The sequence below is a fragment of the Necator americanus genome, chromosome II, assembly GCF_031761385.1.
Source record: "Necator americanus strain Aroian chromosome II, whole genome shotgun sequence".
Lineage (NCBI taxonomy): Eukaryota > Metazoa > Nematoda > Chromadorea > Rhabditida > Ancylostomatidae > Necator > Necator americanus.
In genome coordinates, this window is record NC_087372.1 from 22,666,228 (window position 1) to 22,725,061 (window position 58,834).

The window sequence follows — 58,834 nt, forward strand, 5'->3', positions numbered from 1 at the left end:
TTTAGTTATTTTCGGTTTTCCGTTTGATATTCTAAAGTCTGTGTCTGAGGATTTCAAGCAAGAATTTCACGAAAATATGATTTATTGCAAAGAAGTACATTTAAAAAAACTCTTGTAAAAATGTTTTGCACAACTTAGACGTGTAACATCAGCTTACTTGTACCAACAAAACTTTGATATTAGCTCGAACTGCAAATGTCGAGGGATCCATAAGGGGATGATCCGTCCCTCCTTGACTCTTTTGGCATTTACCCAGTGGATGAAACAAAACTAAAAACGAGATGTGGACAAAAATATCTGCTGTTGTTATGCTCTTTTCTCACAATGTACTCTCTTAAAAGAACGGCACAACATAATAATGCGCAGGAAGGACCACTGGAGTCCTCGTTTTGAAACTCCGAGAAACACAACACTCGCTAGTTACTCCCTTTGAGGTTACTGTTATAAATAAGTCTCCGTCTATGTGTAACAATTATTTCGTTCATGAGCCACTATTGCTACGGAAAAAATGCAGCAATGTCATCTTTCTATTCTTCCTTGTTGTTCTTCACATCACGTGCGAGAAAAACTGACTAAAAGTCCTCTCTCTGCTCATATTGAACTTCAGCAATCAAATTGGACTTGCTTTTTTCTTTAGTCCGTAACTCCGTGCGGTTCCTACTGCCTCCAGAGATTTTAAAGTAGCTAGCGTGCGACGCAATTGTTTGACAACCATAATTAGGCTAATTTTCGGACGAAGAAGTGCTTTGTTTCAAGAATTTCTGATGTTCAATGCTCTTGTGGCCCTATTCCAGATGCGTTCGGGTGATCACCGGTCCTGTATTAGCCCTGGCACTGAGGGATTTTACACTTTCTCTCCCTTCCCTGATACTTTGAGGTCGTCAATCGATCGCACGTATTTCTTCATCCTGCTTCTGATCAACGTGCGTGGCTTGCTATTTCGTTTCTCCAATGAGTTTTCGTTATGCGTGAGCTCTCTGTGCAGCAGAGCTACGGCGGCTCATTTGCATTACCCATCCCTTCTTAAATAAGTGTCCTTGCCGTCCAAAGAACTAATCTCACTTCGTCACCAATCTCGTGTATTGTTCTGCCACTAACGAAATGTGGGAAATCATTTTGCTTTTTCGTCTCTGAAAAGAATTGCTTTGTCTCTAGTGAAAAAACTGTCGTAATTTTTGTTGCGAAATATTTCTTCATCATGGTCCTCACTTCATTAGGCTCATAAGGACAGCCCAAACGTAGTGATTTGTGGATCGTCTCTTCTTAAGGCAGTAGTTTGGTGGGTTCAGAGTGAAGTTGAAATTGTCATCCTGCTACAAATCCAAATGCGAGAATTCTTCCTGAATTCATTACTGCACCTCTCATGGTGATCGCACTTATATTTCCATGCTACTAAAGTTTTGGTTTTGAGATATTATCTTCCAACATTTAATTTCCTTCTCAACATCTGCATTAAATTCATTAAAATGTTGGACTATAACTAGTGAAGAAATACTTCTGGAGTTCTTTATATTTTTGCATGAATTTTTTTCCAGTGAGGAGTATCAAATGCTCTGCGTCGATGAGAAGTGGACAGAAAAAGTCATGGCAAATACTTTGACGTCCGAGGCTTCTAAAAGCGTACTGAGAGCTGAAATTTGTCTTCGTGCGTTTTTCGCAAAAGCAAGAGACCTAATGTTGATATGTAAGGTACTTCCATGATGTTGTGAGAACAAATTTCGCACATTTTAACATGACTCTTTGGAAAACAAGCTTGTAACTTAAACTCATGAGCACCCCTCAACCCAGGAAATCGATGGAGTCTAAATTTGCTGCGAACTCAGTGTTAAATTCGAAAGACAGGGAAAGTTTTTGATAGTCATACGTAAAATCAAAAGAATTTATCGGCAAGTATTGGTAATAAAGAATGAGATGTTCTTTTTTGGTATATAATCGAATATTTTCTACCACTCCACAGCTTAATTTGGGAGAAATCTTGAATTTTTCGTTGTTTTTACACTTCTTTAATTCACGATCTTCCTCCTTCCACCTTGCTTCAATGAAAAGTCCTTATTCCTTCCAGACTTTGAATGTATATGTGACGCTTTTCCGACGGGAACACTCAGATAGTTACGGCTAGATTTACACCTTGTCAATTTCAGTCCATGTCATCTGGTTTGTGAAGCAGGCTAGGCGAGCTGAAGAGGAACAAGGTGCCGCATTCGAAATTCACCATAGCAGAGGGGTCAGGGCTCGACAGCGGCGGCGACGTTGCTACCTCAGCGACTGCGGAGCTTTTGGACTGCGGAGCGCCTGTCGTCATCTCGGGGACCACGAAATCGCGCGGCGGGGACCGACCTCTCCTCAGTGCCCAAAAACGCATGGCTGCCCGTGAACGTGTGTTCGGCGGACTAGCATTACTCTTCTTTCTTCTGTCTCTGCTGCTATTCGTTGGACTATTGTACTTGTACTTGAGCAGTGAGAATGAAGACATATGCATGACACCGGGTTGCATACAAACAGGTTCGTTCCAACGCTTTACCTATATATGTTTTGATCCTGACGAGTGTAACATTTCGTTTGCTGGTTTTTTGTGTCCTGTAAAAATCGTTCTTCTCCCCTCGTGCTACACGACCCTGAATTTGAACATTTGTGCTCAGACAACTGAATCTCATGCAAGTCGCTCTGACAGTTTTGCTTCATCCAAAATAATTGTTTCTATTTAAAAGTCTGACATTTCAGTGTTCTCTCTTTGTTTAGTGGAAATATTCGACTTCGTAGATTTTCCTGCTCGCTAGTCCTCGCTCTTCTGATAACGTTGAATCAGCAACAAAACTAACAGAATGTTATTTTCATTGACGGTGTACCTGTCAATATTTTCGTACCAGCCTTCCGAACCTTATTGTATGATAACATGAAATATTCGATGCTACTGCTACTTTAATATTCATATTATTTTATCTTGTTTAATCGTATTAATCGATTTCTTTTGTCTTACTTTCATATAGTCTAGCATAAAATTTACAACTCAAAAAAAAAAAAAAACGATTTACGCTATGTAGCCGTCTGGAATAAGGCTCTTTTATGTGAATGCCGCTCCATTTCCGCTCCGTTTTCGTGGAGGACTAGACGAACATTTGTCAACATCCCACTGGCTCATTTTTCCAAGTCATTAGGAGCGTTCAAGCAATCATAATTTAAACTGAAATGAAACAGCACAGACTCGGCAACAAATGTGAAGAAGAGAGTTTTCAAAGAGAATGAGTGAAGGGGCGGAAACCATGACAACCATGACAGCAATTCTAAAGGGCATTTTTGGGGGTTTTCATTTTTTTTTTCGAAATTTTTGGATAATGTTGCTTGATGGCTGGACATAAACCACTGGCAGACTGATCTCTTCAGAGAAAAGAGTAATCGAGTTCGCTTCAATGAACAGATGAGCCTCAGCTGGTGCGTGGCGAGTGAGTCAGGTTAGCCGGATCGAAACGAAACATTGTTTTTCACGCCGTCTTAAGATGCGCAAAGAGTCGAAGAAAAGAAAAAGTGACTCTCTATAACCTACTGACTACTCATTAGTGACTAAGAATCTTTTGCCGTCAAATCGCAAGCGAGCGAGTCGGTTGACATTGTTGTTGAAAACTTTGTTCATGAAAGTTTTTAACAACATGAACACTTTCATGAACAAAGTTTTCAACAACATTGAGTTAGAAGTGGTACTTGAGGTATGCGATGAAGGCACAAATTTCACATCATACCACCCTGTATAGACGTTGAGGGTCAAACAAGATATTATGCACGAAAAGGAAAGAAAAATATAATCCTAGTAGGGAAATCAAAGAAAAAAAAGATACCATTGTTATCATCTACACTATCTCTCTATTGTTGCCAAAAAATCTTTAATAAAATCACTTTATATAAGTTTTTCGAAGGCGCAATGAAAGTCAAAGATCACTAGTGTACAGAAAAAAAAAGAAATTTATTAACTTTGTACATAGCGAAGAAGAAACTACTAACTCTACTCAAAACAGAAAAAGAAGCAAATTTAATACTTTTTCAACAGAAAAAATGAGAAAGCACTTTGTATCATGGTGAAAAAGTGCGAGAAAACAAAACAGAAACCTGAGGATTTCTTCATTCACGGTAAAAGTTAGCCTCTCTGTAGGCTTGTACTCATCGTAAGGGCTCTGCAAAATCATCGAACATCAGGTTTTGATGCAATTATTTCGCTTCGGCGTGGCATCGTTCATGAACCTCTGATACACCTCAAAATAGTCCAAAGTAGATGAATAAAAAATAAATAAAGAAAATATAAATATGTGGTATAAAAAGGTTGTAAATCAAAAGGAAATTCCGTTGATCAAACTCTTTACGGGTTCGACTTCAAAGGAGAACCGTAAAGGTTTATAAACTCACATGTAACCTACACAATGACATGCGGTGGAAAAGACCTGCATCAAATCAGTATCCTTCTCCCAGATGCCTGGAGCAAACCCATCGTCTTCGAAGAGAAGGAAGTTCTGGTTGTTCTCGGGTGGTGTTGAACCTACGCCCATGAGGACCAAGTGGGAACCTCTAAGCAGCGCTCCACTCTCGGCCCACTTTGTGAGAATAAGCTACCTCGGTTTTTCAGGTTAGCATTCTAAGGTGTCTCCAATATACTAAGTGTAGGTAGTAGGTCAAGATAAATCACTTGCACAGTTCAATCAAAAGCTCGCGATTCTATTCTGCTTACCACTGTGCTGTTGACGGTGGCGCAATTGACGTTTGGTTTGACCCTCTCCGACCCTCCCAGATCCTCTCATGGAAGTCCTTACTGCACTGGAAAGATGATGTGATAGTGGCTGCGAACGGTTGACAACAACGCAGCTTCGGACGCAACTGCATAGGCCATACTGCGACCACATAAATGTTTTGAGCGGCCTGTAATTCATATCCGACACAGGTGATCAAGCACTTTGGCAACCATGCTGTAATAATAAGCTTATGACGTGTTTGCATCAATAAATTATCGTTCTGACAGAGAATAAAACACTGCAGGAAGAAAGGAAAGCCGTTTGAAGGCATCACCCCACAAATCTGAGCTGGTACGGATTTCAGGTGGAGTATTCGTATACAGCATAGTAGATTATGGAGAGGGAGGCGATTCCGTCCATTTCTTCCTAATTGCCGTAAAAAACTGCCCGGAAGATGCGGCGCGTGCACAAGGCTGGCGCGCTCCAATCGAACTTCTTGTAGAAAATAGGGCGCCGGAACCCTAGCCCTAGCCCGAAGCCGTATCTTCCGGGCCGTTTTTGCCAACAATTAGGAAGAAATGACGGAATCACCCCTTCTCCGTAATCTACTACCCCGTATACGAATACTCCACCTGAAATCCGTACCACCTCAGATTGGTGGGGTGATTGCTTTAACGGCCCTCACAATGTGTTGGCGTGCGGTTCAAAGATATACCGCATTCCGTTTGCCGCCCTTGTAAATTGATTTGGAAAATCAGCTGCATTAGTTAGTAATAGATGTACCAATAATTGGGAACGAATTTGAATCATAGAGCGAATTGAGATCTTGATAGGTTTCAGTGGTTTGATTGATAAAAAAAGAATAAGAAATAAACGATAAAAAAGGAAAAGTCACTGGCGTATCAATCCATTTTGGCGCCAACGCGTTTTACTGCAATCCGTGATCGTTGACGTTTTGGAACGCGTGTTGGCCTTTACAATGTATTGCGGGGCCAGCTGATCATCAGGCCCGTGATTTTATCCTCCCAAACAAGTCTGGTACCAATTTATCGACCCTGGAGGGGTTAAGGGCTTGGTTTGCACTAGTGCGGTTTCGAACCATCGACCGTGTGGCTGCAACGGACCTCCAAACTCTCGAACGAATGCGTCACACCCGCCCCATAGAATGAGAAAAAGAAAACTAAATTGATTTGCAGACACGCGAAAGAAAACTCCGAAGATAGAATATGTAACATGAAAGTGCCAGCTTCACTGTTGGGTACAAAAACGATCAGTAATTATTATTGCCACTAGATTTTAGGCCTATCTATTCCACGCAGGTTTCCAGTCCTCAAAGTATTGAATCGAATACAAACATTACTGCGATGGAGAATGTAGCTATTCTTTTTTGTGACCATCCCGCATCCAAAACTGAGAAATCTAGGATGCATTTATGTTTTCTTGATTTAATGCAAAGGTTTTACTGCTCATGTTCTTTTAGCACCTCGTAACATACGCGTGGAAGCAGATTTGATTTGGCCCCAGGCCTATTACCGATTGGGATTTTGTGCGCTCGACAACAAACGAGTTTATATTTTGTTGGAGGAAATGCTCGCACATTATGAGAAGCCCAACGTCTGTGCATGCTTGCGGGAGAAGAAAATCGTATGTAGAAGGGATTGAAGTCAGAAGTGATTAAAGCCGTTACAGCAGTAACAAAAATTCATCGACTGTCACCTTGTTGTGATTGATTGGGAAGATTTTGCTGTTATTTCCAATGATTCTAGGTTTATAATGCCAGAATGGACGCCCCAGTGAACGTCTAAACCTGATTTTAAACATAGTTCTATAAACAATCTTCTGCAAATAAGCAATTATCACTTTGAACAACACTGCTCTACATTTTTCGGAGAAAGTGGAGTAAATGTTGTAACTGCTAAAACACTCGTTTGGTTAAAAATACAGTTAGGTGAGGAAGAGTACGTTGTCCTTTATCCTTCGAGGTAATCTGGGTTAAACGGGTACCCATCAGAACTGCTGCAGTAAAAGAAGCTCAGTAAGCTTGTTCTCTTTGTTCTATACTTCATCTGGTTATTTGCTACTCATCTCAAAACAAGCGCTCTTGAAAATAACTTTCGTGTTAATTATTGCTTCTATGACAACCATCACCAGTTGAGAAGCTGTTGCTGAATGACTCCTCCGAAATTATGGCGAAGGTTTCTCCTGAATAAGAGTATAAGTCTAAAAGCAGCTTTTTAAACTTTCTGTTTGAAGTAACGACCATTGAATCCCAAGACTTCGCCCAAGAATTCATATTCTCACCAGCCGTTGGAAAAATGGTTGATGCACATATTTGTCTGCCGAGCTCCAGATGCTGGAACGGATTAGAACGTTAATTACCTCAAAAAAATCTTGTAGTTCGTGTGTTGGTGGCGAAAAAAAAAACAGAATCGATTAACCGAACTTCTCGCTTGCATTCTTTTATTTTCTTTATTTTAATCTGGGTCCCATGTCACATCCATTTATCTATATGCAAATGAATAAAAAATATATGAATATACGGAAACAATTTTAGCGTCGGTGATTCTGTCATCGATGAACTCCTCAGTGGATCCGTGCTCGGACTTCTACGAGTACGCATGCGGACAGTGGATCCGTGGACATCCAATTCCAGACGACGCGCCTTCTGTTAGTAACTTCGAAAACCTTGGACAAGACTTGGAATTTGCGTTAAAGGGTATTCAGGAATTTAAGCTGTTTATTCTTCATTTGAAATACTTTGTGAAGGTTTTTATTTTTGAGAGTGGCAACGTTTGTTTTTCTCAACTGAATCCTGATTTAGAGCTGCTCGAAGAAAAAATTGGAAGAGAGGAGAGCATTGACAGGGAAAGTGCCATTGGCAAAGCAAAGTTCTTCTACAAACTGTGTTTAAACGAATGTGAGCTTTTTTAGAATCCATCAGTCAGAAACTGCTTTTTCGGCTAACTTTCTGCGCTGAGAATTCTGCGTGAGTCAAACGAGTAGTGGTTGGTGTTACACTGTGATAACACAGCCTGTAATATGATGGATTGCTTATCAAAAGTCATCTCAAATCGACAACTGTCACGAGCATGCCAAGCGTCACCTGAAGCATTTGGCGCAATCCGCAAGGTTCAAGATTCGTTTTAAGCAGAAATTTTCGACAACTGGCGAACAACGTTTGATGAAGTGGTTGCGACGTTTGGAGGCTGGCCAAGTTTAGGACATCGGTTACAAGAAAATGTATCTATCGAGAGGCTGTACGGTTCGTAGAGTTCTCTGACCTTATCTTCTCTCCGTCGGCGAATAAAAGCTCTGCTTTTAGGTGATATGGTGGCAAAGTTTCGGGCCGATTCCCTGTTCAAGGCTACAGTTCAACCTGACGATAAGAACTCGGAGAAGCACGTTTTATTAGTGAGAAATGATTTTCAACTGCACGGTTTCAAGCTTCATGTTAAAAGCAGCGCACCACTCAAAAATATTTGAAAAGGTTTCAAGAGAGTATTTGATGAGTTTGGGAGAAAGTCCTTTTTTCCTTTTTTCTACTACTAAAATGTTTTCGAATAAAAAAGAACAGTGGCAGCTACCTTTTTATTAACATATTCTCGTTCGTTTTCTATAGCTTTCTCTCTACGTCCGAGCGACTTATTTATACCTCACAATTTGTGAGTCTGAACTTAAGGAAGTTGTCATCTTACTCTATTGGCTCTATCTCGTTCGTATACCGATTAAATGCTGCAAGCAACTTCTGCACTTTCGGGGCTCTCAGTGAAAAGGGAGGGAGGCTGATCATGTCTTCTTCAATTTCCTACTCTTTTATCCCGGAATGAGAGTCATTTATAAGAGCAAAATATCGTTCGAATATCACGAATACTCTTATTTTGTATTCCTCAGCATGGGCGAGTGTAACGCACCTGGTAGGAGGTTCGGCTGTGACTATGGTCTGTCGATGGTTGCAAACCGTCCGATGCCGGCGAAGCTTTTCATGACTTCGGGTTCAACGAATCGTTACCAGAGCATTCTGGGGAAAAGTGATGAAAGCAATTCACTGTAAGGCTGCTCATATACTTTAAGCAGGTGTTGTACAAGTATCTGTTAGCTTCAAACAGCGGTAGCTGAAACATAGAAAGGATTAGGGGAAAACTGCCTCGTCAAATAACACTTTCACCTTGTTTTTCTGCATAAACTGCCAACCGTTGCCGTGCTCCCTACGATGGATCGCTTTTTTTCTACATTCCGACAATTGTGTGGTACTTTTCTCTAGTTTGGAACAAGAACTCGAGCAGAGTTGCATGACTTCAGTTGGGCTCCGAAAGAATGCTTTTTACAAATGATTGGTTGCACAAAACTACAAGAAAAGCGAGAAGAACCTGTCTGCGAAAAGTATGAAGTCACACCTGAGCGCGAGATGCAGAAGAAAATCCAAAAAACAAAATGGATTTCATTTCCTTGCGAACGTCAATTTAAAGAAGACGAATGTTTGAAAATGGATTTATGTTTTACGCTTTTGGCAACGAGATTTTAGTGAAACTTTGTTTGTGGCCTGACGTTTCTCGTTCAACTTTGTTTTTATCAAGAAAATGATTCGAGGTTCTTTGATACTATGCATATCCCATCAAGCTCTTCCCTCTCCTTGCCAAGCCTCGACATCGTTCTGAGTACGTCGCGGAAGGGCTCCGAAAAGGAGAATCAGCCGACCGTTCTCACCGACTAGAGATGCTGGTTAACCACCGCGTTCTTACAGATTTTCACCCAAGGTGAATGAGATCTACTCATTGTGCAGTATCTTCAACTATTGGTGTGCGGATAGTGTTTATATCATCGAAGAGCTACTTTCGGCCCTTCAAGGAAAACGAATTGGTCGAAACGTCAAGCCATAAATAAGGCTCCCCCAAAACCTAGTTTGCAGGAACAAGAAAGCACAAATCCACTTCACTATGCCGAGATTTCAAGAAGAGAGGATTTGGAGATTGTTTCAGAGTGATTCTGCCGGTCCTGTAATGATGATTTCTGGTTCCTCCGAAAGAAAGGAGGAAATCTTTAACATATTTAACATTTCTTTAACATATGTTGGAAATCGTAACGTTCACGAAAGAGTGCAGTCGAGCTCCTTCGCTCACTTGCATAATCACGTAATGGCATGAAATTCGACGTGTGCGGTGGAAGATTCCTCTGAATCACTCGTATCGGCGACGATTTGGTGTCTTCTTAGCTACTGTGGCTCTTCTGTGATCGCGTAGGTAGAATTTCATTGGGATACTTGCAGCACCACGTCATCGAGCTTTAACCTTGCGCCTCTTGCCAGGAAAGGCTGCGTTTCTGAGAACGGGTCCGTTCCTCTTGCATCATTAAGCAAATGTGTGATTGACACTTCATCTGACCCAAACTACTAAGGTTCTTGTTCGGTTGATACTGATCCTGGGGAAGAGGCGTTCTTACTTTGCGCAGTCTTAAAGAGTAGCATCTCGTTTCGGTTGGAAACGGGACCAAAAGTCCTGCTTTTCCATTCTCGCTCTTGGCACCACTGTTTTTCTTGCAGTGGTGAAGTCTCATTGCTTCAGGTTTCTCTCCTCTGATCTCCCTTCTTTCTCCCCACGACCCACCAAAACCTCACGCCCCCTTGTGCCCCAAGGGATGGTATCACATGTAAAGTCGTTTTTATAGCAGCTTGTATTTTATAAATTGTAAATGAACCGTGAGTCGCGAATGGAAAATAAACTGCGCGAAGCATACTGTGTTACATTTCTTTCCGCATGACCATGGTAACAGAGAGGAATCACTTTGCTTTTTCAATTTCCTACGCAACCTTGTTTTAGCCATGTTAGTTCGACAACTAATCCTCATTCAGATCGACCAGCCAGCACTGAATCTGTTTGCACGCGATTTCTACGTGCTTGCAGAGAACGAGGAGCGGTTAGCGTACCTTCAACTAATCAGGTGGAACTCTTCTTCGTTACTGAACGTTCTGTTAATCATTTATACTGATGATTGACTCAGAGATGTGTTGGTTTTGCTACATGCGCCTTCAGAATCAGCGACATTCGACGCAGAGGAGATCATTGAATTCGAAACGGCACTAGCCAACGTGAGTTTTTCAGCAGCGCTTTTGGACGAAACGAGGAGAGTTGGTTTCACTCCTAACAAGACTTGTACGCAATACTTTTCATACTTCTGCTACTTTATAACACTTTTGGGTTAGCTTTCCGTACTAGATTGAAATGCGAATCCATGTGTCAACATCAGAAGGTGAACAGAGGAGCTAAAAACGAACAGAGGCAGCAAAAAAGTAAAGGATAAAGTGGTCAGCGTTGATCAGCTCCTTACTAAATACTGCTTTCTGGTAGATTTCGAATAAATGGATCGTAATGGAAGAGAGTGACCGGCTAAAATCATGGAGTGAAAACAATAAGGTGGTGTTTAAACGTGAATGTGAAGCAAGACAGCATTGAGAAAATTCTCGAGACCATTTTAGAAGCGAAAATCCTAGAAAATAACGTTTAACCTTCCTACCTAGGGCCAAGAGAAAGTGATCCCATCAAAATTTTTCCTGACTGTGCTGTAGAATTGTCTAGTTTCCAACCTGAAAATCGATAGCGAGCAGTCCGTTAGCGCATCCCATGGGATGCGCTAACGGACTGCTGAAATGGTAGCCAACAATTTACATGACCTGACGTGGAGCCTCATCTTTATCAGTACGGTGATGACGTTCATGTCATTTCATGTTGTGCATGAAATGACGCTATTTGTTGTGGAGAAAGAGAAGAAAAGTGGTGCTTCCAACTATGTTTCCGAATCGTTATGGCATCGAAGGAATATGGTTGTGAAGTCAAGTTTAAATACCTTCCAAATATAGTAAGAAAGGAAGCACTGATGGAACGATGAACAAATGGAACTATGAAATCATCGTTTCATTTGTTCATGGTTCCATCAGTGCATCAATTTTTAGAAAAAGAATGAAGGGGAGAATGAAGGAGCGTGATGAAGAAATACACAAATTTAACAATTTTACGGTAGATGCCACAATATTTAATTTCTATTACCAGTGATGGCGGACAAAACAAGGTGTCTGAGGCTTTGACTTTCGCGGGACATTCAGACTGGTTGAATGAAAGATCGTTTATTCAATCATACGAAAAAAATGGTCTGCAAAAGAAAAGATTAAGAATTAATTGAAAACATCAGTGTAAATCTAACTTTCGTAGATTATCCATAGACGATTCTCAACACGGAGTTTCTCGCCTCATCAGCTTTCAGGTGATTGCCGCGAAGACTTTCTTTCAGTTATTCTCCTCTTGTTGCAACGCATTCTGCGGAACCTAACTGGTCTAGTGGCTGGAATGTTTTGTTTCCTGCTAGAATTTGCAGTCACAATCAAACTTTCGACAGACGAATGGAAACTTGCTATCTTCTAAAATTTTCGGCTATGCGTACATGTCTAGGATTTCGCAAATTGAGACAATGGAGCCGACTTCAACGGTGGAGAAACTCCTGCACACCATCGCTTTTCAATTCTTGACATCAGTGCTCTGGTACCTGACATGAAAACAGAGACCATCTGGACTGCTAACATATCATATCTGAATGCATCTCTGCCATGAAGACCAGACTTACTTTTGTCGTCCCAGATTATCGATCTGTATCTCAGATAGCGGGATCCTTTGCAAATTTCAGATGCAGTAAGCTCTTCGTTATCGATGCCAGGGATTTTTTTGACTGGTCGAGGAAAAAAATTGAGACGTAAAAAATCTAAATATGGATGTATCGGAGCATATATATATATATATATATATATATATATATATATATATATAATACCAGTCTGGACGTCCGGCAGAAGTTGGATTTCGGACTTTCTGTGGTGTTCGCTTTGCTGGCCTTCACTGATCAAAGAAAATAAATAGTAGTGGCAATTTCTGTAAAATTAGAGTTGTGTTTTTCTTACCACGCTTTAATTCCAGGGTTTTTAGAAAAGATAGCTTGCTTTCTCTCTGATACATGTAAGCTACAATCGAGCTGCTACATACTTTTGAAGAGATTCAACCTCGAACATCTCATGAACTGTGCCTCGTGAATCATCACCCTCAGCGTTTCTGAGGGCTTCCGATGGAATCATAGTGAACGACACATTAAAATCATCACCCCACGAATCTGGGGTGTTATGGATCTGTGGGTAATTATTATACGGGGTCGTAGATTGCAGAAATGGGTGGGACAACGCTCATAATTGCCGTTGAAAATGGCCCGGAAGATGTGGAGCGTGCAGAAAGGTGGCGCTCTCCAATGGAGCTTCCTGTGTTCGGGACGCTGTCTTCTACGACGAGTTCTATTGGAGCACGCCACCTTTGTGCACGCGCCGCTTCTTTTATTCCGGTTTTTACGGCAATTAGGAAGAAATAAGCGTTATCCCACCCGTTTTTGCAATCTACGACCCCGTACAGTTATTAGCCATCGGAGATCCATACCACCCCAGATTCGTGATTCCTTTAAGCTGTCAAATACAGATTTTGGGACCCACTTTAGGGCATTATCGCAATTACTTGAAGACTGAATTGTCTGGCGTTAATCAATCCGCTTGCGATGCGTCAACACATTTTAGTATGGTTCAGCATTGGTTCGAACCGCCCTTGCGTCAACCAAGCCTGTCATCCTTCGGGGATCGATAAAATGTTACACGACTTGTCTGGGAGGATCAAAAACACTTATTTGACACATCAGCTGGCCAGCGCAGATCATTGTAAGGTTTCACAAGCGTTCATAATTCTCAAACGATTATTAATAGAAATAGAACGAGCAAGGCCATCCTCATAGGTATTGATCAACGTCGGGCACCTTTTTCCTTTATAGTACTTGTGCTTTTCAGATAACAATGGCTGATGACCAACGTCACGACATCGCTGAATTGTATACGAAAATGACACTTGGACAAATGGAGGAACAACTTCCAAATTTCGAATGGCAACTTTTCTTTAACCAGGTGTTTAGGGACATTACCGACAAGGTAATGAATTCACAAATTTTGTTGGCTACGTGAAGTGCTAATTTGATAGTTGTAACAAGAAGTGGTTGTAGTATGATTGTCAAAAAACCTGGCGAAATTGATTCAGCACATTCTAGAATTTTTTGTTAAACGATGTCGCAGATGTGTTTGCCTTGCTACTTGTCACTCGAAATCATTTGCAGTAATGTTTTTGAAGATAATCGGACAGGTCAGAATGTAGCTGCCCTAATGGCTAGTTTGTGTCCTTAGCATATAACACTGTCGTAAAGCATACTATAATACATTCCAATACTTAGATAGTCAGAATAAGCTTTTTGTCTGTTGCGATACTTTAGATGCGAGCAGATACAAAGAGTCGCTACAAAACACATTAGAGGCTTTTAACGGAGACATGTTCAGTATGTTCACAATTGTTTAAAAATGTTAAAATGTGTTAAAAACGTCCGCAAAAATTTCAAATAATGGCAAGCACCAAATCCAGCTTAATGATTGGGGCAACCAAACGATTACCTAGTATTTAGAATGGCACACAGATCTCATTTGATGAACATGCGGAAGTGGTCATCTATGGTGTGGAGTTTCTTCGAAGGCTGGACAAGTTGCTGCCACAGTTTGAGAAAAGGTATGACTTGTTATTAGTTTGAGACAATAGAGATTGTTGATAGGACAAGAGAGAATTGTCTTCTTAACAAAGGAATTTTAGGAGAGTGGTCAACTACCTGGAATGGTGCTGGTTCTTCAAAACAATGCTGAGAGATTTACCAGATCCTTTTGCTCTGACCATTTTCAAGTTTTACAAAACTCTTAATCGTATGTCTTTCTGGAGTGAATTTGCCTGGATTTCTTCGCTTAGCTGCGAGAACTCCAATGTCATAGCATTCTTTGCTAATCTCGTAACAGACGCAGGGTTTGGAAACTTTGAATGAGGATTCCGGGGCTTATAGTGGAGCCAGAGTTTACTTATTAAGGCTTAGTGCAGTTACCGCAAGAACGTCTTGTTTTCTTGCTCAATCTAGTTTCTTTGCGGCTTTCCAGAGCGTAGGTCAAAGCAGAAAGAACGACAGTGTTGGAATATACGAGCACAGAGTCGGAACTTCTCAGTCTTTTTCTGCGCGTACTCGACGCTCTTGTGCGTTCCCCGAGCCGCTCGTTTCCTCGTGCCCTCCTTGGTGGACAAGCCGTTACTCATGCCCATTTCTCAAACAAGGCGGGCAAGGTGGTGCGCTCGGGTATGTCCATTCCGTTGGACGTTTATGGTGCATCAGAGATGCATTGGTCTTCATAAACCCCCATTTTTAAGTTCAGCCGAAGACTTAAATCAGGTCTCTTTGGAATCGGCCAGCATTCCCTCCTTTAATGGACTTTGCTGGTGCTCGATGTTATCAGAATGTTATTATCAGCGGAACGAATCAGTGTTGTAGCTGCCGTAAACAAACTTTCACACCCACGCAGGGTCAAGCGTGTGACGAGACTTCCCCATGGCGGTCGGAAAGGAAGGGAGCTGCAAGGAACAAGGAATGGGATTCGCAAGGGTCTCATCACACGCTTGACCCTGCGTGGGAGTGGAAGTTTGTGTACGGCAGTAGTGAATGAAGGACAACATGATAACCAGGAAAAATACGACGTAGTATTGTATAATTACACAAAGGATAAAAGATAAAGCCACTGGCGTATCAATCCACTTGGGATGCGCCAACGAGTTTTACTGGAATTCGTAATCGTTGAGGTTTTGGAACGCGTGTTGGCCTATACAATGACTTGCGGGGGCCAGCCGATGATCAAGTCAGTGTTTTATCCTTCCAGACAAGTCTGGTACCAATTTATCGACCCCGCAGGGATGAAAGGCTTGGTGAGCACTAGGGCGGATTCGAACCATCGACCGTGTGGCTACAACGGACCTCTAACCGACTGCGCCACACCCGCCCCATAATTACATACATTATAAAATATTACAATAAATAATGTTAAATGATTACATTAATTGCAAAGTATTATATTTTGTTTTATTCATTCATTTTTCATTTCAATTCAGAGGCGAATTTGCTTAAATGTTTTTGAAATATTACTACTGAAATATTTGAATTTTTATTGTACTCCATTTTTATTCACAAATCTATTAAATATTTTAGAAAACTGATTAAAGCACATAATAGGACAAGAAAGGAGAAGAGTGAGGTGCATAGGTCGGATCACATAAGAAAGACGTAAAACACCGAAAAAAATAAACATTTTGTTCCTACAATACGAAAATGTGGCAACGCAAGTTCGATACCCCGCTGAGTCAAATCTTTGCAAAACACATAAAAACTTGACACCACTTCTAAAAGATGAAGAATCTAACTCTAGATAGTTCTCAGCAGTGCAAAGGTGGATTTAATGGGATTTAATGACCAAAAAGCTCATACTGTGTGCACATTGTTACGTCTGGGAGATCGCTAATAACTTCGTCATAGATCACCAAAATAGAAAATTTGGATAGTTTTTCAGAGAAGAAAGGTTGCCCTACACAACAGTCATATTGCTGTTTTTCTCACATACCAATCTTTTTAGAATTAAGATGCGACGAAGATGGAAAAAAACGGCATTATCCCATTTTTGTCCCATCTCAAATTTGGAAAAACGACGAAGCCCTGGAAATTGTTTGGTATAACATCTCATAGAGGAAATTCTCGGCCGCAACATGCTGTTTCACGTTACTTCGAGTTATAGAATTTTACTCAAGATCACACTTCACTATCTCTTTTGCAAAAATTTGACCCAGCCGGGTTTTGGTACTATTTCATCACACTGTCATACCGTAGGAACAAAATGTGACTTTTTCCGTTTTCCGGCGCTCCTCAGTAATTCGACTTATGTACCTCATTCTTCTCTTACTTTTGTCATATTATGTGCTTTTATCCGTTTTTTTTAAAGGATATTTGATAGATTTCAGAATAAAAAAGAATGGACTAAAAATCAAAATATTTCAATAGCAATAATTCAAAAATACTTCGGCAAATTTGCTTCCTCTGCTTCTTGTTGTCTCTTCGCTTCTGTCAGCTACCGATTTTCATATTGCAGAGGGTCGTGTCCCATCACATGTGCCAGTCTGACTTGACTTAATCTGGGGACTGCTAACATCACCTGACGCCATTGCCCGCATCTTAGCCGTTGTGCGTCGTTCTTGAGCATATCTCTGGCCAACGTCTTCGATCATCAGCACAGGCTTGTGCAGGGCCAATCCCTTGATCGCTGTTCTATATATCGCATCAAGTTAAAGTGTTTATTTCAACCGAGCAAAGTCTGCACCAGTCCTGCATTCTTTCCCATTTACTGTCAGCGCTCACCGCTAAAATCATCTCTAAATCGTAGATCCTGCAAATTCATTGTCCGCTGTCTGTTACAAACATGAGGCAAGAATGCAAGGAAATAGATACGCGGATGCGTCATAGAGGTAAAAAGCGACGCCTGCAGTGGCCACGGCTATGAAACGGTTGCAACGATCCATTTAGCTTTTGCGACATGCAGACGAAGTTACTGCGCGACACCAAAACACTACGGCGCAGCAATTCTACGCCGCTGGGCGTGCGTTACCCCATTTTACCGCTTTGAAACTGCGGCGAACCAATTCGATGCCGTGGGACCCGTCGCACCCCCTTTTTGGAATTTCGTGACTCCCACAGACACACACACATGTGTCAGAATAAGCCCGTTATTATATAGCATGATTGAGGGAGGTTCAACCTGGTACGTTGTTGTAACGCTGCTTTCTCAAACGATGAAAAAAATCCCCATCGAGAACTTATGGAAGATCGAAAACATCTTTTACTCCTATTTCCGTGCGTATTTTTCATTATTTGTTTTTGCTTCCATGCATGCTTTTCATATCGGAGAGAAGCTCGCGCCTTATTCATCAACCTAAAAGATTCGCTTCGTCGATAGTTTTTCAAAAACGTTCTGGTAACTTCACCTGTTCGGCTCCTCTACCGCAGAGTATCTCAATGGAGCCTGACAATTAAAACAACCTACTATGTTGATATTCTATAACAAAATTGCGGGAGGTTCAACCTGGTGGGGTAACCGCACTCAGTCCACCCGTATGCAAACTGATTCCTATAAGCATATCGCCTGGTGAGAGCTGTTCGGTCTTATTATGCATTGAAAACTTCCGCAACTCTGTAAAGGGGAAGTTCCATAAACTTGATCTGATTTTAATTCATGAAAGTCTTCCCGTTTCACTTCTATAAAGAGTATGATTACGTACCATTATTCCGCGGGCTAGGAAAGAAGAATTCCCATCAAAGATCGAAAAACTTGCATTTCTAAAACTTTGAAGTGTAGGGAGAGAATTGCCAGTGGCAATCTGTAGTAGGATCAGCACAACAGGATTGTTGATTTTCCAATGAATATATGCGGAGCTTTCCGTTGTTTCAGTTATGAACGTGCAGAAGGTTCGCTGGCATGGTTGTGTGACTAGGATCAACAGTTTGATGCCAATGGCGACATCTTCCATCTATGTGAGGCATCATTTCGACCATGAGGCAAAGAAGCAAGTGAGGACCAGTCTTTCAATCAATCTCTATATGTCCCGCGTCTCGCCACACAAAAACTTTAGATCTGTGAAACTAACTGTTGTGATGTTAACAGCAAAACGTTAGTAAATATTATTGTTCATAAACCCTACTCCCAGTATCACCATCATTCCAGAATCCTATATCCACCTTACGTTTAACAACATTAACCTGGATATATGCAGCTCAGAACTATGAAGAAAGCTTGAAAAAAGAGAAAACACGTGAACAAATTCGTTTTGCCTGCTTCATTAATGATCAAGTTATAAGATTTTAACACCCGTTATTTTGGCCTCGTCAGTAGTTTTCTGAGACTAACAAAACCGACAAAACATTAGCAGTGCTCTGGACATCTTAAGTACGTTATCAAAGTTTTCTCAATTTCCATGTTGACTTCGCAACACGGGGTCCGAAATCGCGTGATTCATCAGGTAGTTGTCCAACCTGAAGTCATACAAGAAGGTTACTTCGTTATTTGTCAGTGATGGTGACCACTGAACGAGAAGGCGAGTGCAGTAAGGGTGGAAACAATAAAGCGGGGCCGCAATTCTGTGTTTTATACGCATCGTTCGTAGTGTCACCAAGCAGATACGTAGATAAATATGACTCATTGGAATAGAGCGCTGTTCGGTCGCCTTATGCTTTTGATTTAGGTCGAGGAGATGATTAGTCTCATTATGGAGGCATTTGTGGACTTGCTCGTCTCGGAGGACTGGCTCACAGCAGAGACCAAGGAGTTTGCGAAGCAGAAGGTACTGAATGTCAGTACGATCAATGGGAAACGAACTACGCACTTTTGAACGTCCACTCTTCACAAAAAAGACTATGGCTTATATCTTGGAGAAAGGAAGGCCTCTAACAATTCACTGGTTTTTTCCTAAGGAGCGTGGTAAATCTAAGAGATTAGCATGTGGAGCTAGGCAACTGCTAAGTAAAAGCTTTGGAGTGGTTTCAAAATGTGGCTGTTATTGACAGATATTCCAAAGAAGCTGCTGTTCAACGGAGTGAAGATCGATCGCTATCTCTCCTACCGTTCGGACTCCACCATTTCCACCGAATCGTGGAAAGCCCGCGGAGTTCAGAGCTGCGCGGGGCGCGGTATTGGTGGTTAGTGACTATTCACCAACAACAGTGCGCTCAATAACCACCACAACCGCAGAGCCAACAAACCGCGCGCCTTTGCCTCTCAGAACTCTGCGGGCAGCCTTAGAGAGCTCTTGGCTGAAACTGACTTTGCGCCACTTCTTTCTGGTTTCAGAAAAAATGCTACTCTTCCAATCGTCCAACTATACACTTAATCCTAAATGTGCATAACTTTGGTACCAAAGATTCCATAAAGTCGTTTAATGGCTGGAAGGTTAGATTAAAGAAGATCCGTGCTGGCTTTTTATGCGTGGGTGTTGAAGTTCAGCAGGCAATTCTCGATGCACGGTTCTCTCCAATAGTGGTCAATGTCTGACACGCTTACAAATATCTGGTTTGCAAATATCGCAACGGAAACACTAGCCACAAATTTAGGCATCTGGATCAGTTGGAACATAGATTTTACTCAACGAAGCAACACCCGTGCACCGGCGGGACTGCAAAAACGAAGATACGATGGATTAGTATTGAGAGTAACTACTAGACTGTTCACCCTATTCACAACACCATGCCATGTATGAACAATGAAATCCAATAGTCAGCGGGCCCTCAAGCAGGAAAGCATCAGTTTCCTCAAATATGCAACCACCTACATTAAGTGTAAGTGGCTGCATATTTGAAGAAACTGATGCTTTGCTGCTTGAGAGCCCGCTGACTCCTGGTTTTGTAGTAAGTATTTTGTATTTCCGCAGTTTCTCTCCAGCACTAGACAGGGCTTTGAAGGCGAAAATCTGGTTAATACTGGGGGAAATACATTGCCCTTAACATTCCCTTAGCATTGGAGAGGAAAATCCGACTCTGAAACTAGCATGGAGAAATAGATAAATGCTACGTAATTCTTTGCAAATGCAACGTTCGTTTTCTTTTTCATAGCGTTGCAAAACATTGTCTCTTCACCACTTCTGAAGTTACTATATGACCATTATGTCACTAAAAGCTCCAAAAAAAGGATTTCAATTCGAATTTCAAAAACGAGAAACGAGTTCAGGTTCGCACAATGAAGCAGAAAATTGGTTATCCGGATTACCTCAACGACTCAAAATCGGTGGATCACGAGTACCGCATGTTCCGTGTATAAGTTTTGTTTTGGATTTCTTATCTGCATCCCTTGATCACGACGAATCCAGGTTTACGATGGAGGATACTACAAAACGAAGTTCCAGTTCTACGAGCAGTATCAGCGTGATGTGCTGGAGCGAATAGCGCAGCCGGTTGACCGCGAACGGTGAGCTTCCCCTCAGATCTGTACCTTCGCATCCCTCAACGTTCTGATATCCCTTCTATCTCACTGATGATCGCGCTTCCCGAGAGAGCCACTCATCGTACGCAAATGTGCAGACCCTATTAGCAGAACAAGCTCAATTAATGCACAGTGGTGCTTTCTAAAAACACAAGCCGTGTGCGTGTATTCTGACACTCGAGAACGCTGCTTAAAATGTGGCTGTTTATGTGATGCCTGCGCCGGCTAAGCTCACATATCACGTTTTAATTGATACTCTTTCATGTACTTTTATCGAGGCTTTGCGGGAGGGCTGTATTGATTGACCGATGCTTCCCAGAATTGACTTGAATGTTCAGTAAACGGCTGATGACGAAATATGTAGGAAATATGAGCTACGTAGCTCTTTCGTCAACGCATTCCGAACAGAAAAGTGAGGTTTAAGTGAAGTTCACTTTTGTGAAAGTTCGGGAGTAGGGTTCTTTTGGCACCAAAAGCCTTCATCCTGGAATTGCTTTAGGATTACCGTGATGCTTAACTTAATAGCACCAAAACAACTTCGATTTAGACCGAGAAGTTTAAGTGTATTTTTCCAGACAGTTAACCTAGAAAAATAATACAGCAGCAAAAAAGTCATCCAAACTGGTTGCTACCTCTCCTGTACTTATTTTTGTTGCGATTACTAAGAGAAAGCTTGGGTTTCCGTTATAGAATGAGCAAAAATCTGCACATGATGGTTCTGTTGGGGATACAGAAGAATCCGAGTTAACCCTACGCAGTATAAAGAAGTAAATTCGATTCTAAAAGGTTTTTTTTTCACAAAACATCCCAAAAATAGACGTAAGCCAAGAACGAACATCATTACCATATTCAAACAGTGGTTAGTTGATCCAATTATTCGTTTAAATTTGGTTTAAATTAATTAGCCGAAGCCAACTAACTATTGCTTTTCTTGAGGTTAAACTAGAGGATATAGGAGTGACTAATCTTTCTACGATATAAATGTCTTCTTCTTCTTCAAAAAAAGTCATTTTCCAGATGGGTTGCCGGCGCTGCATTGGTGAATGCCTTCTACAGTCCCAATACTAACGAAATAAGTGAGTCTTTTCATTGCTGGCATTTCATCCGTTTTAGCGCAGCAATGAGGAAAGAAAAGGGTGATTCGATTGAGTTCTTTTACAACAGCGGGAGTGATTGAATGTGTTGCTAGTGTAATACTGAAAAATTTGAGAATTGGGAGATTATCAATTCCTAGGAAAGCACGAAAAGAACACGCACGAAAGCACGAACACGAGACAGTTTATATGTCATTTCGCATATCATTGATTGATGGAATTAAACCATTCAAAGGACATAAATGTTGTTGAAAGGCTGAAATACAAGGAAAGTTCTCCACAAATCCAACTAATTCGTCTACCTCCAGAGCCATGGACTGATTGGCTTAGTTTGTACGTGTCACAAAAACACGTTGATCTGTTTGTGAAAAATTCTGCAAGAATAAAGTGCGTGGTGTTAATAAACCCTCATGAGGGTACCCAGAAATCAATTCAGAATCGCCTAAGTTCTATCAATCCGTGTGCAATGACTTGAGGAGATAGCCGATATGTCATGTCAATGTCCCTGTCTCCCAATCTGAAACCAATTTATGAGCCTCGGAGGCGTGAGAAGTTTGGAAGGCACTGGTGCGGTTTTGAAACGCCGATCGTGCTGGCAGAGCCGAATCTCTTACCAACTGTGCTACACCCACTATGACCTACTGCAACAAACTTGACAAACTTTAGTGAAATGAGTGGGCGATGATGAGTTGGAATAAAGTTGTGTGGACCAGATCAACAGATTATTAGTGCACTTCAACTGTGGTGTGAGCTCGTGGTTCTTTCAAAGAAGAACAAATGCATTAATTCATTTCTCGAGAGTGTACCGTACCGTTATATTTTGCACACTTGAATTTCGTTGTTATCTGAGTTAGCGCTTCTTACAGCATGACAATTTTTCATACAAAACATATATTCTGACTTACTTGAAGCTCCTACAGTAGATTAAGGACGTGTAGTTTTGTGCTTGCAACGCAATGCACAACGAGATTTCCTAGTCTGGGAGTAGCGAAGCTTGTGTTTTCAGCCCTGTCTATATCGCGGAAGATCCGCCAGGTCGCCAAGAGTCCTTTCTGCTCTTTTGTTTCATGATAGATAGTAACCTATGTAGTACCGAAAAGTGGTATTGATGGATGTTCTACGGACACGACACGAAACAGTCACGTATGTATTAGTTTGCTAGAAAAATTACCACAGCTTCAAAGGTCACAGGTACAAAAAAAATTACCAATTTTGGTTATTGGCCTTTGTTGTATTTTAATGCGGTGACATCTCATTACTTACGATATCTGAACGTCTAGAAAAGGAGTAAAAAGCCAAACAACTTCTCAGTCTAATAGGATTTTTACGATGCTTGCAATATTTATTTAGCGGAACACGTCACAACAATCTATTGCTGTGAATTGTTACTTAACGTAATGAGTGATGGAGCTGCTTACCCACACGATTTTCACTTGATTTCAGTCTTCCCTGCTGGAATTCTGCAACCAGTCTTCTACAGCAAGGATTTCCCATCCTCAATGAACTTTGGTGGAATTGGAGTGGTGATTGGCCACGAAATTACGCATGGATTTGATGATAGAGGTCTTTAATCTTTAGCATACAAGTCGGGAAAGAAAATCACAGGACAAGTTCTTTGAAATGCTATAGATATTTATTGTAAAATCGAGATTTTATGAAATGCCTATATAATATCTCTTTTTCCTCTTTCTGAAATCAAAGTCTTTCTAAAGTATGTGGTTGTTTTACCCCGAACCAATCGACTTCAGGACCTACAGTTTTAAACTATCTGCGGAAAGACTATTATTGCAGTAAATGTTTACTAAATAGACTTTCCAGTGAGCGAATCGAGGATTTCTGAGTAGTAAGTCCAAAATAGAAATCGTGTGATTCAACGAAGTTTAGAAGTAGTTTGTAGAATTTTATGAGAGTTGTTCAAGAAAATTTGAGAGGGTGGATGAAGAGTCTGAAATGGGAATAAACTTCATAACAGTTTATGTGACAATTTCGCAATTTTTCTAAAACGAAATTGTGCATATTTTCGCATAGTACTAGTTATTTACACAAACAGCGTTGAAGCATGTACTCGTATGGATATTCTTGCATATTTTCCTATTTCCTGAAAATAAGAAAAAAGGAAATAAGTGAAAAGAAAGAAGTGAATTCTTCTTGGTCATATTTTAAGGGACTTCTATTATTTTTGACTCTTTTTGGTCGCTCGAGTGGCCTCGTTCTTCTTTTCCACTGTGAAATCTACGCAATTCTCGTGGTTTTCATGCAGAAGGAATCGAGGCTAGCCATGAAACGGTTTTTAGAGGTACTCCAAGTGCTCTTCACATCAATGTAGTAGGGTAATAAGGTGTAGAGTTGTTTGCGAAGGATGATATTTTCTGTAATTTTATTGCAATTCAAAAAATTCACGTATGTTTTTGGTGAGGAGCATTATTGAGGAGGTTATGTTTCATCTCTCACGCAAATGCGCTTTTAAAGTTACAAATTGTAGGATAATGAATAGATCAGAAAGACATCAGTAAAATACTCTGTTGTTCAGTTAAAGACATCACCCCACGAATCTGAGGTGGAGTATTTTTATACAGGATATCAGATTATGGAGAGGGAGTGATTCCGTCCGTTTCTTCCTAATTGCCATAAAAAACGGTCTGGAAGATGCGACGCGTGCATAAGACTGACGCGCTTCAATCGAACTCGTTGTTGGAAATAGCGCGCCGGATCGCTCGAAGCCATATCGTCTGGGCCGTTATTTGCGGCAATTAGGAAGAAATGGACAGAATCACCCTTCTCTCCATAATTTGCGATCCCGTATACGAATACTCCACCTGAAATCCGTACCACCTCAGATTCGTGGGGTGACGCCTTTAAACACACCGTGATCAGCTACGTCGTCTCCTTCAACTTTTACAAAAACTTTGTGGCAAGTCAATTAGCGAAGAAAATTTCTTACCTATTTATGTTTTTTGTGGCATGAATTGAGACAACCAGAAAGTAGCATGCTCAATGAACCATAAAGTTCGAGTCGACTGCGACAGATTTGCAAAATTAATCTAAAAAATAAAATCACAGTGATCATCTGAAAGAGAGCATAAGTTGAGAGTGAAAGAGTCGCAGCAGTTAGGGCTCGCAAGAGTAACCCGCTATGCAGAAGCAAGTGTGAAAAGCCCCACAAATATTTCGCATTCTTCTCACAAATTACAATTCTTTGAGGCCTACCTCTGTAAGGACATTTCGATATTATCTGTGTGAGTTCTCATTGGAACTCGTAGACATTAATTCAGGCCGGCTCTACGACAACCTTGGGAATATTCGGCAGTGGTGGGACAACGTCACAATCGCCAAGTTTGAAAAGAAGGTTTGTTGCAAAATAGAAGAATTTTTCCCGAGCATAAGCTAGACGAGAGTGACAACCCGTAAAGGTACATTTTTCAATTAGAATTGATAGCAGACGATGAGAGCACCGTTACGCACTTGCGAGCTTTACATTTTTGGAATAGATTTCCTCTGCTTCTTCTGCTGATCTACAACTACGTAGCTTATAGCTCGAAATCTTAATTTCAGGCTGAATGTATAGAAAAACAGTACTCAGATTATATGCTCGAGCAGATATCGATGAAGATAAATGGAAGAAGCACTAAAGGAGAGAACATCGCAGACAATGGTGGTCTTAAGCAAGCCTACAAGTGGGTCGTTCCATCATTTTTTTTTGAAAACGACACTTCCGAACTTAGTCTTGCCTTAAAGAGTCAACTATCGTTGTATCCACGACAATTTGTTAGTTTTCAGGGCATACAAGAAGTATCAGCAGTCGCACCGTCCACCTCCTCGACTACCAGGAGTGAATCTGACCCATGATCAACTGTTTTTCCTTAACTACGCCCAGGTAATGCTCACCAATAACAGATCCAATAAGCAAGATGATTTTGCAGTGCGGAGGCATACGTCTCGATATTGTCCTCAAAAAACGGATTTAATTAAAGATTTGGTGTGGGACGATGAACGACAAGGAAGCTGTTCGGAAATTGAGGACTTCGGAGCACTCGCCTGGACCAATTAGGTTTGTTCGAATGCCTAAGATTCTGTAAAAGCGGCTGAAGACTGGAATCCCATCTGCACTGTTTTGGACAAAATTGGGACGATTTTGATGGGAAACGCTTCGTGTGGAGCTGTATGGAAGCCCACAGAATTTTGCTCTAAACGTCGGGATTCTTCCAAGAATCCAAGTCTTTGGAAGTTACCCAAGTTTTGTTCAAAATTACTAAACTTTAGTATCCTAGGGCAAATAATAATCTGCTTCCGGAGTGCTGAATATTGTTCTTAGTACACTTTTTCATTTATGAAATTGTGCATATTTTTGTAATTGTTAGCGAGTTCACAAATTAAATATTTCAGAACGTAGTCGGTGTGTTCAGCTCATGCCAATATTTCCATTGTGCGCGTTGTTTCATACTTACAATGCCCGCCAAAGGACAAATTGTAACATTGTGACAATTTGTTCTGCACGTCTGGAGATCCAATGATGGCGTTTTATCAGAAAAAAAAATCCAATCGGGCCAGCATGGATATCCGCCGGAACCACTAACGGAAAATGGAGGCAATTTAAAAGCCTTGTTGTCATTTTGTATATAAGCAATTCCTTTCTTTCCTATTCATTATTTTCCCAAAAAATATAACATGAGTCACCTGGTTGCATTTTTTCACTGCGTCTATGTGCGCAGCGTCCACGCGAACTTGACAGCTTTGAAGATTTTATGCCTCCAAAACTGATTCCTGTGACCCTTTCTATTGAAATGTTCCTGTGACCAACTTATCTCCTTCTGACGCGATTCTGATACTAGTTATTGAACCAGATTAATTGTGATTCGTGGTTATTCCAGAGTGAAAGGTCCGCTGTCTAACAGCGTCGACTTCGCTAAAGCGTTCAACTGCCCCGAAGGCTCGCCGATGAACCCTATCCACAAGTGCCGGGTGTGGTGAGCAGAAGATGATGAACAACTCACTCTTTTACATTTCCAACCAGATCTGAAGATCTTTCACCAGTTGTCTCACTGATATTTCTATTCTCGATTTGAATACTCATTTTTGTGTCGCACGCTCTACTGATCTGTTCTCTCTCTAGTCATTAACGCGCCCTTGTGAAGTGATCTTTTCGTCGTCTCATACCCAGGAGGATTGTGTCACGACTCCTTCCTCAGAAATGTTGTACAATAACTACTTGCATATATGAGAGAGTTTTCCGCCCCATTATATTGACGAAGGTACTTAAAGCGATGTCGTAGGGGGAGGAGGTGTGGCCTCGACTTCATTCTCTCCACTCTTGCATCTCGCCTTCTTCCTAGTGATATGATCGCACCGTGGTTGATTGTGCTATGTGTCACACTGGTCACCGTTTCCGGCAGGTCACAGGTATGCCACTGTTTTCCTTATCCGCTTGAAACAACCTGTAATAGTAACGTGATGGCACTGCAAGAAGGGATGGTTGTTTTTTGTTCGGAGTAGATTGCGGACCAGTGTGAGGCATTCCATTCATAGAGTATTAATTTTGCTTCCAGAGATATACTTAGCTTGTCTCTATGGCAAGCTAGGAGTACTTGATATCTCATGATTCTTTTTGTACGTCAACTTCGATCCTTTGCTGAGCTTACGTTACGAGCCAAAATTCTAGGGGATTCTCAAACTGCTTGCATCATCCACATTTGTTCCGCTATCATTTCCCTAATTTTGTGTCACTTTTGAATAAAAACTCTACCGAAAATCGTTGATAAAATATTTGCGAATTTTATCCAACATGAACATGAAAGGTGATCTGTGAATACGATATTTCTACCGCAGTCATAGGAGGACGGATTTCAGGTTTACGCACTGCTTTCATACGCACTTGCAAAAAGAACAAATTAATGTGTAAATTCGGACCGAGATGGTGCTTCTTCATCTAATCACATTTATGTTCTAGCTGGCTTTTCACCACAAACATGTTGTAACAAAGTAGCATTACGCTTGACGAACCGTTCTAAGTGACACTTCAAAACATCTCCGTCCGCTGAGGGGGCGACGACCCAGCCAGGAAAAGGCTGTCGAACAGAATCTCGGAGCCCACAGAGAGAGCTGACACTCTTCTCTGAGTACTAGATAGACTGTTAGCGTGTGGGCCGCTATAGTTCCCAGGATGAAATCATTGCAGTTTTGACGTTTGGGAACTGTTTCAGACGCGAGACCTCGCAGATATACAGTGGTTCGATTCGGTCGCTTCTAAAAGAGATGCAGGATACTGGAACGACTGCGAGTTCAGCCCGATGAGCTGCCTGTTAAGAAGACGGAGATCCGCGCACAGAGTTTTACAATAAGTCAGGAATAAACATTCATGTTGTAATTGCTTTTCAAAAATCTGCTTTTGCACCCAGTTTTGTTCTGATAATTGTACACGCCATTTTGATGCATGCAATACCGAGTATTCTCTTGTATGGGGTCAGCATCGAATAACTTCACCAAGTACACCATGTTGTTCGTGCAGTCCTCATTTTTTTTGGTCTTCCATTAATTGCATACAATTCGAGTGTGAGGAGATGAATGCACGTACAGGTAGTCTGAGTCATTATATGAACAACTGACCCGATGATGATTAGGTGCTGAACATACAAGGATGTTAATTCCTGCTTTTCTGAATGAATAAGTGGTAGAAGAGCGGTTTTCGCTACGGTTTATTGTCATGCATCGGCCTAAAACTGAAGGATATTTATGAGCAGACTCGTAGCTCAAAGTGGAAAGCGATAAGTGATAGATCTTCAGCTTTCGATGTCAAAGGCTAGTATAATCCTTATCGTTTGCGAAATACGTAAGAACAAAATCTAACATATTTCCCTTAAACAACACGCCCTTATAATTTCTGTGTTGCTTTTTCATTTATCCAAGGACATCAGAAATAAAAGTATTGGAATTTCTGCAACCAGTTCCTTCAAAAGTTCGCAAAACAGAACGAAATATAATAATTCGCTTGGGGAATTTTAGAAAGAACTTTACTAGAAGCTCCTTCAAGCTTTATTCATGCTCCAACAACAAAAGAGGTGCGGAATTTATCACGCTTCCATGGTCCTGAAAACTGAACCACAAACAAAACAAATGTTCCTGTTGTTGTAAACTTTGGATATGGTTTCCTGTCAACTGATGAAACCGCACTGATTGATCCCTCTGAAGATCCCATAGTTGAATGTTCAACGAATATTCTCCGTAAATGTAACCTCAAGAGGAGGTCCTGTTTTTTTTTTCCTAAGTTCATTCAAAAAAGAACTTTGCTCCTGACAAATCCAGTTGATTGCGGTCAACAAATTTACTCCTGGAAAAATTATAATAGCTATTTTAAGTAAGAAATAAGTTAGTTAAAGTAAGAAATAAGTTAGAAATAAGTTATTTATGATTCTCTCCTAGCCATTACCTTTTCTTACTTTTTCTGCAGGTATTCTGATATGACATATTCGAGAGTAACAATGACATGTTCAAATTTGGTTGCAGAGTAAACATGTGACGATTTTCACAATCTCAAATTAAACACGACAAAAAATGAATGCGAAATTTTATTACATGATTGATCTTGAAACTTCCACATAAATGGAAAGAAACGTTCAAAACAGACCACACCTTATTTTATAAGATCAAGCAGAGTGTATGCGTTTAGTGGTGGTTCAGCATGTATTGGAACTTAGGTAATTAAACCTTTATTCCTAATTCAGAACTAAATGCTAAAACCTAAGAAAGGGACAAGTGAAGTGTACTCTAGCTCTGAAACGTGCTCCTTATATACAATGCGAAGTAGGTGGCGTAAACTGTTTCCTATTAGATCATGCGATCGGGAAGATAGCAAATGTAGAGCCTAAGCTGTTACAAATAAACATAACTACAGTAAATAGAGCAAGAGACTATACTTCCAGGGATACGATGATTGCCAGCTTCCGCCTCCATTGCTCAGCCTTCTGCTTTCCTCTATGCACGGTCCGAAGGCGTTGCTGGGCTTCGAAACCCTTGCCAAACCTTGTCTCGTCACCTGTTCCCATCTCACATTATTTAGCGGCCTCTGCTATGTTCGGAACTCGAGCTCCTCGCATGTCTCTTTCTGGGTTTGTGTTGAGTGTGGCTTCTTGTTCTATGGCGACGATTCTCATGGTTACAATTTATCCCGGTTGTTCCACGTTTTAACCTCAGCTGCAGGTTCCCCATTTCTTACTCCAGTCTTGATTCCTTCAACTGTCCTCTTTTCCTTTAGTTCGTCCCTTTTAGTGAAACCGATCCTGCCTCCTTCTTTCTGCCACTCATTGTCATCCTGTTCACCTCAAGCGTGGTATCTCAAGCTTCTTTTAATCGTGATGGTCGTCATGAAGCTCGTTCCAGTGGCTATCATTAACCTCTTGACTTTCTCCAGAGCTAACTGTGTTTATTTTCTTTTTTATGTCCTTCTCCAGCTGGGCGAGACGTATCGCAAACACCTCCAGCTTTATCAAGTGTGTCGGGTTTCGTTTCGGTCACTTTGCTCCTCCTCATATTTTCCGCATGACAGGCTTTGATTAGCTCTTCAAGGTGCTCGGTTGCCTCCGGACCGGAGCTATCGTTATAGCGGGAGCGGGCTGGTCGACGTTGCTCGCTGCATTGTGTAGGATCCGACCGGCTTGCTCTAGATTTTTTTCAACAGAGCTCCAGCAGTTCATCTGTTCTTGGTTGAGATATCGAAAGTGTCTATGTTCTTTTACGAACGATAGGACAAATTTTTGCGACTACCATCGGAACGTAGCACAGCACGTACAGGAGGGTGGTGAGGGGATTCTGGCAACTAGAGGGATGGCGGCTCGATATGAGCATTCCGGTTGAACATGTTAGCGGTGCAGAACCAACACCGAACCTGATCGCAAAAGGATACAGGAAAGCAGCTCGTTTCGAACACCGTTAGGTTTTGGCCATCAAGCAGCTTGAGCTTGTGCGAGAGAATCTCAGGTGGGAATAGGATCTTCACGCTCCCTTGAAGATGTTCTGACGCACCACAGTTGCCTTCTGCGCAGAGTTCGTACCGTTCAACATTCCGACTGATGATCAAAACGCCCCTGGGATGCACTGCATCTGTCCTCCTGCTACTGTAGAAAGTGTATATCTCACAATACTCATGCTTATGCTACTGTAGCATAAGCATGAGTATTGTGGGACAAGTCGCGAAGAATCTGAGTGGAACACTTTTCGTCTAGACTTCTGGAACACTTTCCGAGTAAGCCTAAAACGCTTTCTCGTGCTTGCCGGGTAAGCCTGAAAGGCTTGTGTTGGGGTCTCATTGTAATTCACATGTTTACGTCGACTAAGATTATATTGAGGTGGAGTCTTGTCTGCTCTTCGGCTTCGTTAAGGACCCGCCGTCTCAAAGTGCTTCCTCATTAGAAGAGTTCATCAAGTGTATCTTCCAAATCCAGTGAAATAAGATGATTGATTTGTCTGCGTATGACACTTCATTGTTTCTTCTTCTCTTTTTCCAGTTTCTGAACGGGACAGACCAAGGATTCTTACCAGCCTCCATACGTTTCGAGGCATGATTGAATCTGCGATCAGCACAACTCAGCAACAATTCTAATAGCTGGCGGAAGGGCTGAACTTCTTTTAGTGTCCATGGAGAGATTGTGTGCTTCTCGTAGACTGCGGTAATATGGACCTCTCCAAATCCTCCGAAATCGCTCTGTCAACTAATGACTGATTTTGACTTTGAGAGCTCCTTCAGCTCGTTTCCTCTTTTTTAGCTGGACTGCTTCGTCTGCCGGACGGTAGCTCACATCATCAAGATCTCAAGCAATTAATTCTAAAGGATATCCTAATATCACATCCGCTGGATGAAGTCGATGGGTCTGAGGATAGCACATCCTGTGAATGTTTTGTTATGTCGACGGTTTTTTGTTGACTTTTCCTTCCACTTCGATCAAAAGAGTTTCAAGTGTCTCTACAGGAACGACTTCTCCCTTGATGACTTCCTACAGGAAGTGCTTCACAGATTAAAAAGGCTTCCTGCTATGGAGCATAGAAGGTTACTGTTCTCTATCCTTTCCGGACATTACGGTTGAAAACGAGACATTGCTGATTACGAGAAAGACCTCATCTCATGGAACACTTGTTCTCCGAATAGGAAGGATTGTCCGTTGTCCGATGTTGCGCTCGGTGGGACATCTTTTCTAGCAAAGAATCTATGCAGTGCGTGAAGCAGATGTTCGACCCATGAACCTAGGTAAAAAAATAATAAAATAATAAAAGTAAAAAAATAAAAAATATGTTGAACTTTTGCTGACTCTAGTGCTTCGCCAACGTTGTACCAAAACAGTCAGTTCCTACATGCTCAAACGGGCGTGTTCGCTGCACGCGCCAGCTTTAGTAGGTCAGTCATTTCAGGATTATTGAGTGGGAGGTTGTTTAGCGGCTGACATTGGACCCACGGTCGCACGATTTTCGTGACCAGTTGCCGTAGCATCGGGATCCGAAAAGTTGCCTGACGTTGGCAATGGTGTGGGCTGCACTGCAGTGACCTTGACCTTGACACCGCAGTACTCCAATTTCATTGGACTGTACATTTAGCTGTTTCAGTGGTGCGAAATGGGTTCTCTGCTGATGATGCAAAACCGTTTCGCTTTTCGTGACTGTGATATACGGCTCTGATGATATGTTATTGACTTCCGAAATGTTGATTTCCATCCTCGCAAGTCCTTGTCACCTGTTTCAGATAAGGTTGATCGATGAAGCGCAGAGTATGTACCAGTGTGCCTTTTTTTCTCGACAAAGACCAATTATTGTTCCTGTTCTTGTCGAAAAAAGATTGCTATGGATTTCGTAATTATTGGTGCTGTGCACGTCTGATCTTTATACGATTCCAATGAGAGTGTAAAGAGACAGAACTCCTTGGTGAGAGGATATTTTAGGAACTCCGAACCTTCACAAGCTTGCAATCCAGCAGATTGTAAGTTCCAAGTTCGACCTTCTTTGAATCTTGGCATCGTAGAGTTTGATTGTGTACTACTTTCTTAAGCTGAACCAAGATTGTTATTGATCTTTATTCTGGCTAACGTTTCGGCGTCGTCGCCTTTTTTAGAGCCTGGAAAAATCAAAGACACGTGTAATCTACTCTCTCAAACGCCTCGTCTTCCCACAAGGTATGATTTAGCAAACAGATTATTTAAAAGCAACGTCATAAAAGCAGACCAGCGCTCACCTTGATAGTCACTAAATCGTGATGTTAGCGGACCACCAGTTGTGAGAGTTGCACCGCTAGTATTAACTAGTAACGATGCCCCCGCCTCTGACCCCGTAGGTCAAAACCCGCAAAGGTCCTTATATGGCGCCAGCTCGTTGGTCACAGCGATGCATTCTTCTTTACGATTCATGATAGGACTTTTGGTCGTGATGTAAAACGCTTCCAATGTTTTTCGCGCTAGAACGTCCGATTCGCGTGCTAAGATAGTGACAGCTATCTTGAAAGGGGTGTTGTCATGACACTGTCTGCGATGAGCACCTAAAGGGGATGATGTTTTTGATTTTACGAGCCCGTCTAGGTGCTCCTTGACGCGGATACATAGTGATCTTCCTATTTCGCCAATGTACTCAGCCCCACATAACTGACAGGTGATTAGGTAGATAACCCCCGATACCACGCAATCACCCTGCCTCCCGTTCGGACAAACGATGCAATTCGGTGTCTCACAAAGTCTGTCATATGCGCAATTGCGGACTAGCTGCTGCTTCAGGTTTGCAGGTGGTATGTCCACTACTCTGACTGAGTCTTGCAGACCCGCCTGTCGTAAGCTTGCTCGCACTGCATTGCTCATGTCATCCGAAGTAAAAGGAAGGCAGAAAGGGATTTTTGTTGCCACAGGGACCCTGTGGCACGGCCGTTCAGTTGCATGGCTCCGATTTGAATGAGAGACCTTTGCTAGGTACCCATTGGACTGAGCAATGCGGTTAGCCATGTTTATGGAGGCAATGTTCCCTTGCTCCTCAGATGAAACCGTTGCCGCTGTCTTAAACATATTTTCAATGACTGACTTTTTGGTTCTCCAAGGGTGCGCCGATTGGTAGTGAATCAGAATGTTTTTACAACTTGGTTTTCGATACCATTTTGTTTTCCAATTTATTTAAGTTTGATTGTTTATTTAAGAGATCGAAGCAAGTGTCCATTTCAGCTTGTGTTGGACATACAATGCAACAATCATCTACGTATCGGCAGAACAATAAAGGTTTGCGTTCCAGTAGGGGTTTTTCCACTTTAGACATGAAAGCAACGGCTAATGTAGGCGCAAGTCTTTTTCCCCATGGCCAAGCCTCTAATCTGCCTATAGTATTGCCCAGACAGCGAAAAAAGAAGGCGACGACGCCGAAACGTTAGCCAGAATAAAGATCAATAACAATCTTGGTTCAGCTTAAGAAAGTAGTACACAACCAGCAGATTGTATTACAAGTTCCCTTGTAGTACAATCTGCTGGATTGCCTGACGACGGTGCGAATACAATAAGAACAGGTGTGCGAAATGCGTCAAATATTGTTCTGATTTCAGCTCTTCGGTTTTTGACTCACTTTAACAGCATCCCAGCTGATTTTTCCGAAGTTGGTGCTTTAATTCAGCTAAGTGCTTTTTTTTGAGTTGGAGAATATACACAATTGCGATATGTTGATGTGTTGACAGACTGCGTTGTAACCCGAAAGGGATAATCTCATTGTCATCGCTTAAAGTTCATATTTTGAAATCGTTGGGTTGTCCTTCAATGATGATAGTTTGACTTTTTAGCAAGAAGACAACTCCAGCTTCAGAAAAGAGGTGTTCATAGGAGCTCATTTCATTTGCGTTTGCATTTTCGTACAGAGAAAACACTGCCTCTGTTCTGTTCTAGTTTCCGCGGAAGTGCAATTTCGAATCAATTGGCATCATCATCAATTTGGCTCCATGCTTGTTGATAATCCGTTATCAGTGGCATATTCAATCCGTAGTCAAGGGCCCACAGTTGTTGTGAGAACTGCTTTCCTCATAATGTTAGAGGTGTAAGCACCCCAGCGTGTCGTGTATTGAAGCAGCGTGCTCTCGGGGATAGATCTCTTCGTCAGTACAGCTGCTAGAGATCGATACTGGTACTTTAGAAGAAGCTGACCTTCTAAGGTGTGCGCCTCAACGGACCGCAGTGATAATGTTCCTTGAAAGGTGCTCGGAGTGTGCCACAACACTCCGAGCACCTCTTGAAGAGCATTATCGCTGCAGTCCATTGAGGCGAACTGCGCATTGAGTAGATCGTGATTTGAACGAATCTCTCGTAGGTTCATGTTTAGGTCACTAAACAGGTGCCTTGAGTCGGGGTAGAGTTGTAGTGCGTCTTCCGTCGATGATGTAGTGATCGTGACTTTGTCCACATAGGTATCGCTTGTTATTTCCTTTGCTAGCTTCGAGTTCCTCACACATGTTCAGAAGTGATATTTGTTTGTTCCAGCAAGAAGGGAACGTGAGCAATTTAGTTCAAATGTCATTCTTGTAACGCGGTCGATGTCACATCGGTTAGTGTCAAAGGGTGCGTGAAATCGCGCACACAAAGGAGTCTTGTCATGTGGCATCCCTGTCTTCGGGATAGAGCCGAATTTGAAAGGATGCCTTTTCAACATCACTGATGATTGCAAGACTTCCAGTTGTGAATCGAAGTGGGATGCCACAAATCTTTGGTAGGATGACTGTTCCTCGGTAGAGAACGTCGTTCAGCTATGGTTGTCCTCTAAGATGTGCTGAAGCGTCAAAAACTACCCTGAGGTTAGTGTTTGCTTTGCTCTATAACGGCTATAACGGCGTGGTGTCATGGATAGTGGATGGGTCGGCCCTTTTTCGGAGGTGTCTTCGACAACTTCCTCAACAATCTCTTGTTCGAGTTGGCTTATAATGGTATCGTTGTACAGTTTACCTCATCGTTGGCAAGTGTTGCTTGCCCCTGTTGCTTCAACTGTGCAAAATCTACCCGTGAATTGCAAAGATCTTATGATTGAATGTCTTCGTTGGCACATGAGGAGCCGATGTTGATGTTTGGCTCAGTCTACATTTCCTCGTAGTGGTATTGGCTATTGTCACACCCTGACACGAGATACCCCAGTTTGGATGGATTGAGTGTCAGTCCATGATGGAAGGGTTACCTGTACTGCAAATCCTCCATCAAGGAATTCGTAGAGGTCTGCGCACCCGAATAGAACCGGTGGCTTAATGTTCTTAGCATCGAAAGTGATAGAGAGATAAATGTTGTTGACAAACAGGAACCGTTCGCCCTCGGCTGTGCCGTACCATTGGTTCCGTGACAGGGTCGATTTTGGTGACAAATATCTTGTGAGGTGTTTCTGATTTGTCCGATAAAGTTGAAGCTGAGCGATCCCACATGTTTGCGGTAGCGGCTGTTTGGATTCAAATGTGTTGATGCTCATCTCAATCGCTTTGAGGTCCTGTAGCTCAAGGGGACTTGTCAATTCGCTTCTGATGAATGAGCGATCCGCTCCAGTATCAAGCAAGACGTGGATTGGTTCCAATGCAGGTTTCCTTGGATTCAGAATCTACGCTTGGCCACCAATGTGAATATTGGTTATGTTTTTGTGAGCGTTGACGAAAGCAGCTGCGTCTGGCACTGCCTTCTGTCTTCTACAGTAGTTTGTCCGATCACGACACGGCAGTGTTCACCCTGTGTGATTTCACAGATTTTTGTGTGGTGCGTTTCGACGTAGCTTTGTTCGAAAAAATAACTGGTTTCCTAGGTTGTTGAGAAACGATGGGCTTTCATGTCTGAGAAAGAAAAAATGGGAAAAATGAAGCGTGATGGCCATGTTGCTTACACACTCTACAAGATCCTCCATTACACTGAACGCCCCAGTGCTCCTTTACACTACAGCTAATGCATAGGTTTTTCCTGTGCATGAAGGTAAGTTTTCGCGCAGCTACTTCTATGTTCCTTGGGCGCATGATGTACGTTTCCACAGCAGGAAGAGGAATATTGACGTTCCAAAGCCTTGCACCAGTACGTTGATTCTCCTTGTCTGCTGTGAAGCCTCAACCCAATTTCTGATCACGCCTTTTTCAATCTGGTTGACTATTCTCCTCTATGTAGTTTCTTGCACAATCAAGTGTGTTTGTATCCCACACGCTATTTGTTGTCTGATTCTCCTTCATTCGTAGGACATGGCGCTGTACTCCTTCAGTAAATTTCCCAAGCAGTTGACATTGAAACTGTTTTCGACATTTTCTCTCTTGAGCTGGAGTTGAGCTACTACTTACAACAGCTCTTCCCAAAGCTTTTCCTGGTGTTCCAAGCGATAGCTTTGTGCTCGGGGTCATTGCAATCTGCGTACCAGCAGGTCAATAACGCTTCTTTGTGGATTTCCAGGCCGTGGAGTGCGTCGAAAAGATAGTTCATTTTGTACATGTCGTCTTGCTCACAAGAATCCACGGGGTGTTCACAGGTCTTCCAGAACGCATCCCATCCCCACATGTCCAATGAACTTCGGAATAGGGATTGGCGCTATCTCCAACTGAGTAGCGCTCTCTAGAAGGCGATCCATCGGCGTTAGTGTTATGCGTCCTTTGTCTAGCATGGCGGCACCCTTTTTCACAGTAATACTGACTTTTCAGTATTCCGTCCACTGACGGGGTATCGGGTATCTATACTATCAACTGCTGTAGCGTTCAGGAGCCTTATCCACACTAGCTGTTTCAGAATCCAGTACTGCCTCGTCTTTTCGAATCCTCAAATACTTCGTTCTCACATCCTACGTCCATTTTACTAAGACGGGGGTTGCAGCTTCCATATCTCTAAGTCCTTGTGTTCGTACACTACAGCGGAGACTAGCTAGTAGTCCTTGCGTAATTAACAGAGTGGTCATGTTAGTCCGTTAGGGCGCAGTAACTTAGTTAATTGGCACATCAAACCTTCCAAATGGGCAGATAGTACCTCGCGCAAAAAAGGAGAGAATTTTGGACTGATTTCCTTTACTCCTTTTTGACTTCTCCAGGAAAACGTAGAGCAACGAACAGTGAGTGTGTTCGCCTACAGTTCGTACTTGACCGCGTCCACTGGCACCTTGCTGCTTGATCGGGCTACCGGCGGCTTCCTCCTTAACCGATCCTTACCTCGCCCTTAATTGCTCAGCCCGTTGCGCTATATGCGTTTGGTGGTTCAGTGTCCGGTTAGTATTCGAAATTGTTCGAAATTGGGTAATTAAACTTCCATTTTTAATTTAGAACCAAATGCTAAAACCTAAGAAAGGGATAGAAGAAGTGTACTGAAGCTGCGAAAACTGCTCCTTATATACAATGCAAATTAAGCTGCGTTACCTGTATGTTTCTTGGTACAGTACACGATCGGGATCATAACATTCTACACCCTAAACTGTTACAAATGAAATCTACAACTACATCAAAAGGAGCAAGAGTCTCTTTTATAAAAGGGGCCCCCCTTCCTCAGGTGCCTTCTTGGTGGGGGGGGGGGGGGAAGGGGTGGGGGAGGAAAAAAAAAAGGGGGGGGGGCCCCCCCCCAAAAAGTGGGTGTTTCTTTTTTTGTGGAGAAAAAAAAAAAAAAAAAATTTTTAATTTAAAATTAAAAAAAAAAAAAAAGGAAAAAGAGAGGGAAAATTTTCTATTTATTTATTTTTTTTTTAAAGAGAAAAAAAAAAAAAAAAAGAAAAAAAAATAGAAAAGAGGAAGGAAAGGGGGGGAGGGGAGGGGGAGAAAAGGGAATTGGGTAAAAAAAAAAAATAAAATAAAAAATTAAAAAAATTGGAGGGGGAGTTTAGGGTAGGGTTGAGGTAGTGGGGGAATGAGAGAGAGAAATTGTTTTAAAAAATATAAATTTATTAAATATTAAAAATAAAATACTCATCACCAGTCTGAACATCCGAAGCGAAACACTAGAAAGAGACTGTAGTTTGGCTTTAGCTTTCGTGCGTTTTCATTTATCACTAAAAATTCGAAGCAGGAGAACTTCCCGTAGATTTTTGCCATAGATTAAAAATCTTTAGAGTTGTTCTTTCAAAAAATGCTTTTTCGCTCTTGTTTTTGGAAGCATACGCACTCACGGAAGCTTTCATCCATATTTTCTCGTAGTCATTTTGCTATATCTCTGAATTTAGTACATCATGAGACATATAATCAAATTTGATTTCACATCCATATTCGTTCGATATCTCAGCTATTTGAAAGCATTTCGAAGTTCTAAACAACGCTTTCATCTTTCTACTCAGTAATTAACGTAGGGTGCGGAAATGAGATGACAGGAAGGTAGTTATAGGCGACTAGACATGCGGAAGTCTACATTACGGTCCACGCACTTGTTCGCGGCCATAAACCGTTCACAATATTTCACCCACTTCATAACAAAAACCACACCGAAGTACTGCGCAGCGCGTGTCATAATAATCCGGTGATTCCAATTTCTGGCGCCGTTGCACCAATCCAAAGCTGTGGTGCCCGTCCTATCTCATTCTATCGCTTTCTGCAGCCACACCGATCTGACGTCGTTGGATCCATCTCACTGCTTCTTGGCGTTTTGCTGCACATTCAAGCACACAGCCAACAGATTACATTATCTAACAGAAGAACCTTATCACTAACAGTGTGATGATGATGATCTCGTTATTTCATGTCATCACATCACTCTTCATGAAAGAGTTTTGAAAAATGCAGCGGTATCCAAGAAACCTGGACATAAAACCAAGCTTGAAACTATATATGAAATCAAGCTTTCTATGTAAGTAACATGAGAGAGTTCTGATCAGCGTGATTCAAGCCAATGCCCGTAGTGAACCTTGCGAGCCAAGTTCTACTGGCCGAAAAGATAGTTGAGTCATCGACCGACGACCAGTCATCCAGACGCTAAGTGGATCGCAGAGTGCGAAGTGAGTGGCTTCGCACATGTTTCTCGAGCAAGTCAGCTCAACTAACGCAAGCGCAGTCAACTGACTAAATATTGATGAAATAGTTTGCGAAACGCGCAGGAACAAATAATTTGCTCCACCGTAACTTATTTTGCTCTGTTCATACTACACTCTTTCTTGCCGAAGTATGTTATATTGGGGCAGAGCCGGCTTACACGTTTCAGGAGTGGCAGCAAATCGAATGATGAGGGGTTCATTTGTGTTCTCCACCGAGCACAACAAGCTCCTCGGAGCTCGCTTCTACCCCTTACGATAGTTTTACGCCTTTTTTGGTGCTATTTTTATACCGCTGTATTTGTACATTGCACCTTTTCTGGTTTTCGTTCTTGGTTTACCTTCAAGCCCTCTTCACGCTGAGATAAGAACTATTTAAGGTTGCCTTCACCTTTCGTGCACTCACGCAAATTATTTTGTCCAAATATTCATTTTCATATCAAAGTCTTCGAAAATAAACTTTTGGAAGAAATTTTTCTTTTTTAACCCCTTTTTTCCCCCCTCCCTTTTAATTTTTTTTTTAGGGATAGAAGAAGTGTACTGAAGCTGCGAAAACTGCTCCTTATATACAATGCAAATTAAGCTGCGTTACCTGTATGTTTCTTGGTACAGTACACGATCGGGATCATAACATTGATTTGAAGTGCTCTGGTTCCAGTATTAAAGGCATCACTCCACGAATCTGAGCTGGTGCAGATTTCAGGTGGAGTATTCGTATGCGAGATCGTAGGTTATGCAAAGGAGGTAACTCCGTCCATTCCTTCCTGATTGTAAAAAACGGCCCAGAAGATACGGCTTCGGATGTTCTGGCGCACTATTTTCTACAAGGAGTTCGACTGGAGCGCGCTAGCCTTGCACATCTTCCGGGCCGTTTTTACGGCAATTAAGAAGAAATGGACGGAATCACCCTTCTCTCCATAACCTACGATCCCGTATAAGAATACTCCACCTGAAATCTGCACCACCTCAAATTCGTGGGGTGATGCCTTTAATAATCGCATAACTATATAAGTGAGAAAACTAACTTGCGACTCGTTTTCCTAACATGGTAGTGGATGTTTGCAGTACTCTTTATTATTGGCTTCCGATTATACGAAGTAAATTTCTCCAGCTTGGCTGAACTCAGACCTGATCTTCGCATGAATGGAGTCCATAGTGGAGAAATTTACTTTGCCTACTCAGAAAGCAGGAGTAAAGAGTGCTGCAAAGATTCGCCGCCAACTTAGCAAAACAAGTCGCAAGTTTGTTTCCTCATTTGCATAGGCCTGCGATCATTGGTAATAGACCATCTGCTCATGCGAGGCTTATACGATGGAGTCAAGTAAATTCCGGTTGAAGATCTGATGATGCAAGAAGTTCAACTGTGAAATCATCGGAGTTGCAGAAATAAGTCAAAGAGATTTTAACACTGATTGTCGCTGATGACGCTAAGAAACTCGTCCTTGAAAAATGTGAGAGTAGGAAATTTGATAAACTGATTTGAAATGTGCCCTTGTCAATATTAATGTGAACACAGAACGTTCTAGCTTTCAAGCTTTTTTTCTAGCATGGGACGGATACCGTTGAGAAAATGCGAATCAGTGGCGACTATGACGGTCATTATCTTTGCCATACCAAGTTTGAGCTATAAAGAAAGAAACTATGAGAGGAGAAGAAAAAGAAAAGCATCTTGTACAGCTCCAGAAGAGCGCACACAGCTTTATGTAGAAATGTCCTGCAGTGCAACAAACGGGCACAGAGATTTTCTGAATTTATGAGAGGGCTGAAGCCATTGCTGTGGCTTCAGAAACATTCCGCATAGCGCACGATGAGAAAGACTTCAAGGCATCTGGCGCAATGTGAAAAGCTTCTAAAATTTGGTCTTTCGTAGTCAACACGATTGAACGCCTTCTTCGCCGTCCTATAATTAGAGCCTGTTACCACATGCACCCTCATAAGTTACTCGCACCTCACGCAGTGTGTTCGACTACACAGATGGGTATTGGTGTATGATGTTGTATTGGTGTACGACAACTATTGATGTATGGATAGTGTTAAGGAACTGCATATGGGGCAACCCTATAGTCGAAAGAGTGCTACAAATAGAATAAAGTCATTAACAAATGTTAAGCGGTCATTTTTTTTTTCATCCATTAATGTAAATCTGATGTGATTTCAGAATCCTTCCAATGCCTTCCTAACAGATATTTCTGTTCCGTGCGCTAATAATTATTTCAAACTCATCTCGCTCATTTTTTTTTCATTCTTGTGGTGTTTGGTAGATGAGTCCGATCTTCATACAATCTCCAGCCTTGTATGGACAAACAACACACTTTCCGACATACTCTGCCTATCGTTGAGTTTATTACGAACCAGTGGCACTTTCATGATCCTGTTCGGGATGTTCACCAATACAACATCATCTTGCAACATCTTTGCCCGCAAAAGAGGTGCCTCAGCAACCATGGATTCGGATGTCATGCGGATAAACAGGAGGAGTTCTACCTCTTTACTTGGGATCTTCACTTTTTTAGCAGTTTGAGATTGTGTGTTAGATTTCAATCTCGTTTAACCGTTTTTAAGTAGCTACGCTTATATCTAGCTTTAGTGATTCCTCTCGTTCTCCATCTCTCGGCTCTTTTGACCATAGTGCAACAACTCCTTTTTCGTGCCAATAGAATGGGTCGGGCCTGCCTTTACCAGTATGTTTTCAAGCTTTATTTATGATACCATTTAACACTTGCAATGCCATAGTACAGTTTTGCTTGAGCATTTAAATAAGGCAGCCAACCACTGCTTGATTGATGTCGAATAAGTTTTATTTACTGCGATCATTCATTCAAAATTCTAATGCATTCAACTATTTCGGAATGTTTTGATCTTAAAGCACCACCCACGTGAACGCCTAAACCGACAGCATCAAGTGACAACTGGTAATGGAATGTCGTAAGAAAAGTCGTAAGAAATAGTTCCGGAGTTCCGTTTACATTGATACAGAGAGAGATGAACGGAATCACCCTCTTCCCCACACGACCCGCATAGGCATTACTCGCCAGAGACCCGTACCACCCCTGGTTCGTGGGGTGATGCCTTTAAGAATGGAGATTTGAGGATCTGAGTTATTTGCAAGATAGAACGCCAGCGTGCAGTGCCCTTTCTATAGGAGGAATCGGAAGGATGCTCAGACTATTTATCAAAGAACATTTGGGTGTAAAAGAAGCGCATGTTTGATGACACCACAAGAACGCCACAGGTATGGAAACAGAGACGTGATGGAAATGTATTTGAAAAAAGTGTACGATATTAGGCCACGACAAATAACAACTTGCTAGGAAGGCATTAGACTTTCTTTCAGGAATCCGTCCATGAATAATAAAAATGATCATTAATTACTTATGACTTTCTGCCCTTCGTAACACTTTTTCACCTAGAAGATTGTTCAACGTGTAGTTGCTTCACACTAACCAGAAATCAGCAGTTAAGGATACTGCACATCTAAGCTCCAATTAATATCGAGGTTTTGGAGGGAAAGAGGAGAAGGGATGGGAGTAGCATCAAAGACCTCGGAACATTTCCAGACCTTTGATGAAGACGATATTGTCGGAACGTCAGGACACTAATAAACTTTCACCAAACGTTGTTGGTACAGCAAGAAAACATATGTACATTCAGCAGGATCAAAACGAATGAAGCTGCGAAAGTGCCGACGCTCGCAGCGATTGGGTGGAGTGTGGCAGTTGGGATCGAGATTAGACCTTTGCTAGCACTACTCGTTGCTGCACTTCGCGGTTCGTAGGTGCACCTTTATTCTAACCGCTACTTCGGCCAGCGCGCTTCTAGCGCAGCCGCTTACGGAACTGCACTATGTTTTATGACCTGATTATAAATACAGTTCACAATGCCGAGATTTCAAGAAGAGAGGACTTGCGATTGCCTTAAAACCACTTTCTGAAATGAAATTGAAATTGCCACCTTATTGCAAAGGGCAATCGTTTCTTATGGGATCGGGTGGTCACTAATAACTACTTTGACGACAGCGGTACGAATGGTACAAATGTCATTTTTTTCTATCTCCTCAGTTCCTGTCTTGTGCAGCCATGTAGGGCCTAAACAAAAGGAGACATTCTTTTTTGAAATCTGTAGACTTTTGATATGATACGAATGATTGTAGCTGATCCACTTCGCACCCAGACAACATCGCCTTCGACTAGAAAATATGAGCAACTATTTTTGGTCAGCCAGCAATGTTATGACCAACTTTATATGCAGTAATGGAACATACGAAATTTAGGAACGAACCCTTATTACTCGTTCCCTTCCTTTTGCGATGGGACTGAAAGTTCAGTCTGTATGACAATTTGGACAATTTGACAGAACTGTCTGTTTGTCGTCTGTGCAGTGTCATTGTTCCAAGTTCTTACGGTACAGTGTGAGCGCTTTATGTTCTCCGTTTATGGCCATATAAGAGGATGTGTTTGTCTGCTGGCTGGAATTGTGGGGACGATGTTTGACGCTCTTCCAGGAGTGCTTCCAAACATGGAGATGACAACAACGACGACAGAGCTATTTTTTTAGCCTTCATCACAATCTCTGGTAGTGTGAACTTGCACAGTATCCGCATGGGGTAAGTAGTAAGAGCAAAGAACTGTTTTATGTCGACCACAGAACGTAGAATTCCCTTACATCTATACAAATAGTGGAACTTTTATGAGTGTTGCACATGAAATAAATAAATTCGTTCAACAATGAAGGCCGCAACTAGCTGTACATATATTCTTGCAGATAATACTCGTCATCGTGGCGAACATCACACTGAAAGATAAGAAGTTGGTAAAGGAGTGATGAACGGATCATGGGTTATAAAGCACGATACAGTAGTTGCTTCTTCGGAATTGCGGACTTCGACTGAACGAGCATCCACTGGTCAGCACTATTAAGGCACAACTAAGCATGCAACAAATGGAAATATGAGTAACAGGTTATCTTGCACAGACAGTGGAAAATACAAGGCTAAAACAATCATGCATAACTGAAAACTACAAAGAACTATCTACGTTCTAACCTTGGTTAGGAACTCTGGCAACTCATTTTCATACTTTTTTTGCACTAGCAAATAACTTAGAACAGGCAACTGAGCGCCTCGAATCGACTTAACGGGAAGAAAAACATAGGGAACACCAGGGAATTGTGGTAATGTAATAGTGGTCATCGTGTTAGAGGATGTGACTGAGTTACGCTCATTACCTGCTACCGTCGCTGGTGTGCTTTCAGAAGCAGCCGACGCTTCGTCCTTCGTCGCATCTGAGCCTGTGAGAAGCGTAGAAAGATCAGCTGCTGTTACAGTGGTATCATCTGGTAGCCCGCTGTTCTCGGCTTTATCTTCCGGACTTTCTGCGGAACCCTCAATATTGTCGTTAGTATGAGAGTCGGCTGCAAGCTGACCTTCAGTTTTTTTCTCGACGGTGGCGGCGTGTTTCGATGTAGTTTTTGAAAAGTCGACGGAAGAATTTGCGGCTGCATCCTGATCTGTTTTTGGTTCACTGCTGCTAGCATCAGAAGTTGCTGTCCCTTCTATCTTTTCAGTAGAATGGTTTCCATCGTTCTCAACATCTTTTTCTGACCGAGTTGATGCAGCGTCATTCGATGTGGTCTGAGCGGCCTCGTCAATAGTATTCCCCTCTGCAACCTCTGCAGCGGTTTCGTGGTTGGCATCACTATCTTTAGCTTTAGCTGCTGCTTTATTGCTGTCAGTGGTGAGTTCACCGTCGTTAGAAGAAGTTTCTGATGTAGACTCCTTCACGACAACATCGGTTTCCTGCGGTTTATCTTTGGGTGCAGCATCAAATGCTGGTTCGTCTTGAGCCTCTGAAATCTGCACATGTTCCACTGTAGATTTCCCATGTTCCTCTGCAAGTTCCTCTGCAGCGCCTTCTTTCGTGTGATGTCCCTCTTTCTTTTCTTTTCCTTCTTCTTCTTCTCCAACAGGAGCTCCTGGCACAATCTGATTCGTTTGCTCCTCTGCAGTTTTCTGCTGCTCCTTTGTTGGTTGAGCCTCTTCTCCTGATTGCACTTTTTCAGTTGCAGTTTTTTGTCCATCAGTCGTTGATTCAGGAGATGTAGTTTCATCTACAGCACGTCCCTTCGTTTTATCGTCTTTAATTGCGGTGGCATCGTTGGAGGAGGCAGCGACTGTGCTTTCTTTATTCTCGATAACCTTTGCTCGATTAACTTCAGTGATGTCCTGACCAGCCGCGGTATCGCGTGCTTTCTGATCGTTGAAGCCAAAGTTGAAGATCTGACGGATATTGTTTTTGTTGATGTCCTTGATTGGATAGATTCCGGTAGGCTGAAAAGACAAATTCTTGGACGCTCTGAAATCTTGCTCGAGTTCTTTATTTGTGAATGGAAACTCCTTTTTAGTTGTATTAAAAGCGTGAACAACTAGTTGGATACTTAGACTTTTTTGTCCGTTATCTTCAGTAAAAGCCCCACTTCTAAAACAGCAGCTTCACATCCATTTTCATACGCTAGGTTCTCGGAAAGGAGATGAACAAATTAGTTTGGGAGCTTAATGATCGATTTCTCATGAAGAAGCAGCTGCTATAGTAAATCGAATTGTGAAGTATGTTTTGGAAACAGTATTTAGTATGAAGTTCATAGAGAGTAATATAAGAAGTAAAATAAGAATGATCTTCATAATAGCCCAGAACTTCATTGTATATAATGGTTCCATTCTTACTAACTGGAGCATTTAACTTCTCTACGACTGCGAGGGGTACGGTGTAGTCCCTAATAAAATATTGGATTTTTCAGGGCTGAAATACGAAAGAATTGTGAGCGAATATACAACTATTTGAAAAAAATCGATATTCGTCACGTAGAGATCCGCCTGGTGCAGTGGTAGCCATATTTTGTCCATACGAAAACTCTACGAGAAAGGTTCCGCCTTCGCTTTCTATGTACCCATTTAGAAATTATGAGATACAAAGGAATTCGTAAACAGTATTGACACTCGAGATTTGCGGTAACGGCGCCCATGCGGCTGTTTGTGGGGGAATGGAATTTTTGGTAGGACACGCAAGGCTTGTGTAGTCGATGTGGAAGTCTACCCTCTACTCCTCCCCGCTTTCGCATCCTCTTTTTCTGGCAGTTGACATACGGGGAGCGGATGCGCATGGAAGTTCGCACCGAACGGATGGACACCGACCGCCTTTCTTCCAGTCAGCGCTTCACCTTAATTACACTAGGCTCAGATAGTTGCATACATGCAACCGCAAAGGCCCCATCTTGTTGGAATTTGCATGGAACAGAAGGAGAGTTCACCTGCTCATACAATAAAGTGAAGAATGTGAAGAATTTCGTAGATTTTATTGGTCACTGTTGCAGTGAATAACTACGCATTTGGAAGGAAAAGTAGCACTTATTAGAAGTGAGTTCCGTGTGGTTCCAAGGTTCTTTCTTAAACATCGATGTCCCACAAAAAAATGTGATCTTGCGCACAAATCTTAATCTAATCTTTAAAGCTAAATTGAAGAAAGAAAGTTGGGGTCACTTTTAGATGAGAAACCTGGGTTCCACGTTGGAGTTGGAAGGTGCTCAACGTAGATAGAGGCCGGTCATAAAGTCTCCCTCACTTGCATACAATGCACGTCTACGAAGTGCTATCCTTTCTCAACTCCGCGATCTGCTGAGAGCCAGTCAATTGCTGTGTTGCAGTAGGACTGTCGCACTCTTCTGTGAGCGATGTCGCTTTAGATTCCGCTTATGCCATCATTAGTGTAAATGGAGCCATACTGTATATACAGACGTACACATACACAAATGTACACATTTACATGTACACAGAGTTGCACATAGATATACCCATGGATAGTGAAGGGCGATCCTATTCCACCGCGTAAGTGCGATCCGCTCACGTCCATCCGATAAAAATCACGCACCGCTACCAAGAATTTCGCTCTGTACAAGGGAGAATGTCGAGATAACGCGCTGAGAGATGAATGGTCGTTCACTTCAAATTTGTACAACTAAGAGGGAGGAATCATTGCCTGTTCCACCGACACTCAAGGAGAACTCCCATGCAGGAAATATCTTATATTCACTTTCCTTGTGTCAGATGAAAGAGGGCAGGGGAAGGGAAAACCATCAGTAGTGTTACGTTCTGTGCTTCCTTGAATCCCACCCATTGTGTTCAAAGGGGTCGGGACTCCACCCCGCAAGCATCGATTTCGCTGATTATTTGTGTCTGCTTAACCAGTTTCTCTCCGGATGCATGGAGAAGGAACCTTGATCGTAGAAGATTTTGTGCCGGCTGAATGCGACCACCACTATCCTATGCGGATACCCGCACCACTGATTTCGATTTCATCGCTTTTTTTCGTTTTTTCGCTCTTAATTTCATCCGGTTTGGGTGGGCCTGAATCATTAAATATCCTTCCCTTGAGACACTACGATGCGTCAATGGTGGCGGGCGATTGTACCGGATTCAAACAGAAGCTTTCACATGGCAAGATTTACAACATGATATGCAATGAATATCTAAAATTGAATGCGACAAAACTTGCGAACTTTACAAAGTTTTCTAAAAATTTTAATTCTTCTCTTGCGAGTAGGCGGGTAAATAACTCGAAGGTGCATATTGTTTCCCCAGATTAGTACCTTTGCTAAGTAGAGTCAATGAACGGAAGACCTGCAGAGCCGTAGTTTGCGCTAGTATGAATAGCCTCTTATAAACGCGGCGATTCATACCTGAATCATGAGAACTAGTCCGAGCACTCCGTCCGCTTCAATCTCCCAATTTTCTTTAGCAAATCAATTAACCTTTCGTTCATTTGGAAATACGAGATGGAATGATCTCGAATTTGCGACATGTGATACAATCTAAGATGGTTACAGTAGAACAGTACTGGTTTTAGAAAAAATGTCGAGAAACCAATAAGTCAACAATATCGCCAACTCAAGCTGAATCAGCTTACTTGATCGAACGCGATTAAGCGATCAAAACAGGTCGTTGCTAAGTTCATATGCTGAGAAATTTACCTTTAGAAAGTGACTTCCTCCCAACATGTAAAGGTAAGGCGCATTGTTTGGGCATTTCTCTCAATATCCCTGGTAAGAGGACAGGTGATACTTAGGAGGGAAACAAACTAGCAGTCGAGTTAAGCTCAAGAGCTGCACAATTCTGCAGTATCGGTACCCCAGGATCCTGTATGTACAAAAAGAAAGGACGCAGACGTACATGAATGCCTCACTTAGCTTCGCTGTTTCCGTATTTCACTACCGATTTGTACCTTTTCGCAAATCGCCGTATTCGGTTTGAATGAGACGCAAGGAAACCCAATTTGAGTGTTCTAAGTTTGTGAAGCGTTACTTAAAATTAAATTCCTGTGGAAAAACGCTAGTCAGTTCGTTTCCGAAAAAGCTAAGGCATATCAGTGGAGTTCTTTGAGAGCTTCGAGACGCTATCAGCACATCTTCAGAGCGAAGTCGTCTCCACATTTTTCAAAACAAGTACCTCAGAAAGGATCAGTGGTGCAATATGCTTCCGAAGAACTGTAACTCACAGTATTGACAGCGTACTCCCCTATGGAATTAGCTCTTCGCAGTTTCTCCAATATGGCAGCAATTCGCTCTTCACTGGAAATATCTCTTTCTTTAATAGAACTTAGAAATCCTGCAAGAGATTGACACCTTAATATTGCTGGAGCTGCATAAGTCACAGTGAAGAGTCCAATCCAGCACAGAACAAGCCTCATCCCTGAGCCTACCTGAAAAGTTTAGTTATCTAGTAATTTAGTTAGTAGTTATGTTAATTTAGTTATCTAAAACGTGCTTGACGACAAAGAAACGAAAGAGAAGTTTGAGATCGAATCAGCATGGCAGAAATCAAAACATAGAAATCCACAGATAGAAGATAGCAATTTTGCAGAGGCGGTCCTTCCCTTAGACCTACATAAGACGGTTGAAGTTGCGAATTTTAAGCAGAAGTTCCTGAACTGCGTGATTCTCAGGCAATAACGTCGGAGGTAGTAATGGTCTTGCGGCTTTTTTTGTGAGTATAGTCTAGAGTTGTATCATAAGGCACCGATGTACTTACTGAATTGCTAGAACGGTACCAGGAGTGGGAGTGTGAGAGTGTGATGCCCATGTGGCGACTGGGACGGCCAACCCCGCTTATATATACATGCGTGCTACCGATTCGGAGTAAGTGCAAATGCGTTCATAACTCGTTATGAGATGAATATGTGCCCGTGATGGTGTTCGGTCTCAAGAGTAACGAAATAACGTGATATCATAGAAGGTATAGCGGCGCTGTATGACCATATGAAGGAAGGAGTTGGCCTGGTCTTGAAAGAGCCGCAACAGCGCATTATTTAGAAGAACATGGATCTAAGAAGTGATCATTCACTGCGCTGAGGAAACGCGATGCGACAGTTCACCGCTCCAATCGAAAAGGTTAGGAATGCATACTAGCATGGTTTTGCAGATGGGCTGGTCCGCTAGAGAGAACAGATAAGGGTTGTTTCAGAACCGTTCGCTGTGCTGCAGAAAGTCATGTAAAGACTCCAAAGAGAGCTGTCAGGACCGCACGTCTAGTACGAAATAAGTTAGCTTTAGCTCATCTTATACCACAGCTCTCCCGTGGAACTGGTGACGGTAGAAAGGGAGATAAGTAGAGAAGTAGTCTTTGGAATGGAATGCATTGCAACAGGTACTACTCTGTGTGCTGGACGAATAGGGGATCGCCTAGAAATTCGCGTCCAGTGCTGGGCACAAGAGCAATGAGTTCTGCCTTCTGCATAAGATTGGGTTAGAGTGCATGGATAAGATGGCTACTCTTCCAGGTCCGCCGCTTTTATAGGCTGACGCCATTTCAGTCCCGCGCCTCGTTTTTTGCGAGTTTGCGGCCATCTCGCCACGCAATTGCTCACGCCGACAGCGATAGCGATGCTGAGGAAAACCTGTTGCACACGCAACACTACATCTTCCATAGTGTCGTTATGCCTCAGACCCTCAGCCGGCGGCCATCAAGCCATCTCTTTTCGCGTAATCGCAGGTTCTGTGATCTTTGAGAACGAGAAAAGGGAGTTCGGAGCGGGTAATCTGCAATGTATCTTTCACGACGGACAGAAGAATTACAAGCGAGTACTAGATGAGCCCTCGTACCATAACATTTGTTCCACGATCAACAACGTAGTGCATATTAATTTCCCGTACTGTGATGGATCACTTCCCGAGACATAAAATCTTTCCAAGTATGTACCTCAAAATAGGGAACTTTTATAACTTAGGAGACTTTGGAGTTGGCTTTTCTGCTCGTTTTGAGTAATTACTGCAAAAATTATGCAATTGTATGCTGTATAATACTCATCAGAAATAATAGTGTGCTAATAAATTACAGTAGTCACAAATGCTACCATGATGAAATTATTTTTCTACGAAAAATTTCTTTTCCGGACTTATCGCTTAACTCAGTCTTCCTTCTACAAAGTGCTGAAAGTAATGTGGCTCAAGCGTTAATGAAGTTCAGCCCTCACTATTGAACGCTGAATTCATGACGCATATTCTACCTGTAGATATTTCCTGTTTCTCATCAATCTTGAAACAAATAAGTTCTGATTACCAAGCTAAACCTTATCTTACTTCTTCTGCAGTATCTAATGAAGGTCCTTCAGAATGTCTGGCAACGCTTCTCTCTATGTTTTTCCAACAAAAAATTCCACAAACTGTACAGTGCATGGTACTTATTCACCTTCAAAAAAAGCAACTGGGTGTGAGCATCAGAATGTTCTTTCCTGCCTTATTCGGTACCGATTGAGATCTTATATCATTATCTCGCTGAATTGCATACAACAGGTTTTCGCGAAAACACGCATGAGTACAACTTAAGTAATCGGCAGCAAAGAAACTAGGCGCACAAGCACACAAAGCACGAAAATGATTCATTCAAGTTTTTTCTCTCAGAATTCATTTAAGGCGAACCGTTCTATTTCCTCTGCACAGTGCAAAATCATTCTTCTTGATATTTTTTTCTTCGGAACAACACCTCACATATTCTTTCAAATTACCAGTGGAATATTCAAAATACACGTAAGATTAGAAGAATGGGATTTAACACGAATCCATACACTACTAAGCAATTTTTCGCTTTGTCCAACCCATAGATAATTTACTGTCACAAGACATCTTCCTATTCTGAGAACACCTCTACCCGTTACTGGTTCTAAAAGCTGATAGAACCAATTACAGTTCTATCGCACGGAACCACAAGGTACAGAAATGACAGCTTTCTTTCAAACGTCGAAGTCTCGCTGGTTGCATGAACCGGATGGAGAAGCGCTCTCATCAGCAGTTGGGAGAAGAAACATGCAGAAGTAGCGGACGTTCTTCAATCACTCTGTTTGCCCTTTCAACCGAAACCTTTGTTGAAGGCCCTGGAATCGCATGCACGGCGTTCTCTTTGGACGATCCTTCTTGTCTCTATCCTGTACCCGTTGTAGCAACTTTTTGCATCGAGATGGCAATCGCGTCCGCGATCGGGTAAACGTAGCAATTCGACTCGTCTGCTTGCACTCACCGACAGCAGCGCATCGCCCACTCTCACATTTGGAAGGGAAAGGATTGAGAACTAGCGTTGGACGTAGAATAAAATCCTGGAATTCACATCTCATTTATTTTATGGATCCTCTGTATCGTTATGCACTGTCTTCGAACAGTCCAGCACCCGAACCAGCATCTTAGAGGCGACTCTAGCCTGTTGTGGATCTGTCGTTTCCCCAGAACCATAACGGTCGAGCGCGAATGGAAATTAGCGGATTCTCATTTTGTACAACAAGAAAAGTGCCGCAACTGAAGTTTGCCATGAGAATTGTCCATTTAAATTATTTCTACTGCAAGCTTACTACTTACTGCTGTCGGTGTCACAGTTGCAGTTACAGGACTCTCTTCACGTATATTAGAGCTGTTTGTTCACACCTAGAAAAGTGCAAGAGATCTTTAGACTCTAGAGGATTGGAGAGAGCAGAGCTTTTCTTGGTTTTCGGACTGTACGTTCAAACACAAAAAAGGTTTTGAAGAATTTGTCTAGTCCTGAGAGACTTGAAAGCAACTAAAATCAATATTCTAGTGGAAAAAAAAACTGTAGAGACGAAAACAACTAAAATTAACTGATCTCTGAATGGATTCGTTACCTGTATCGCTACACTAGCCATGGGCTTGAGAAGCTAGACTTTCAAGACGAAAATATGCGACTCCTAGAAGCCTTTGAAACGCTGCTAGCAGACATGATGTCAGAAGAAAGAATCATCTCTGCGCTAATGTGATGGATATTAGTTCGTGTAATGTTCGTTATTACCAGAGTCTATCAAAAGTAGGTCGTGGTGGTCAACGTAGCGTATCAGTATCCTGCACTAAGGGCTGAAGACTTCTGGTTGGCTTTCCGCTCACGAGTTGTTTTCTATCATCCAAAAGAAAATCCGCTTTGAAAATTATAAGTGCAGACATCACATGGATAAAACCCCAAATTTATTACAATTCTGACTGTTTGAAAGTTAGAGAAAGAGGAGTAGTTGGAGGAGGAACGCACTCAGATGATTGTCATCCTCAAGCCGTTCGCCTTTTACGTGAGAAGCCCTCACGCACATACAATGTCGTTGGGCAAGTTTTTCAGCATTTCGAAAAGGCGATCGGATCATTTCGCAAACGAGGCTTTATTCCGGAGAACTGGGACTCGATGTGGCACACTGTCCTTTCGAAAATTTTGAAACGGTTTTTGCTGCTGGTGCGATGCGCGTCAGCTTCGAGCGTTCGAATCCAACTTCCTCTTTCAATTCACATTACACTTCTGTTCAAATGAAAAATTCGTCGCAAGTTTGTCTAACTTCTAATTTCATGTGTTCTCAATTCTGGCTACGGAACCTGTTTTTCGCTCTAGTGCAACATTTCCGATAAATTCTCATTTCACTTTTCATTTCATTTCACTGATTTGCAGAGAAGAAAACCAATGCATAAACAATTTCACTGAAACAGAGGTGATGCGAATATCCTCAAACAGTCCCAGGAACTATTACTATGTTTGGAATTGATATTTAGGCAGCAAAGGGGATAAAATAGTGTACTATGCGTGTATACCGTATCAATTTGTTCGTTCAGTAGATAGATACGGTAAGAAATAGCTCACTTTTTGCTGCCATTATCATTAGCCGAGTTGTTCAGCAACGAACGAGTGCATCATAAAGCATCCCTGTCTTTTTATGCGGTATTTCTTTTTCTGAAGAAGAATCGATGCATTTATGTTTTTCGTAGCATTACCGGTTTTCTTGGATTACTCAGCATTGATAAGTGTTTTCGATCTGGTAGCGACAGTTTTGCAGTAAAGCGGTTCCTTCCTTGTCATTGAGTTTTTTTAAATAGATTTATGTGCAGTATAAAACCATAGCATTTATAATTTTAAGCAACAGCCGTGTCTGATAAACTGCATCTAATTTTTCCTAAGTCATCGATCACTCGCAAAACCACATATACAACATTTATCGTGGGGCCAAAAATAGTTCAATCTTTAAGAACCAGTTGGATTGAGCCAATGAAGAGACCCTTAGTCCTGTAGACTTATCTTCTTTGTGTTTTTATTATAGAAGCAGGAAGTAATGTTCCCCTCATGGTCGGACTTGAGTTCACAACCACAACCAACCACAACCATGACGACACATCGGCCATTTGCGAGTAGTGCTGCTTGAAGACTCATGTGACAATGTGACTCGGACAATGCGATAGGTCCTAATGCTGCTAATAGAGAGAGGGCTGTAGATGCTTTTTCTCCATGGAGGATAGGAACAAAAAAGCAAGGTGTGACAACTGTTAATCAGCTGCTCGGAGTAGAAACGCCACAATCCTGTACATTGTCTGCAGTTGTTTTAAGAGATCAACATTATTTTTGTCTCTGAAAAAAAACTATAGAACTGATAGATGACTCTAAAATTCTTTTTTATAAAACCTGAAACTAGTGCTGCTTCCATTAGGAAGTCCAAAAACTCCAACTATTGTTGTAAAAAATGATTTCAATCAAACTTCTATTTTATCTCATTGAGAATAACCAAAAAACATTGGGGACGAACACAGCTCCCGAATGTCGATTTGAACGCAGTTTGTAGATGAGCAGCCCATCAAGCAATGCATTTCCAAATTTCAAGTTGCGTGCATGATGTGCTCTATTCTGAACAATTGGAAGAACTGACTTTTCACCGTCATTATTGGGATTATTATTAAGTGGGACTGTACATGCGAGAGTCAAACAGCAAATATCAAAGCAGATTTTCGATGGGGGCAATGGAGAGGATCGATCCGGCATAGCATAAAGGAAGAAATAATGGTCTAATAATGAAAAACCTCGTGCAAGAGTGTCTAAACGCGTTAGCACTGGGTGCGGAACTGGACATCACTGTAGGATGATCATTCCTGATGTAGACATCGCCGTGGTGGTAGCAGTGCTCACTTGCTGGCTAACCATCTCCACTTCCCCTTTTCCGCTGTTAAGTCGTAGCAATAGTTATTTCAGATTTTTTTGGTACGTTTGCCTTCAACTTCTGCATTTCATCATTTTCATTTGGTGTTTGTTTCGGACAAGTTTTTGGAAGCATTTCATTTTACAAACAAATAAACACCGCTGATTCTTATGTACATTAATTGAAGTAACCTCTAGAGTTTATAGACGACGGATAGATGGAAATTGGGAAAAGTGGGAAATTGTACGCGGTCACTACGGATTATGGAGGATTCTGTTCTCTTTTTCTGCTGCAACCGCAACATTATGACATGAGGGAGTTTGTATCTGCTGTATCCCTTTCTACATACCGTTGTTATGAGCGTACAACGAATAGAGTGGAGGATGATGAACTACAGCAGAAAGGACGAGAACGCTTCCACTTGAAGAGTGGAGTTTCCGTTTATCGAAAGATTTGAAAAAGTTTTTACCTATTCTTCTCCTCAACTCGTGGCAGGGAAACAGTAACAGCGCTTGACGCCGGTCGCAATTATTTTTGCAAAGCAGTTGTAGGGGACCGCAGGTCTCGAAAGCGGCTAATGTGTCCGCTGGCCTGTATAATGTAGCCATATTTTATGTAATCCAGTGATTCTCGAATGCTTCTCTTGAAAGTCTTCATATATTTCGTATACCTGTTGTTTTTGAACGAACGAGTGTTTTTTGTGTGAGATAAAAGGCATAATGTAAAGGGAATTCCAGCTTGTAATTCCAAATTTTCTGGTCTGCTTAAAAGAAAACGGCTCACATCAGGCACAAAAACCCCGTATCCTTCTGCTTTCACCATATTAAAAGTGGTGCACCTATGTGCGTCGACGGCTCCGAACCGAGTTCAAGAGGAAATCTGCGGATGTCAGCGCTATTAGAAGATGGATGAAATTTTTCCAATCCAATCCATCGCTGATTTGTCGAGAAACGGAAGATCGAAAGTAAGGAGACAGCTCCTATAAATGGTGAGAAAAGCTACGAGGTAGTGGCGATAAACCTGCACATTTCAAAACAGATGGAGCGAAGAACTGGAAAGCTTCTGCACACTAGGTTTATTTCCGTAAAATATTCTGATTCCTTGAAAAATGAAAGTAGCTTTCGTAGCTAAGTTATGATTTAAGGAAAGTTCAAACCAGTATATTCGTTTCATGTTTCTGTTCCCGAGCGTTTTTACTCTCGAAGTATACAAGTAATGTCGAACTCGTTTACCATTTCCAGAATATCAATCTAGGTACTCGAATAGTATTCAACACTTTCTAAGAGTTCGAGCAGCAGGACTTCTTAAACAAAATAACCACAAAGCAAGTCCTGCTGTCTTGTCATTGTTTCTTCCCAAAGTGCTCTGAGTATCCTGATGTAGTGTATGCGTTGATTACACTGCGACCAAAAGTTGAATAACTGCCGTGCGAACAACAGGCGCCCTTTGATAGGATTAAACCACGCTGAATGGCAGCGCTGGGGTGAGTTCACCATTGCTAATCGCTTGTCTGGATCATTTCCATCTCTCAAAAATGTGCAGATTCTCGGTGTCTATCAGGTCCTCCAAGATACATTTCTCCTATTCGTTTCTGACCTTCCTCGTTTATGACTTTCCGTAAGCTGTCACCAAAACATTAGGCAACACTAAATGCGCCAGAGACAAATAGAGTTAGCCATCCTCAACAGAATATGGCAACCTACTCCCCATGATAGAGCTTTGATTTCTTCAAACGCCCCTCAGTAGAATGAGAGACGTCGCAAGCACGTAAATAAAGTAAAGTGGCAACTTGTTTAATGTTAATCAATCCCTTTCGGATCCTCCAACGAGTTCGACTGCAATTCCAAGTCGTGGAGGTTTATGAACGCGTACGTGGCCTATACAATGGCTTGCACCGCCAATTAACTCATAAAATTTTTATCTCCCCAGACAAGTCTGGTACCAATGACCAATTGTGATCGACGTCGCATTCCTAAACCAAAGTCTTACAAAAACTCGGAACATCTCCTCTGCGGAAGATACCTGAAGGATGAATGACATTGAACTCAGAGAGTATCGCGCGGATCGTATGGCATTCAAAACATATTGCCGGGCACGTAAAACTTCTTTCCATCTTCAATCAATCCTCATTCCGCAACTCCGACGACCTCTTCTCCAACGTCGCGTGTTGTTTTCCATGCTCGGACACTTTTTAGCGCTCTCATGCAATCTGTCGAGCTTTTGCCGTTTATTTGCTGACTTTTTCCTGTCTACGAACGCGTGAGATGTGCTACTAACATTCGCAAACCAGAGTTTTCTAGTAGTTCTTACGATATCTATAAATGGTACAAGCAGAGGTACTTATGTTGGTTTCCGTTACAGCGCATGTATGAAACCGTGGAGATACAGAAACAAATTTGAACGGTCCATCCGCATTTTAGAAGAAAAAATGTTAAAAAGACGCACACCAAGGAAAGTCGTTCTCTGCTGATGGTGTCTAATCCATTGCTAGGTTGTAAGGGCTCGCACTTCTGCGCAGTAGCAGCGGTAAGAGTAGAGTGGAATTTTTCCAAATTTTCGTGATGCAATGATGCGTACGAAAAAGAGAAAACGGGAGCCACAAATTTGATGATGAATGACTTCCGTATTGTGAATTGACATCGAATAAATCGTTAGAAATTCAAAAGTACATAATTCAGCTACCTAGCACAGGGTTCCACATTTTTCTGCACATTTCCAGCCGGCGATATTCCATTTTCTGTGACGTTTGCAGCAATGGTTTGATGTACACTTATGATTAAATGAGCAGCATTTGGTCGAATCGCATTCCAGAAATTGAAGGAATGTGATATTCTGTTCGCTTTTTGGTGAGCAATTCATGGCCCAATCACTAATTCGGAATAGCAGAACACGGAATGCGCTTAAGCCATGATACAAAAACCAATCCTCCGTCCTCCTTTACAGGTTCTGCAACATTTATTGGATAGAACCTGCTCAAAAGCTGCTTCCAAAAGTTCGTCACGATCCTCACGCAGCAGCGTTCGAGTCATTCGTGAACCTTTTATTATCTCTAGCAGAGATCTATTTTGTTCATGAGTAAACATTATGAACTTCACGCTAGCCGCATAGCAAATAGCTAATCATGCATTCCAAAAAACTTCGGCCTAACAACTCTCAAGCCAAATATAGCAAGGGGTGGGATTCAGCTTTCAGAAGCTGAAAATGGATTAGTGCGGAAGATAGAGACTGCAACTGAACGTTTACAGTAGTTGCGGTTTTTTTTTACACGATGATTCATCTAAACTTTCAATCTTTTTGCCGTCGCCGACATTTCGGAAAATGTCCACTTATTGGTCGAATACAATGTCAACAATCGTTGTGCACAGTACGACAACTGACTTGCGCGCCAGCATAAACAGAAATACTATATTATCGAACGCGTACGTCACCGCAACGGCATGCCCCAGTACATGATTAAAGGCGCTCGGTGACATTAAATACGTTCATTAACAATCGCCTTCTTCAACCAAAAAGAAACTCCAACGTTTTTGTGCAGTGCATATTCTGTGCGGAACACTTTTTCAATTATGACATATCTCCTTCTGTGCACACTTAGGCAACGAATGAACATCATCCCTAATGTTTCTAAAACTACAAACCAGAAATGAGTTGGACTGGATGTGACTTATCCATGGATCCAAACTAAAGTTTATTTGTTAG

The 58,834-nt window shown here is 41.9% G+C and overlaps 5 protein-coding genes across 9 annotated transcripts; 1 reads left to right on the forward strand and 4 right to left on the reverse strand.

Moving 5' to 3' along the window:
• Positions 1–2,360: 2,360 nt before the first annotated feature.
• RB195_019064 (uncharacterized protein) lies at positions 2,361–28,069 on the forward strand (the record flags this gene model as incomplete). 3 transcript variants are annotated; one of them, XM_013448249.2, is made up of 23 exons in its annotated part: positions 2,361–2,502; positions 7,267–7,428; positions 7,534–7,629; positions 7,861–7,974; positions 8,035–8,123; positions 10,558–10,646; positions 10,707–10,794; positions 13,570–13,707; positions 14,229–14,329; positions 14,411–14,517; positions 18,121–18,239; positions 18,911–19,009; positions 20,389–20,472; positions 20,528–20,625; positions 21,658–21,716; positions 23,178–23,297; positions 25,007–25,080; positions 25,287–25,408; positions 25,512–25,608; positions 25,706–25,782; positions 26,603–26,698; positions 27,005–27,131; positions 27,932–28,069. In XM_013448249.2, the coding sequence occupies 23 exons, from the start codon at positions 2,361–2,363 to the stop codon at positions 28,067–28,069; spliced, it is 2,436 nt and encodes an 811-aa protein (XP_013303703.2). The 3 variants fall into 3 exon arrangements, with proteins under 3 accessions (XP_013303703.2, XP_064042634.1, XP_064042635.1); XM_064186753.1 differs by lacking the exons at positions 27,005–27,131; positions 27,932–28,069 and having other exon boundaries at positions 26,603–26,702; XM_064186754.1 differs by lacking the exons at positions 2,361–2,502; positions 7,267–7,428; positions 7,534–7,629; ... (16 more) ...; positions 25,706–25,782; positions 26,603–26,698 and having other exon boundaries at positions 27,069–27,131.
• Positions 28,070–29,880: 1,811 nt separating this feature from the next.
• Positions 29,881–32,293, reverse strand: RB195_019065 (uncharacterized protein; the record flags this gene model as incomplete). The annotated part of the gene is made up of 4 exons (XM_064186755.1): positions 29,881–30,044; positions 30,143–30,354; positions 31,247–31,425; positions 32,171–32,293. The coding sequence occupies 4 exons, from the start codon at positions 32,291–32,293 to the stop codon at positions 29,881–29,883; spliced, it is 678 nt and encodes a 225-aa protein (XP_064042636.1).
• Positions 32,294–33,040: 747 nt separating this feature from the next.
• Positions 33,041–37,068, reverse strand: RB195_019066 (uncharacterized protein; the record flags this gene model as incomplete). Of its 2 annotated transcripts, XM_064186756.1 has the most annotated exons (3): positions 33,041–33,745; positions 35,886–36,293; positions 37,009–37,068. In XM_064186756.1, 3 exons carry the CDS (start codon positions 37,066–37,068, stop codon positions 33,041–33,043), a joined length of 1,173 nt encoding a protein of 390 aa, XP_064042637.1. The 2 variants fall into 2 exon arrangements, with proteins under 2 accessions (XP_064042637.1, XP_064042638.1); XM_064186757.1 differs by lacking the exons at positions 35,886–36,293; positions 37,009–37,068 and having other exon boundaries at positions 33,041–33,754.
• Positions 34,710–35,036, reverse strand: RB195_019067 (uncharacterized protein; the record flags this gene model as incomplete). The annotated part of the gene is made up of 1 exon (XM_064186758.1): positions 34,710–35,036. The coding sequence occupies one exon, from the start codon at positions 35,034–35,036 to the stop codon at positions 34,710–34,712; it is 327 nt and encodes a 108-aa protein (XP_064042639.1).
• Positions 37,069–44,442: 7,374 nt separating the features above from the next.
• On the reverse strand, positions 44,443–49,782 carry RB195_019068 (uncharacterized protein; the record flags this gene model as incomplete). Of its 2 annotated transcripts, XM_064186760.1 has the most annotated exons (5): positions 44,443–44,447; positions 44,880–45,981; positions 49,199–49,271; positions 49,326–49,402; positions 49,732–49,782. In XM_064186760.1, 5 exons carry the CDS (start codon positions 49,780–49,782, stop codon positions 44,443–44,445), a joined length of 1,308 nt encoding a protein of 435 aa, XP_064042640.1. The 2 variants fall into 2 exon arrangements, with proteins under 2 accessions (XP_064042640.1, XP_064042641.1); XM_064186759.1 differs by lacking the exon at positions 49,732–49,782 and having other exon boundaries at positions 49,326–49,390.
• Between the last annotated feature and the right edge of the window lie 9,052 nt (positions 49,783–58,834).